The 57919-nt window shown below is 41.6% G+C and overlaps 1 protein-coding gene and 1 pseudogene across 2 annotated transcripts; one reads left to right on the forward strand and one right to left on the reverse strand.

Annotated features, from left to right (window-relative positions):
* Positions 1-19698: 19698 nt before the first annotated feature.
* Positions 19699-54766, forward strand: LOC310926979 (SPRY domain-containing SOCS box protein 4-like; the record flags this gene model as incomplete). Its single annotated transcript, XM_083889210.1, has 2 exons — positions 19699-20431; positions 54551-54766. The coding sequence occupies 2 exons, from the start codon at positions 19699-19701 to the stop codon at positions 54676-54678; spliced, it is 861 nt and encodes a 286-aa protein (XP_083745336.1). The 3' UTR covers positions 54679-54766.
* Positions 39725-40418, reverse strand: LOC310926662 (annotated as a pseudogene). The gene is made up of 2 exons: positions 40295-40418; positions 39725-39943 (listed from the first exon to the last, which is right to left on the reverse strand). The product of its transcript is annotated as an uncharacterized misc_RNA (transcript).
* Positions 54767-57919: the final 3153 nt, after the last annotated feature.

Here is a 57919-nt window from a genome sequence, read left to right on the forward strand (position 1 = left end):
CACTTCTTTTTAAGCCCGCATCAGAGCTCACTACATTTTGAGGGTTGATTATAAGGGCAAAATCGCACACTCCCTTTTGCTCCCCCCCTACACGTGAACGCGCAAAATTTAGGGTTAGGGCAAACATGTAGGGGTAGGGGAGGTAGAGTCTGTCTTGCGTCAAAAGTATTTTTTCTGTCAAATAACAACTTTGAGTGTTTAAGCAGTAGAAGTTAAGGTTTATTCGATTCAATATGTCTCAGTGGCAGCTCTTCTAGTATCTTATTTATTCAATTATTTTTTCCGATTAAGCTTGTTACTGTCACACAATCAAAGTTTCCTGGTGTAATAGATCATTTTACACACGACAAAGGCCCGAGGGAAATATTTCGTCCAGTCAAGGGTAAAGGAGGAAGTGGAAAAGATGACAGGAAGATGGAGTGGTGAGGAAAGAAGAGGAGACATGAAAAACAATAAAGCCGCTGACAAGGAGCTTGTTATTTAGTTTCTTTATTTGGCTCCCCATATTCTCCTCTTTTATTCTCACACTTCCAGTGGAGACATCCTCGGCAAAGCCCCACTGCTTATTCCGCTGTCTCTATTTGTGCAGCCTTCCTTTCTAATTCTGTAGTTGTCATGGCAACATTAGTTCTTCTGGCGTATACGGTTGTTTTCAGTAGGGTTGATGCATAATAAGCCAGGTCTTTTGTTTTCAGAAGGACATATTCATCAGTTTGACATTTCCCCCCCTTCAGTTTGAATGTAAGGGTATGTGCTGCAGTGAGTTTTACTCGGTTCCCTTGTTTAATGGTTAAATAATTCTCTCCTCATTACTGCAAGGCCAGACTTCATTTGACTTCCAAGCACAAAACTGAAATCCACCACTTGGTGGTTGTAGTGTTTGAATTATTACTGATGTTCTATTCTGTCACTGCCAGCGCTGACTTTGAATGGATCTTTATTTTTTTGCATTTTAGCAAAAGATGAAAGAGTCACGGGAGAGTTGCATGACCACAGTAATGAGATGAAGGGTGCTTTATCGCATTCCACGAAGGAACTGTTAAACTTGAATGTAACATTAAATGCAGGAGAGAAAAGCTTCAATAAGGAATGGGTTCATGTGCACTGGCTCCAAGTCGGATAAAAACCTCTCATTAAACTTTGCAGCCAATAAAGTCTTTATTGAATATGTGGACTAAACGACGTGTGTATACCGATGCACGATAAAAAAAAAGGAGGCTATTTTTTTTTACTTTTAAAGTCCCCGTATAGTGATTAAAAATATCACTTCTGACTTTGTCACCCCACAGAAAAATTCTAGTAGCCATCTAACCTAATTTGACTGATTAAAATAAGCTGCCGCGTTTAAAAATGAGGTTTTAAATCATGTCAGATTCTGCTTCAGCGCTCAGAGACTGTGGGGGCGTGACCCCTGCAGCCGCTGCACACACAACACACACTATTCTGGTCTGCCTGCTCAAGTGGGGACCAGAGTGTCGCAGTGTTTGTCAGCGTTTGTACAGAATATTAATGTAAATGCTGCGATAAAGTGTAGAGAAGCGGCATTTTGGCCATTTTGGTGGCAGTTTAACGTCACATTGCAGATAAACAGAGCTAGCTTAGCAGCAGTCCTGTCCTCCACCCTCTCTCTCTGCTTCTTTTTCAGTTTTTCTTATCCGTCTAAAATTCCTAAAGATGAGGAAATGAAGTAAAGTTTGACAGCTTTGCTGTACGTGTTAAAATGCTTGTGAACACGAGAGTGGGCGTCTTTGAAAAAGTCACTTAAAGTAAAGTAGAGGTCAAGCCCGAGATGGACAGATGGATGGAGAGTGTCACCTGCACAAAGCTTCTAATCCCAGAGTAAAGTAGATTACTGTAGCGGCCTGGTGCTCACTACCAGGCCGTCTGGAGGAAATGGATCTGTCCTAAGCTGTGGAGAAAGTGCTGGCTGTGCTGCTGTGTTGACCAGAAGGAGTCTGAAGTATCTATGAGTGACACGCCAACCTGCTGCTGTCAAACGAGGTTTGCACCCACACACATGAGTGGTACTCCTCCATTTTGCCTGTTTGTATTGGTAAAGGCATCATTTTACTTCTCCGACTGCGTAACCACGGAGACCCCTCGAGCCTTTTTACTTCTCTGTCGTGGTGACGGATACGCACTGCAATTTCCCGCCCGATCAGTAGGGGTCGCTACGCAAGGTTGTTGTGCTTTTAGCGACAGTGAGCAATGGCGTCCGAGAGAGAAAGACTGTTTCTCACTTTTCTGTGTCACGGAACGCAGTTTTAAGATAATTTGAGGAGAGAAATTGGCCATTGAGAGTCTAAACATGTGCTGTGTGTATTACGATATGACGTATTTATAGTTTGGCAGCGATGTCGTCGGCGGTGATCAGCTCCGCCTCTGTGGATGCTTGGTGCGCACTGTGGGCCGGCACAGAGCAGCGTTATCTCGGCCTGTCCTGAGGACCAATCGCAGCCCTTGTCGTCTCCGTTGTCCCTTGACGGAGTGACGGACACTTAAAAAATATTTTGTGCAGCCGGAGATGACGCAGAGGCTCTTTGACAGGCTCTCCGTCGACGCAGAGGGCTCTGCGTAACCTACGAAGAGCACTTTACGCAGGAGTATAAATTGGGCTTTTGGCTTTTAAAGATATGGGGGAATAAATGGATGAAATACCATTTGTTTCTGTAAATGTTTCTAATACTGAGCCGTAATTCTAAAACTATTCAACAACAAAGGTAATTTCCATTAGGTGTATCTCAGAGTCAGAAAATTGTCAGAAAACGGTAGCAAAAAAAAGAACCTTATACATTCTGCAATTATTAGTTAATTATTAGTGATGATGTTCTTTTGAACTCCTGAGGAACTGAACATAGCTGTGTGCTTATCCTTTCTAATCTCATCCTGCTACCTGTGCAGCGTGTAAATTAAGTATGTCATGAATATTAGTCTTCAAGACTTTAATTTCAGTTTCACAGGATGAGATAGAGATGGAGTGAAGGTGATTTGTAGATATTAATGATGTTTGGTGATGGCAAGTTCACACCTCTGTTTCGCTGAATTACACCCACAATAAAAGATGACAGGAGTGGGCTGTTGACATGACAGTGTTGTCATCAGACAGCGTCATTACAAGAGTGCGCGTTACCCGGTGCGACTGCGTAGGTCTATTATCTCATTTTGCAAATTGGCCTCTTTGCACAGCGTGGCACGCAGTAAATGGAAAATATGACACCCGTGTTGATGGGAGTTTAAATTGCTGCTGCTGCAACAGACAGATTTCACAATGCAGCGCCGGACAGTTTGTAATCGCTCAACACAAAGATGGAGGAGGAGGCGGTTAGGAAACTGTTTTTGTCTGCTGCGTTGCTTAAGTACACAGTGGTGAGTAAATTTGCTGAGTGCAGCCGTGATAACTCGGTATCTTTGTGTGTGTCTGGTTTATTTATGACTAATGACTGATGCGTTAATCCGACCTTTCACCTTTGGCTCTGGCCTACACAGTTACACACTGGATGAAGACATGTCCACACAGTGAGGTGCACTCCGAGCCGGAGTGATGAACTTTTCAAAATTGAGTTAAAGCCTAAAATCATACCATGCAAACGCTGGGCTCTTTCTGAGCCCCTTTAGCATGGCAATAGCTGAGATTAATAAATTAATATACAAATTATGTGGCGTGTGTAAAGATAATCTGTGTCTCTAATGATTTCCTCGGTCTCTGTCTGTATTTGTCTATCTCATTGTCTCAGACCTGGTTTCTTTTTGTGGAGAAATGACTCATGGTTTTGAGACTCAAGCGTGGATATTTTTGCACAATAAGTGTGCAGTTGAACACGTGTGATTAACTGCGCGAGGCACGGTTATGGTGACCAGCTGATGCATGTTGGCTTTTATATTTATTGCAGTCAGTATCTTTATGGTGAGTGGTGCTGGTTTTGCATGAGAACAGACTCAGCATGGGCTGCCAAACGCAAGTGCAAGCTCCATTTTAAAGAGAGGCTGTGTGAGGACGTCCACAATAACCTGTATGATGAATCTTTAAAGGTCCCATATTATGCGAAATCAACTTTTTAATAATTTAAATCCTTATATTTGGGACTCTGGAGGTCCTATCAGTCGGCAAAGTGTGAAAAAAGATGACTCACTCATGTTTTTGTGGTCCTCCTCAGTCCAAGTACAGGAGATAAAACACGCGATGTTGACTTCCGCGCTCATTGCTATGTCACAATGAGCTAAATTCCTGGAATTGTTGTCTCGCGGAGCTCTGCTTTGTCTGTAAAACATGCACGAGTGCTGGCGAGGGCAACAGCATCCGAAAACCGGAAGTCCGCAAAAAGTTATATTCTTGGCTCCACAGTGCAGCACAGAGTTCTACACAAACTTCTAGCTTCAGAGGATTTATCTGTCCAGTGGATACATGTTATATATGATGGCAATGTGCCTGCTAGAGCCTGCAAATGATCACTTTGCCAAATGCTAACTACTGTTAGCTCCCAGTAGCCTCTGCGGCTGATGTCATTTCCTGTCCCTTAAGTTTTGTTTTTCTTTTCTTTAAGGTGGACCTAAAGAGATACTACTAAACGGAGCGTTCTGAACAGGGCTGTTTTGACAGGGTGATTGAACTGCTGTGGTGCTTCATCCTTATGGTATTTTGACCAAAGCATGTCACAGACATGTTCATTAGGACACCAGGGAACTAGGTTAACTTGGAGAAATAGGGTATAATATCTTCCTTTAAAAGTATATAGTATGACAGGTCTTAACTAAGTGAATGGTCTATTAAACAGCAGTGGTCCAGTGAAAGACATCGATTTTATTTTTCAAACCTCTACCTTTTTAGCTGTTTACCTGCACTATGCAATCCGTGTATTTTCCTCAAACCCAAACCCTCTCATTAGCTGCTCTTCAAAGTCTCGTCTCCATGCTAGTGTAGTGTGTTTAAGCACAACGTTAACCCCAAGTGCAGATGCATGCCATTTAAGTGCTTGTGCGTCTGGAGATGTAATGTAATCAACTGCTCTGTGTGACAATTCTAAATCTGTCGGAGATTCTCTACACGTGTTAGCCAGGCCCATTTAATTAGAGGATCTCGCCTTTATAAGACATTTAATTGACAAATGATACGGAGATGTAATGAGAGTCTGCAATCAAAGGTTGAATTTGTGTGCTTTTCTCTCTCTCTCTCTCTCTGTGGGAGAGAGAGACGGTCACCTACCACATGACCTCTCTGTGTGTGAATGATTTAGAGTCTCTGTGGGACCTGAGAGGAGGATTTGGCATGTGGCAGCAAGAGGTGCAGACCTGCTGCAGTTGGAAGAGAAATGCTGTGATGAGGGTCATGGCACAGAAGGTGCTGGATTGATGGTTGACTGAACGGAAATAGAGAACAAGGTCAGGGAAGGAGGGAAAAGAAGAAAAGAGAAGAAAGAGGGCAGAAAAGAAATAAGAAAATACAAATTCTGTTTAGAATAAAGTAGATACATTTGAATAACCAGTTAGCATGTGAACAGAAAAGGGTGCGGGACATATGATTTAAGTGTTTTCGAGAACTTTCATTTCCTCTAGCAAGGTTTTAAAAATGGTGAAATACAATTATTGATAAAGGAGACAAAATGTACATGTGCAGACGGAGAAAATGTGAACGCTTTATGTTGTACCAACACAAAGACAGATGTGATAATTTGTCATTATCAGGTGTTTTCAAATAACATCACACCATATTAAATGCCACGCTATGTCTTTCTGTCATCCATGAACTTTAAATTATTACATTTTTAAAGCTGACGGAGCATAAATTCAGTCTCATCTGTCCAAAAATGCACCTGTCTGTGTTTTGGCAAAATCCGAGTCAAAATCCCGGAGGTGGAAACTATGAAACATGGAACAAGGTTCACTTTAACTTATATACACTATAGTAACAATAGTAATTTGACTACCAATCACATTATCTGGGTGTATTAGTCCAACTTTGAGAAACTCTTGAGTTCAACTTCAGCTGAACTAAGTTGTTCTATCTGGACAATACTAAATTTTTAGTTGTTTTCAAATGCATAGTTAACATACTTTCTGTCCTTCCATCTGCAACCTGGATTTGTTAAGACCTACTGTACCTGCTGTACTCATGTGGAAGGCATCAGAGGTCCTTCTGCAATGAATGCACAGTCCTCTCAAATACAGGACTATAATGTGTGTGTGAATTGTGGTCCAGCTCACAGAAGCCAGAATGTCACTGTTCTGCATCATACCTCTTTTATTACCTTGACCAGAGTGGCCGTGCCGCTGATGCTCTTTCTCTCTGCCATCTGGACAAGGTAATTCTACCACCTACTATCCTCCCCCCCCCCCTCCTCTCCTAATCTTTCTCTCCCTCTCACTGCCCTCACCCTTCACCCTGAGGCTGAGGGGTTTTCAGGGCCAGGTTCCCTCCTCTTTCCTTTCTTCTGCCCTCCTGCTCCTCCCTTCTGTCCATCTATCTTTCTGGCCCTCTGTGCCGATCCTGCTTGCTCCCCTGGGCCATGTGGGCTGCGTCATGTGGACATTAGAATGGCTTTGTGTTTGACACGTGCAAGAGTGCAGTGTGCACAAACACACGCACGCACACACACATACACGGAGAAATGCACATGCACACATGCCTCGGTTTCCTTTGTCAGTTAGCTGCTCAGCTGTGAGACCCCAACCCCTAATTTTGTGTGTGTATGGTGGGGACAGGGCTCCCATTGTCCCACAGATTAACTCTCCACACACACACACATATGCACATGTCCCCAGACCCCATGGGGTCCTTAAATGTGAATGTGCCTTGAGGTAGAAAATCAGGAGGCAATTTAAGGCAGAGTCCAGCTGAGAAGATGGGGGAGGAACCACACTCTCTGTCCTCTGTTTGAAGATGTATCTTTTGGTTCTTTTGGAAAGGATGATCTTTAGCATTAGCTATTATGCCCAGTGTTAAAACATAGAATTACCGGTACAGAAAGAAACAAACCCTCTCCATACAAACATTAGGTAATGTCTGCATTTCTCTGTGTACACAAGTGAGGACACAATACAGTGATTAATATCTAAACTATTAAAATGGTCTAATAAACTGCTTTTTTAACACGTCTCCACAGAGGCGATGCGGTGATTAGAAGTGATTAAAATAATGAGATGTGCAAAAATGTCTTAATTGCTAATTCTTAACCATCGGCGCATGTCTTGTATCACAAATCCAGATGTTCCCTTTGCTCGTCTTAGATTTAAAAAGGAACAGCATTTAATTGGCCTTTGTGGAACAACTGATAGATTTCTGCAGTAAGCAAGATTACAGTTAAATTATGGAATAACCACGAGTTTAAACCTGTTTTATATGCACACAGCTGCTTGTCTGCCAGATTTCCAACCTCACTTCAAATCCCCCTTCCTCTCTACCTGTTTGTGTTCTGTTAATCCTACAGTGACTGCTAACATTCAGAACCATTGACCTACAGCAGCTGCTGTCTCGAATAATGAGTGAGCCTGGAGGTTGAAGAAGTGTGTGTGTGTATTGTGTATTTGTATTCATTGCCTCTGAAGGACCTTTCTGGCCCAGGACCAAAACCTGGCCCTAATGAGGCAGAACATAATTTCTGAGGAAGTCGTTAGGTTAAGGGTTAAGCATTTAGTTGTGATGGTGAAGGTTAGGGTAAGGGCATTACGTCTATGAAGCCGTGTGTGTGTGTGTGGAGGTGAAGTTTACCAAAGGTCAATATTTTGGTAAACAGTGGTGTACGTGAGGACTGACTTAGTTTATTCAGACTCAAGTTGTATGAAAGTGTTCTTGAAGAACAGGGAGCTCTTTTTTAAGGAACTTATCATTTGTGTTATTATAACAGAAGATAAGGTCGTGAAAAATAAACCCAGCCGATCATATTTTGTCACCACTCCATAATAGAGCAGTCACTGACCCGTGTCAGCAGCAGGGGGAAGGTTGTATGGTTGTATGCTGGGCTGCACTCACTGTGACACAAGGACAAGCTGACAGTGGGACAGTTGTACCTGCTGCTGAATGTGAAAACTGTGTTAAAGTAGTAATGATACAACAGTTGGGTTTAGGAAGTAAACATTTAAACACGTTACAATTTGAGTGCTTACTAAATGGCATCTTGGTTAGTAATTGCGGATCCAGCTTGTGGTGGTTAAACACTTGCCAATTTCGTACAATACTAGCTGATGATTCGGGGTCCACGTAGGGTAAACCTGCTCTGGTGCTGGCTGCAGGGAGGCTACAGTTAGATAGAAAACAATTTAACTGTTCAAGTTTTCATTTAACTTTATAAGACATGGTGCTGAGCCTTGGAGCTTCGTGAACGTTTTGTTAGAATTATAAACACCTGGTTGCAAATCTGAAAAGCTGCATTTAAATGACGTTAAGTGTTGGTGTTTGTATTATTCCAAATCTTGACGCCAATATTTTCACTTTTACTGCAAATGAATCGGCTCCAAATTTCGGTTACTGGCCTTCTTGACTACTAATAATCTGTATCGGTATCAGCCTTCTTGACTGCTAATATGTATCGTATCGGCCTTCTTGGCTACTAATGATCTGTATCAGTATGGGACTTTTTGAGGACTAATAATCTGTATCAGTCTTCTTGACTACTAATGATCTGTATTGGTATCGGCCTTCTTGACGACTAATCATCTGTATCGGCCTTCTTGAATAGTAATAATCTGTATCGGTATTGGCCTTCCTGACTACTAACGATATGTATCGTATCAGCCTTCTTGACTTCTAATCTCTATTGATACCAGCCTTCTAGACTACTAATAATCTGTATTGGCCCTGAAAAAACAGATCGTCTAGCTCTAGTATTGACATGATGCAGCTGTGACATAATCTGGCTCTGCTCCGCACTCGTTGTGAGTTCACGTGACTCCTCACATTTGGCACTGTTTGATGAAAAGTCAAGTTTACGCCCACATGATTGCATACATTTTGTTTTGTTTAACTCACAGGAAAATAATGCATTAAAAAAATGCACCAACCAACAGAGACCGGAATGTGCTAAAGAAAATGTCCTCCAACTGCATACTTTTGCAACTTTACCCTAGTGCATATTACACTTGAAAACCTCAGTGGACATGTGATGTAATGTTATAGTAATGATAAAATGTTATGGAGTTTAGTTCCCTTGAGGTTGCAGCAGTCCTGGGAAAAGGAAATCTATACAGGAAGTGAGCTGGCTGGGCCTCCATCAGTCCTGCATGGCTGCAAAACACTAAAGTCTGTGTCTGCACAGTACATGTGTGAGTGTGTGTGTGTGTGTGTGCAAACAAAACAAACGTGCACATGTGGCGGTGCACACATAAAAGTTTAGATGTGTTTGTGTGAGCGGGGCATATGGCTTGTTTTTACATGTCACATGGAGATGAAATGTTGTAGAAGAGAGGGAGTAAGAGAAAACATGTGCGAGTCCACACGCTGTCCTCACTTCCCCAACTTTGTGAATGACTGATGTTGCTGCTGCTGCTGTAAACAGGCTGATAAATGAACTTAGTCATCACGTCACCTCAGAGCCAAGTTACACAGTAATGTGCAGATGCCGGCAAATATCCAGCATGACGACGGGGAAAGAACAAAAACAGCGCGGGTCACGGCTCAGACGGCACAGGATGTCACGTTTAACTGCAGCAATGCAACGTAAGAAAAAAGGAATGCCTTGGACTCTGTGCCAATAATCTCACATTTTGGAAAAAAGCCATTTAGCATAGTATTTTTTTTTCTCCTTCTTTTTCAAATTATTGTCATTTCTCACTTTTAACACTGTGACATTTGTTTGTTTTGTCACTTTAAAGTGTTTGTGTTACACAAAGGACATTTCTCACTTTGATGACTTAGATGTGCTCCACTCAGAGCAGTTGTAGCTCATACTGTAAATGTGCTGGTGGTTGGTTTGTTGGCTCAGTGAGAGCTCTTTGTAAGAAGGGGGGAGTCGGGAAGGGGAGGTAGGGGAGGTGAACCGGGTGTGTCTCTCAGCTGCCTGACTGTCTGGTTGCTGTTGGTAACTTTGCTTGATGAGATCAGAGGGGATCGGCTTTCAGCCTTTCATGTCTCTCTCTCTCTCTCTCTCTCTCTCTCTCTCTCTCTCTCTGTCCTTCTTTCCATTCTGCCTCGCTCTCTCAGAGAGAGTGCAGGGGAAGTGAAACAGGACTTGGGCTGAAAGTCTATTCGGAGCTGTAGCTGTCAGCGGCTGTGACAACACCGCCGTGGAAACACACTTTAGAGTTGGAGTGTGTTGGGGGAAGGTGGAGGAGGGGGTGTGGGGAAGAAGTGATAGCCTCAGGACAGATAAGCCCCAGGGAGGGAAAAGAGGGAGGGAACAAGGGGTGGAGGAGGGAGAGGTGGGCAGCCTTCTGAGGAAAGGGGGAGTCTCTCTCTCTCTCTCTCTCTCTCTCTTTCAGTCTCAGTCAGACTGATGGTCTTCTCTTCCTCCTGTCTGCTGAGGCTCTCTTGCTGCCGGCGACTGGCTCTGGGAGTTTGATTGTGTTGTCTGGATTCGACCATGGACTCGGGCTGAGCAGCTTTGCGCATCGAGACATGCGAGGAGTCACTGGAGATTCACTGTAAGTGTCTTGATCTGTTGCGTTGTGTGGCGTGCGGTCATCACATCAAGTACTGTACTGCAGTGTAATGTAATGTACGTCTCATGTGCAAGGGACTAATGCTATTTCTGGAGTTGTGAAACAAGTGTATGCTGCGCACCGCTGTGTGCTCTGTGTCACTTTATACAGTGAGATGCCTCAGGGTCAAAGTAGCTGTAAGTGGGATTAGTTTGTTATTTGGAAAATTGAGACAAAAATCAGCCCACATTGCTGCTGTTGGCGATCTTTTGACGATTCATTCTCAAGCATTGAGCATCCACATATTATGCTCCAGTGGATGCTACCATACACTCATCTGCTCCTCTTCCCTCCTCCTTCTCCTCTGTCACCTTTAATTTTCTTAATGTTCTTGAGGCCCCAGCTGGCTGACTGGGATACCCCATGTGTTAGAGCGTGTGTGTGTGTCTCTTTTGTTTGGTAGAGATAGAGATAGAGAGTTCTAAGCTTCCCAAGGATTTCCCCCCCTGCTCATACACAATAATAGGATAGAGCCCACTTTCTATTTTTAAGCACACTGTTCGTCTATACGTTACAAACACCACTAATCTGACGGCTCACTCCGCTCTGCCCTGCAGTTGCTCTTCACACCGTGTTGTGTTTAGTCTATGGATTGGGGTGGGACGGTGTATTTGTGTGGTCTATCCTGGGATAGGGAGATAGCAGCTCTCCTTTCTGACTTTATCCCTTTGTTTTGTCAGCTGCTGACCTGTTTCTCTTTCTCCCTCTCTTGCCATCTCTCCCATTGTTTGCGTTCCCTCTCTCTCACTCCCGTGTGTTTCACTCGAATCCACGCGACCTTCCTCCACCACAGCCTCTGCCTTTTTTTAGTCACTCACTTTATTTAGATAATCATTCTCTCTCTCTTCCTCTGGTTGTCATTTGAGAACAGGACCGCAGAGTTTGTGTTCGCACGATTGTGTGCAGTTTTATAATTGTATGTATGTCTGTATATGTCAAATATGTGTGGGAAGTGGGACCAGTACCAGAATTTAGTCTATATATATATATATATATATATATATATATATATATATATATATATATATATATATATATATATATATAAAAAGCACCTTTCTCATCACTAGAGTCCAAAGTGGCAGATTTAAATCCTTGTTTTGTCTACAAACCAACCGTCTTTCGTTCACTATTATTTAAAACGGAGAAAAGCTGCAAAATGCTCATACAGTTGCATGATTCTCTGTGTCTATGGAATTCATCCAACAACTATTGAGGAGTCTGGCATTAACTCTTCTGACAGTTTCAGTCGGTGAATAATTGGCGAAGACGTTTTAGCGCCTCAAGCGTCCGCTCAAACTGTGAAATGTAGGAACAAAGTCATTTCTCTTACAAGTGAAACCTGGACAAGAGGCTTACGATGATGATACAGACTACAGCAGCTGTCACACAATAACCATCGAGGCTTCAGTAAAAGGTCAATGAGAAAAAAAACAGGGTACAATCACTGAAGACCTACATGTGTAGGCCAAATTGATTTTCTTTTTTTTCTGTGGGTTACTGATTCTTAACACAGGACCCTTGAGAAAACAGGCTGGATGTTACGTTAAAGCATCAGTATCGTCTGTTACAACTTGTCGTTGGCAGGCTAAGAAAAACGGTGAACTCAGACCAGGTACAGGAGCCTGTTATAGCATTTTATACAGACATTATTATGATAGAGTTGTTTTCATGGCACGGACCCAAAACCAGAGGTTACTCAGTGCCAATGCAGGCGATAATAATAATCTCCGAGACATTATTTGAAGGTTGAACTACTACATTGTGTCGCTGCAGCAGCAGCGTGCCACATTCAGGCACACTTTGATTCAGTTTCACTGCGACCAGGGTTGTGAATCTGCCACCTGAATCTACTGCAATTACAGAGAGCTTTATTGATGGCCCCACCAAGGCCTTATACGTGTGTGTGTGTGTGTGTGTGTGTGTGTGTGTGTGTGTGTGTGTGTGTGTGTGTGTGTGTGTCCGTATCCATATATGTGAGGCAGATTAACAGCTTCTCAGCTAAGGTGTGCTCAATCACTTTATAACACTAATGGTCTTCCCTGAGGGCACCATGGATTTTAAAGTGTCATAGCATGAGCTAAATGGATGAACTTACGTGCAGACATTGTGTGTGTGTGTGTGTGTGCGTGCGAGCATGTGTGTTCTTTAACATACATCTTTGTGAGGACCAAAAAATATTAAAACCACAGGAAGGGAGGACATTTTGTGAAAGTTCTATCACACCTTAAATGGTTTTAGGGATATAGTTAAGGGATAAGTTAACCCTAAACTGGTTGAGTGTAGGAATATGTTTTATATATATGTAAAGGAGGCATATTATACCCTATCTCTCCGTTAACCTAGTTTCCTGGTGTCTGTGACATGTTTTGGTCAAAATACCATAAGGATGAAACACCACAGCAGTTCAATCACCCTGCCAAAACAGCCCTGTTCAGAACGCTCTGTTTAGTAGTATCTACCCTAAAGGTCCACCTTAAAAAAAGTAATAAGAAACTTAAGGGACAGGAAATGACATCAGCCACAGAGGCTACTGGGAGCTAACAGCAGTTAGCATTTGGAAAAGTGATCATTTGCAGGCTCTAGCAGACACATTGTCATCATATGTAACATGTATCCACTGGACAGATAAATCCTCTGAGGCTGGAAGTTTGTGTAGAACTCTGTGCTGCACTGTGGAGCCAAGAATAGAACTTTTCGCAGACTTCCGGTTTTCGGATACTGTTGCCCTCGCCAGCACTCTCGCATGTTTTACGGAAAAAGCGGAGCTCCGCAAGACAACAATTACAGGAATTTAGCACATCGTGACGCACTATTGAGTGTGTAAGTCAACATTGTGTGTTTTATCCTGTACTTAGACTGAGGAGGACCACAAAAAACATGAGTGAGTCATCTTTTTTCACACTTTTTTACCTACTGATCAGACCTTCAGAATCCCAAATATAAGGATTTAAATCATTACAAATCTGATTTTGCATAATATGTTCCCTTAAAGTGGTTATGGTTAAGGTAAGGGATAATGTTCTCCACATTAATAGAAGTCAATGTGAGTCCTTAAAAGGATAACTGTGCAAACCTGTGTGTGTGTGTGTATCACAGTTTCAGTTTGAGACAAACTTTTGGTTTCAATTCCTAGATAACAAACAATGGAAGTTCAGTATTTTCGACAAAAACAAAAAAAAGGGATTTTACTGTGGAATTGCTCGGTTTAAGAGAAGAGGAGACTGATGCAGGCAGAGCGTGAATATGCAGGGGAGGGAACATGATTCATTAGGCAGACGGTGACTTGAGTTATTTCGTAAAGAGTTCAGAGTGATGGAAGACAGAGGGAGGGGCTCGAGTGGGAATTCACGAAAAGTGATGCATCAGGGAAATCTGAGCAAATGTACCCGTCAGCCGGAGTGTAAAGGTCATTTTCTTTCCAGAACACATACATAGTCAATTTAATTTCTTTTTTGCGAGAGAGCTGATGACAGTCAGTGAGCATGGATATACTGCTTTAAGTTTGCAGCAGTTTGTGAAGTGGCTTGTGTTCTGTGTTTTGCAGACTTTGCTTTTCCTGCATGCTGAGTTTGCATTGATCGCTGCCTGGTAGACACAGGGGCATTTGGCGTGACATTTGATGGCAGACCTGAGAGAGCACTTGATAAGAGAGAGACAGAGACTTACGAGAGACAAAAGAACAGAGGCAAACAAAGAAATTAGAGGAAAAAGGACAAGAAAATTGGTAAGGATGTATAAAAAGAGAGACTGGTGATTTGTCCTTCTACAGCAGCCTATTAAGTCCAGAGAAGACCTACTGAGTGCTCGTCCCAGTGTGGACTCTCTGTCTGTATTTTGACATCATGTTAGGAGCCAGATGGTACAGTTTATGTCTACCTCTGTCAGCTTCTGCTACCCAGGGATTTCCTCAGTAGGAATGAATGTCAGCAATGTAGAGAGGATGGTAGTTTGTTTAATCTAGTGGGTACAGCTGTTTGCTATGAAGAGATACACTGTGCTGTGAATGTGTGTGCATGCGAGAGCTGCTTTTGTACACCATGTTGCCCCAAATGTCCACCCGGGAGTGGAAAGAGGAAGAAGTGACTGTGATGTGATTCATTTTTTTTTTTTTTTTTTTTTTTTTAAATGTCACGCAGGGATAAAGCAAATCTGCTGTAATTTAGCAGGATAGTCAAAGTTCAGATGAGGTCACGGTGCTTTGAAATGAGTTATGTAATGGTGGAGATGACGTTTAAGTCCATGAGTAAAAGCAAAAGAAGAACAGAAATGACAATCACTTGTATAACGAGACGTTAATTTAGTTTGACCTTTTCCTCTTGTCAAATAGTTTCCGCACTATTAAGTTTTTGTGCCGTTTTTTTGTTATATGCTGAATTTCAAACTTGATTTTTATATTAACTAGAGCTGCAACTAAAGATTAATCTGACGATTATTTTCTCGATGAATCGGTTGGTTCATAAAATGTCAGAAAATGTTAAAAAACGTTCATCAGTGTTTGTCAAAGCTGGAAATGACGATGTTCTCGAAAGTCTTTGTTTTGTTCAAAAACCAAAATGATTCAGTTTTAATGATTTCTGCTGTTGTGTGGAGCAAAGAAACAAAGAAAATATTCACATTTAAGAAGCTGAAACGATCAGAAATCTTGTTTTAATCATGAAAAAAGCTTCAAAGCGATTATCGATTATCAAAATAGTTGACGATTAATTTAGTAATCAATCAGCTCTATTATAAACACGAAAAAATAATTATGTTCTCAAATCAGAGCTCACAATGACTGGAATAATTTAATTCACTGACCATGGACGGGTGAAGCAAAAATATTGCACACCACTGATATTTTCTAATGCAGAGTCGTGGCCAGTGGGAGAAAGAGGACACACGCCTCAATATTTCAGGATAAAGCTGCTGAGTGCGATAATCGACAATGTTTTATTTGCAGCTCATCAAGTCTTTTATTGCGCCGTCTGTCTTTCTGATGATTGTGCCTGGTGTCTCTGTGGCAGGTCATGAAGTTTTTTTTTTTTCAAAGGTTATAAACTTTTTGCTGTAAGGAAAATGAAAATATTATATTTGACATTTGGAGTTCGACGCTGCTTAGAGGTGGGGGTTTGGTATTGTGTGGTTGGTTGTCAGGCACGTCGGCTGGTTCCACATTAAACAGCATGCTGTGATGTTCCTAGTTCCTTTTGTTTACTTTTCATGTCACGAACCCTAGCGGACTTTAGTTCTTGTGGAGAGTTACTGACTGTATTTGCACCTGCCACATCGGGGCAGAAACCACTGTCCTATATCAAACTGCAATACATGTACAAATGACTCCTCAAAAATACTTAAGGCTTACGCTGACAAACCGCTATACTGCATCTGTCTGACCTTGACCTGACAGGTTTATGGACAGAAGGGATCACCTGATCATGAGTGACATGACGAACATCGACAATCTTATCGTGACTCAGATGAAGGGCAAATTTATATCTGTAATTTTCTTTGATTACAGATATAAATGAAATGCCAATCAGATTATATTTGGTACTAATTTTTATGTTTGACTATGTTTTCACTTGTGCCTGTCTATTTAGTCGGCTTACAGGGAACTTGGTTAGGTTGGGTATATACCCTCCCTTCTTCTCTGCATCGGCCAATGTAGAATACATTAAATGCATATATGGATGTGGATACGCGGGCACATTCAGAACATTGCTTCAAGGTTATGTTTCTTAATTATATTTAAAGGGACCGTTGGGCCTTGGTGGCATTGTACAGAGTGTCTCATTGCTCACATGAAATGTCTACTTTTTTGGTTTATGAAATAGATGATGTATGGTCCACCAAGTGGGAAAGTTATACTTGGCTCACCAGCATCACCCATAAGAACCTGAACTCCCATTTTGCAACTGGAACACATATTCACCATTAATTAGGTGCTTAGTAACATGCATATAAGTAGCATACTAGCCCTTTATTAACTATTAAGCACGTATTAACACCTTATGTCGGACAAATCTTAATTCATGTCGTAATAGAGGTAGAATAAGGTGTTAATATGTGCTTAATGATGACTAATAAAGGGCTAGTATGCGACTTATATATGCTAGTAAGCACAGAGTTAATGGTGAATATGTGTTCCCGAATCTAAAGTGTTACCAGGAACATGATATCAGAAAATGTATATAATGCTATATTAAAGAAAACTTGAAACTAGTGATTTAGACTATTAACTAAAAAAACTATAAATTAAGCAAGAAGTAGGCCAATTATTCCCCCAGGCTGCTATTCACTATATTCTTACTTCCTGGTTGGCCTCAATCGGCACACAGGAAGATTATGTCCACTTCTCATTGGTTGATGTTTTTTTTTTCTTCTTCTTGACAAGACTTGGGTAAAAAGAAACTGCACAGAAGGTTGATTGATTATGAAGCCATTAGTCCTGATTCTCTGGGGCCTTGTAAGTCACTTGCTGCCCTTGTCTGATCCACTTAGACAGTAACAAGCAATCACAGATAAACAGTAAACACTACTGTATTCAACACGACACGGAAAACCTCAGTCACGAGTTCACATTGAGACACAGCGGTTTGAATCCTCGAGAGAACTTAACGGGATTTTTGTGGAAAAGCCCACAAACATCTCTGGTCTTTCTTTCTGTGAGGGCGGTGCATCGACAGTGTGAGTGAGAGGTTTCTCAGCGGTTTCCTACGCCTGTGTGTGAGTCTGTGATTGTGTGACTTCAAAGGCCTGTCTGCCCAGTCACAGCTTGTTGGATAGTTTTTAATGAAAGACAGTCTGAGGCACACACACACTCACACACACACACTCACACACGGGCTTTTGTGACTGGAGCTTGTTAGTAGAGTGGAGCAGGAGAAGCCAGATGAAGCCAGCCCACACACCAGGTGCACGATGCTGTCCATATGTTCTCTCTGCCTTCTTATCTCACCTTTTCCCGTTTTTGACGAGGACTTAATGCTAGTTTAATGCTATTAACTGGAAAAAAAACAGTAGTACAGTGGAAGCAATTACTCAGTTGACTAATTTATTGGCAGAACATCAATTGCAATCTGTCATTTCAGCTTTAAGGCACTGCTGCTGCTGCTGTCATCTATCGTAGATGATGTTCATGTTCTTTGCACAAATTAAATCGTCTGGTCTTTTGAAACTTTTTTGAAAGAAAAAAAGAAAGAAAACAACAGATGACAATTCTCCGCAACAGCAGACGTTACTACGTCACGTTGAACGTGACGATTCAGGGTCAGAGCTGGATCAGCTGAGACACACACACATGCATGCATGTACACAAAGGGTTTAGATAGTGCTTTCTTTGGCTAAAGTTCAGCAGTGATAACTGTGGAATCTTCCATGTACACGGTCCACCCTTAACCCACCTGCTGTGATGACACACACCTGAGTAAGCAGTCTTTCTTTTCTGTGTGTGTGTGTGTGTGTGTGTGTGTGTCGAGGAGCTGGAAGCACACATTGGCTGCCAGTAAATTACCTCATTTAAAGCGATAGCAAAAAGAGATGGAGTTGGCGAAAAATGCTAACATTCTAAATGAGAGTGTGTGTGCGTATGTGTGTGTGTGTGTTTGTGTGAGTGTGTGTGTGTGAAATTTACACAGAATTAAACCATGATCTCAATCTGCGGTAAAGTGGCTGACTGGGCTGGTGGAAATATTTGTACCTGGTTAAAAATAAAAACTCGCCGCTTAAAACAAAAACTTTGCTGCACTTCACATTTTAGAGAAAAATACACGGTTCACACGAGGTGCAAACCTGAATCCACCGTAGATGGTGTTAATGTTTGAAACATAAATGATTATCAGTATTACTGACACTGTCATTTCTGTGTTCACATAAAAAAAAAAACATTAAGTGCTGTTTTGTGGCTTGTGTACCAAGACTTTCCTCCTCCACTTCCCTGTCTGCTCGTGGTGTCACTGACTCTTCCTGTGAACAGGAAGCACCGGCTGGCTTTCCTGGAAGAGACTGCTACGTCAGTTAAACCACAGGCTGTGGACGGCTAATGTGACGTGCATCTTTGCTTTGCCTATAGACTTAGACTAGAGATTTATCACAACTGTATTTGCCTTCAAAATGAAGGCAGCTTCATATAGCAGACAACTGGGGTCACATACTATACGTACAACACAAAGTGACGGCATGATCCAAAACTGAAAATGAATCAAACTGAATTACTTTGAATTAAAACACCCACACAGGAAACGTACATATTCCACTAAAAATGACATCACCATAGAAATGATATTCAAAAGTGAAACTACAATAGCAACCGTGGTTATGAACAGACTACCTGTGAACTTTCTATAAACTCAGAGTGAGCTTAAGTCAAATCAACTTTTGAAACCATTTTTATCACAAAGATTTGGAGGTCAATCATTACCTGTGTGTGTTTGTTTTTCTCCTGTTGTCTTGTTTGTTTGTTTGTTTTTTGACTGAGTTTGCAGAATATGGCACAGGAGCGAGTGCCCAAGTGCTTCAAATATGAGCAGTGTTGCACAACTGGGGAATATTTGGTTGGCTCCGTGCTTGTGCTGGTATTGTTGCGTGAGTTTTTTGGGAGGATGTAGAATGAGTCAGAGGGAATATGTATAGCGTGCATGTGTGTGTGTATGTGTGTGTGTGTGTGTGCATCATTATGCTCATTGTTTATTTCAATAAAAAGCAACATTGTTCCTCCCTGTACTCTTTTAATCATCATCGTTCTGTGCATCTCTTGTTCTTTTTCCAGCTCATTCCCAGGGACTATTGTTTGTTGAAAAGTAGCAGCTGTTAATACCTACATTTAATCTTTTTTTCTCTCCTTCTTTTTCCTCAACAGGAGCGGCGCCCACTCCGTCTTCCTGAAGACATATGTGGTATGAAACCAGATCATACGCATCTTTCATTCATCACCTCCTCCTCCTCTTTCATCTCCCTCCACCACCACCAGTTAGCAACTCTCTCACAGCTCCACCGCATTGATGAGGTAACATCAAGCTCCACACAGCACAGCACCCACCTGCTCAAGCACCGCCCTCCCCCCTTCCTTCTGCCAACCCCTTCACTACAGCTATGGGTCAGAAGATTTCTGGTGGGATAAAATCGGTCGACAGTCGCGGGGAAAGCGGTGGCTCCCCGTCTTATCGGCCCTTGGCTCATCGCCGGCAGCACCCGGCGCTAAGAGGCCCGGATTTCTCCAAACCTCCCAGGCTGGATCTCCTGCTGGACATGCCATGCGCTGGAGCAGAGACCCAGCACCGTCACGCGTGGAACCCCGATGACCGCTCGCTCAACATTTTCATCAAAGACGAAGACAAATTGACATTTCACCGGCACCCGGTCGCTCAGAGCACAGACTGCATTCGCGGGCATGTCGGATACACAAGAGGTCTTCACGTGTGGAAGATCCACTGGCCCTCTCGGCAGCGAGGCACCCACGCAATAGTTGGAGTTGCAACATCAGAAGCTCCGTTACACTCTGTCGGGTACACGGCGTTGGTGGGGTCAGACTGCGAGTCCTGGGGCTGGGATCTGGGACGCAACCGGCTCTATCATGACAGTAAGAACCGGGCTCACAGCTCGCTTCCATCTTACCCGTGTTTTCTCGAGCCGGAGGAGTCGTTCACGCCGCCGGACTCTCTGCTCGTGATTCTGGACATGGACGAAGGGACCCTGAGCTTCATGGTAGACGGACAGTATCTAGGAGTGGCATTTAGAGGGCTGAAGGGCAAGAAGTTGTATCCCATTGTCAGCGCTGTGTGGGGACATTGTGAGATATCCATGAAGTACATCAACGGCTTGGATCGTGAGTATAGTGCACCACACTAAGACTACACAAGTATGCTTAACACACTGGAGGGGGTCTACTCACTGCTTATGTTTGTTTACATACATGCCGACTACATGATCCCCCCCAAGACATAGGAAGCCCAGTCTTTTTTTGGACTGTATCCACTTCTGCTGTAGTATCTGCAGTCACTAACCAACAACAACAGCATTTCACAACTAACCTCAGTTTGGTTGGAAGACCAAGTTTGGAAAAATATCCCTAACTCCAAATCAAATGATTTACATGTATTAGAGTTGTGAGGGTTAGGGTTAGGTGGAGCAATGACAGTGAATTGGCAATATCATGGTTCTGACGCCCTGTATTAAGACGTTAGATTGTGGACATTTGTATCCTGGTTTGTTGTTTGTTTCACAATTGTTTCCTTGGCAATGAACTGAGTCCATTTTATTTAGGTTTTCTCCTGGAAATTGAGGTAACTGCAAACTGCAAACATGTTGTTGACACCTGTTTTGAACCAAACTCACCACCACTAATCAAAATGTTGTGATCCCTGGCTCCTCCAGACGAAATGTTGAAGTGCAAATTTCCCCTGATGTTTGATTTCCTTATTACTTTATGTGAGAAGGGAGAAGTGCCATTTAATTCTTATCTAGTGCTGTCAGTGTTTATATATGAGCAGTACATTTATCATTATTATAGTGGTCATGGTCTTTCTATCATTAACTCCACCAAGAAGGTTATGTTTTTTTGTTATTGTCTGTCCGTGAGCTGCATAACTAAAAAACTGAATGAAGGATTTTAATGAAATTTGGAATATTGATTAAGCCCAAGGAGAAACTATTAAATTTTGCTGTATTGACACTGTAAGAACTGAGCAGCCATGACCAAGGTTTGTGCTCTCTTTCTGTGCTTTCGCTCGTTAGTAAAGGAGTTTGTTCTGCAGTAAGTTGACAATCTCATTCAAGAGGTTGTTACATCTGTGTACTTTTTTATTATTATTTTAATGGATACGAGAGGAAAATTAGTTTAGAAAGAGCGATATGGATGTTATAACTGTCCAGGGTGTACCCCGCCTATTGCCCTATGTCAGCTGAGATGGGCACAGCACCCCCCGCGACCCTCTGGTGGAGGATAAAATGGTAGATAATGGATGGATGGATATGGATGTTATTCTACATGCTTTGGGGATTTAGATATTTGAATATGGTGCGAGCTGTCACCAGGAAACTTTGGATTATGTTAGGAAACAAAATATCCGTCTACGTGTGTGTTAAAAGGTAAAAGGCAGCCTTTTTCTCTCTTCTCTAGTAAACAGCAGCTCTATGATGAGCATGTTAGAAGTGATCTTAGCCACACATCATGGAAACTTGTGCCGATACACACCTGCTGGGAAGGGAAAGTGTGTGTTATGAAAACAGGCCTTATGATCTGACTCTAGTCATCTCCTTGGCCTACTGTTTGTAGAACCGAATGGTTGATATTTGATACAACAACATGGTTTGTTTTGTCTGTTACCCCCGCAGAAAGCGGGAAAAGAGATCCTGCAGTTTGCTGCATCTGCTGCCTTTTTTCCCCCCGATCATCTCACATTTCTTAGAAGTTCACCGCTCTCTGGAGATGATATTAAGAGCCTGTTTTCTTGAACCTCAAAAAGAGGTCAACTCGTCCAAGTTTTAATTTGGATTTTTTGATCTTAAATCTGTTTAAGTTTAAGCCTTTAACACGAAGCCTCAAAAAAAATTTTTTTTTTTAAACCGTAACCATAAAAGGGACAGAAAAGTGTTTTTACCCATTTTTCCCAGTATATCTTTCACTATCATGCATTTAAAATGAAGAAAAACACTGTAGTTGTACATGAACTCCAAATTTTGTGTTTGGTGTTTAAATGTCCAAAATGAGGAAACTATGTACAGGCATTTTTCCAACTCTCTCCTCTTTGGTGACAAAGTCACTGATTCGCCAACCTTTGCGACTGAAATTACCTCAATAACCTCACGTTGACTGGCAACTTCTCAGCTTACAGTTGGAATTTTTCCAATAGCAGAAACCGTCGCATAGTTAGAGTAATGCAAAGTGCTCTTGCTCAAACTTGTTGTCAGCGATACACTGGGTGTTAAAGGGTTAAAAACTGCCTCGATGCATGTTTAATAATCTCTCCATGTACGAACTGCAAATATTTGAAGATCAGTCATAAGATTTATGACCCGACAGTGACAGGCAGAGCGTCGAGCACTGTAGTTGACTGTAGTTGTTGCTCTCTATCCATTGGCCCTGTAAAGGACTGGTGACCTGCCCATGGTTTACTCCGCCTTTCGCCCTATGTCAGCTGGGATTGGCTCCAGTGTCCCTGTGACCCTCATGTGAAGGACAAAGCAATAGACAATGATTGAGTGAGTGAGTGACGGGTCATGATGGTCCAGATTGAACTCGCACACTTTCACCGGGCTCTGTACATGGAGATGGTGAGTAAACACATAACGCATGACAAAATATGATGGTGCCTGCAACACAAGAAAACTCTGGTGGTGCTGGAAATGAGAGGAAAGTGACACTTGATGGAGAATAAACCAGGCTTTAATGCACCTTAATGCAGTTTTGACTCACTTCTCACGCATTTACATAGAAGTCTAGTCTTTTTTTATTTTCATCCCAGTGACATTGCCAAGATGACTGTCGAGCAAAGAGTCTTGCCCATAAACACCTCTTTTCTCAGGTTTACTTCAAAGCACATACTTTGCGTCTTACTTTAACCGTTTTCTATCTGAGAGATTTCACGGCATGCGATGGGCAACCTGGAAGAATACAGAGAGGGTTGGGCCTTTTCAAAGCCCCCATTCCTGCCAGCAAGTAGACTTCATGCTGTGAAATGAGGTTTGACTGTTGAAAATGAGCAAAGCTTAATGCAGTGGGGGATAGTGACGGTTGAAAGGCTCATACCGATTGGTGTAGCTGACAGAAAAATGAGAAAGAGGCAGCAAGAAATATCAAAATAAAGTACAAACCAGACGGTTAACGTGATATTAATCCGTGTTTGTCTGCGCAAAGCATTAGGTTCTTAAAACTTCGGTAAATGCGGACTAACGGCAGAGCTACCAGATGTATGCAATACTTCTCTTACAAATGAGCAACACTGTTTGGGTATACTTGACGGTGGGTGGTGTTCGATGACACAAACTTGCTGTAAACCTGTCGATGAAGTTGCATGTTGCAGCTGCATATTTCTCACCTCACCTAGCAGAACCTATGGTAGCCTTCAGTTACCATTAAAGCTTACAAGGTGCTAAGTTTATCCGTTAAAAAAAACATGGTGGTCCAACATGGCAGCCTCTGGAGAGAAGACTTATGCCTGTTTTGAATATAAAAGGTTCATTCTTTGGTAATGAAAACACCAATTCATACACTCCGATGATTGCACACTCCACTCAAAAATAAATGCAATTAAAAATAGTTATTTTATTGTCCATTGGTGCCAAATGGAAGAAGGAAAAAAAACACTGGACCTTTAAATAGATAAATTGAGAAGAAGTCATAAAGTCAGTCTAAAATAGCATTTCTTCCAAAACTCATAAACAACAGAAGTAATAAACACAAACACACCATGCACACACTCACACACACATACTCACAGAGCTTTATTAAGAAACAAGCCTCAGGTGGGGGAAATCCACTTGGACCAAGACTCATTACATTCTCTCATTAGCACATTTATAACCGAGAGGTCATCTTGGGTTATTGTTGCTCTGAATACAAACCCATTACTGTGCTAAGATTAATATCTCAAGACTTCATTCAGAGGTGAAGTAAACAACCTGCTTTTTGCAGAGTTGGCAAACGGTGTGCGATTACAGTCCGTGTGCCGGCTCCACTTAATATTAGTTTGGAACTGAATGGGCTCGTCTGCCCTGCAGATGACTGGATGGATAGTGGGGATGGAGTCATAATTGCTCCCCGTCTGTGAGTGTATGAGCGGCTGCGAATGACAAACCAGCTGCATGTGGTCAACAAGATTACAGACGTAGAGTCATGCGCCCGTTTCTCACTGCGTTATTTCATTGTTATTGTTTTGTGTGTCAATTGAAAATTCGTGTGTGAGGCTCAATATGTGTAATGTATAAACCTATGCTGTGTGTGCTTGAGAGTAAGTGAGTCTGGTTGTGAAAAATCCTTCTGGGTATTCCAGTAATGACTTTATCTAACAGCATCTTGCTATGAGAAGCGACTATTGGATGCTTTGTGAGTTATTGTTGTGTGGGGGAAGAACATAACTGCAGGGTATTAGAAAGAGATTTACAGGAGTGGCGTCTCCTCACCACAAACTGTTTGTTTTTCTCATCACTCAGGCTCGGGCCTCACTGCACCAGGAGCATTTGGTCATCACTTTACACCACCTTAGATCATTGCTCCCATTCCTGCAGTAACACTACACACGCCAGTGAAAAATAAAACCAACAGCACTCCACGCTTGTGGTCATTTTAAGATCACACAAAGGCAGTCGGTGTCAGCAAAGCATAAAAAGGACTAGGGTTCAAACTGCAGTCTCGCTGTAAATGTGGTGTAAATAATTCATCGGATTTAATGAACAGATACCTCTTTGTCGCCAAGACAACATTTGGCTTGTTTCATCTCTTGAAGCACATCTCCCTCTCTCTTGTCTTGCCTCTGTAATTGTACCATTGCCCCCAGCTTCAGCTCTAATATGTGACACTCCCTCTTCTTTCTGTTCCTCATTCTTATGCACACATCAACACCAAACCATCACTCACTGGAACATCTGGCAGTTTAATGTTGCCTTTCCTATCAACTTATGTGAAAACATTATAAATCCAGTAAATGGAACTGGTTTAAAATTTAAGTGAAAATATTGCCCACTCTTCTCTTCTCTGGGTTCTAAAGCTGCTCATTCTGCTTTTCGGGCCAGAACATACACACACACACACACACACACACAGGTGGAACCATTCGTTGAGAGGATGTCATGGCAGAGGCAGCACACAAACTGAAGAGGGTTAAGGAGAGTGAGGGAATAAGAGGCTGGACAAGGGAGAATATTGGCCTGGTTTTCATTCGCCGGTGTTCGCTTGCACTCGGCTAGCAGAGGGATACTCGACTGAGGGCGACCTGGTTGTGTTACTGTTGGACGAGTGAGTGTAATAGTAGAGTGTTTGAGCTCGCTGTGTGTGTCAGGCTGCGTAATTGAAGTCATCTCGTCCTCTTCTCCCGTCTCATTCATAAATCAAGTGATTCAAACAAACACAAGGTTGAAAACACAAGCTACGTAAACTAAAGCACTATTGTTCTTTTTGTATTTGCTTCTAATATATTGAAAAAAAATAAAATAAAACAATGTAGTCATATTTGTATATAATTCTATATAATAGGCTGCTGTACCTGGTCTGAAGACATGGTTGTATGTACATTAGGAGTCCTGCTTCAGAGTTCATTGGTATTGTTGGCATGTCAACAAATGGACGTTACCTCGACGAGAGCAAATGTTACGTTGTTACTTTAGCTTTTCTTAGGGAAGGGAAGAAGCAAAGGACGCAAGGTGGAATTTGAGGGACAAGACATTGTCAGGAACAATCTGGCTGACTCAGCATGACAATATTTTTTTTCAAAAGTCTGTAAAAGGTTCTATTCTTGGCTCCACAGTGCAGCACAGAGTTCTACACAAACTACACAAACAGAACTCAAACATGTGCCTATGGGTGATTGACGTATGGACTTTTTTAATAATTTAAATCCTTATATTTAGGACTCTGGAGGCCCTATCAATTGGCAAAGTGTGAAAAAAGATGACTCACTCATGTTTTTGTGGTCCTCCTCAGTCCGGAGATAAAAGTACAGGAGATAAAACACGCAATGTTGACTTCCGCACTCCTTGACACGTCACAATGCGGTAAATTCCTGGAATTGTTGTCTCGCGGAGCTCCGCTTTGTCCGTAAAACACGCGAGAGTGCTGGCGAGGGCAACGGCATCCGAAAACTGGAAGTCCGCGAAAAGTTCTATTCTTGGCTCCACAGTGCAGCACAGAGTTCTACACAAACTTCCAGCCTCAGAGGATTTATCTGTCTAGTAGATACATGGCAATGTGCGACGGAGAGCCTGGCGAGAGCCTGCAAATTATCACTTTTCCAAATGCTAACCACTGTTAGCTCCCAGTAGTCTCTGTGGCTGATGTCATTTCCTGTCCCTTAAGTATCGTTTTACCTTTTTTAAGGTGGACTTTTAAGGTGGACCTAAAGAGGTACTACTAAACGGAGCGTTCTGAACAGGGCTGTTTTGGCAGCGTGATTGAACTGCTGTGGTGCTTCATCCTATTTTTCGACCAAAGCATGTCACAGACATGTTTATTAGGACACCAGGGAACTAGGTTAACTTGGAGAAATAGGATATAATATGACTCCTTTAATGTTTGAAATACACTGTGGAGAATGACAAACACATGGACTGAGAAATTAGCTGAAAGAAACGTGAAACGCTAAACGCTAATACCAACATTGAGATCTTGTTGGAACGGAATGATCCACATTTCACAGTTAAAATCTCAACTGCACGGCTCATTCCAGCTTCACATTCCAGCACTCATGTCAACGAGGAGTGACCCAGTTTTTTTCTCTCTCCTGTAAGCCGCCTTGATACTCTGACCTCCCTCCCTCTGCCCTACTGTTTAGTCTGCATCACATGGGCTTATACACTCCACATCTGACTGAAACCAGCTGCCCCTGCTGCTGCTGCATGCAGACAGCCATTCACCAAAGCCACACAACACTGAGATCCATTCATGACTGGCTTGTTTTCATGAGAGCCTTGGCACCCGGAGGCAACGCGGTTTAGTTAACTTCCCTATGGTGGGTCATTCTAATGTCACAGTCATTCTAACTGTGCCTGAAGAGCACATGCACATAATACCTGTGAAGTTAAGTGCAGGTAATGTGCTGGTTTTTGTTATCGACTTGGTAACAGCAAGTTCAGGCACTGAGAAGCAGCTGGTGTAGTCTGTGTTTAAAGTCAAACACTGAGAGTGAATGTGACCCCAGGGTGGGAATTTTGTCCTCCATCACCGTTGATGAAATCCATGAAACCGACTACATAAACATATCATGACAGAAAATAAAACACTGAATTGCCATTTTAAGAAAAGCCAAGCTCGACTCGTGAGTGAATGGGTGATCGTCCCACCTCCTGCCACCCAGCCAGCACCTGAATGTTCTGGACGTTCTCCTGCTGTTGTGAAGTTTTAAATTTTAAGTTTTAAGCGGACCACATCCAGAACATACACATCCAAATGTCTGGCCATTGTCTGGAGTTGATATTTGAAAATGGTGAATAATATGATTTTCTTCAATATCATGCAACTGGAGCCGCAACTAACAATTATTTTTGTGATCGATTAATCTGTCGATTATTTTTCTCTATTAATCGTTTGGTCCATAGAATGTCAGAAATTGTTAAAAAAAAAAAAAAAAACGTTGATCAGCGATTGTCAAACGATTTTCTCGCATGTCTTGTTTTGTCCACATCCCAAAATGACTCAGTTTTAATGATCTAATGATTTAATGATGTGGAGCAAAGAAACCAGAAAATATTCACATTTAAGAAGCTTAAACAATCAGAAACTTTATTTTAATCATGAAAAAAGCTTAAAACCGATTAATCGATTATCAAAATAGTTGACGATTAATTTAGTAATCGATTAATAATCGATTAACCTTTTCAGCTCTAATTGCAGCAAAGGTTTAAGGGTAAAGATGCTCTGTGCACACACATTTTGAGACATATAATTTCTGAGATCAACTTATAAGTGCATAACTAAATTTAGCTTTTCTTTTCTTTTTTCCATTTCTCTTCCGATTATCATAGTTTTATTCTAGACTGGTAGACTTTTGGATAACTATCAGTTTTGACATGATAGTGATAGTAAGATAGTAAGATATTTTTCTGTTGAGATTTTGAAATATCTGCTTTCTACTGGCAACATTGAAATCTGGGCTTCTGAGCTCGAGCTGACCTTGGATAAGTGATAGAAAACGGATTGGATGAATGGATGTTTAGATGTCACATACGTTATGTGTGAAGATGCTTTGATTAGGGTGAAGTAATTATTTTTATAAACGTCAGTCGACCGGTATTTGAATGACACAGTAAATGTTCCCAAGGGATGCAGTGATTGCATTTCTAGTGAGAGCCTGAAAGTTTGTACGCTTGAGTTTCACACCAAGTGCTGGCTGTGTGGTATGTGGGTTGGTGGGTTATTACTCAAGCTTAACTTAGCTGCTGGCCTCAGGCTTAATGGCCTCCACTCTGCTTTTCATGCTTCCCTGATTTGTCTCCCTCTGGTCTCCACTGTCACATGTGCACGGTGTGGTCTCTCTGTGGGGCAGCTTTTTCCTTTCTTTCTTTGTTTGTTCCCCTGAAGTGTTGGACAGGTTGTACAGTGTGTGGGCTCTGGCAAGGAGCTGCTAATAACTGGCCTGACACACAATGACAAAGGTATACTGTATGCTGTGTTGTTGTTGTTTTTTTTTCTTACACTACACAACCTAGATTTCCAGTGCCTAGAAAACGCACATTTGATTCAGCGATGTTCTGGTTGGTCATCTCCTGCTGAGGTTAAATTAGAGAAAGATCAGATTAGCGGAAAGATGTGTCAATAATGACAGAGAGTTTCAGAGATGGGGAGAACGTCTCCTCATGAAACAAGCCTGTGAGATCTGTCATCCCACAATGGCAATCCTGATTACTGCAGTTTTAACAGAACAGTTTGTGTTTGTACCTGCTCTTAACTACAAAAAGCTCATTACAGACACTACAGTGCCTGATTTACAGTTCCCCCCCAGCTATTGAAAGCAGCATCATGAAAACATTCTCCTGAACTTCAGTGTTCTTGTTTGGATGGATGGATGCCTCTTGACTTGACAAAATGTGCTCTGCAGCCTCACACTTGACACACTAAGCACAGCACTCTGTCTGTGATTGGCTGCTCTGAAACCTAGTTTTCTTAATCTGCATCTGCCGTAAGATCTCGACACCCCCAAGCTCCAGCAGTGACGTCATGTCACTGTGCAAATAATCATGTATTCGGCTGCAGCGATGAATACACAAAAACACAACTAGAAAAGCACTCGGAGAGCACAGACCTCCGCCAACGCAGCTCAGCCCTCAACAAAATAGCGATAAAAACAGTGATAGCCTCTACGGATCACGCCCCCAAAATAATCACTTGTTCCTGGTCCCATTGCGGACATTTCATGAAAATGTCATCCAAATCCGTCTGCGACTTTTCGAGTTATGTTGCAAACAGACAGACAGACAAACTCCGGCGAAAACCTCTTGGCGGAGGTCGACAAAATAAAACAAGGAAGTGAAATGAAAAGTGGAGTGACACGAGGAAGTGGCCTCATATAACTTGACAAAACTATTTTGTGCTGTCACTCAGAGTAGATGGTTGAATGAAAGACATTTAATAATGAATTAATAAAAGTAACTATGTCAACTGTTAGGGCCCACGGTTGGTGTAGTGGTTAGCACGCTTGCCTTTGCAGCAAGAAGACCCGGGTTCCTGGGTTCGAGCCCTGTTTGGAACAACTTCGGAACAACTTTCTGCAAGGAGTTTGCAGGTCCCCCCCTGTGTGCGTGGGTTTTCTCTTGGTTCTCCGGCTTCCTCTCACAGTCTCACATGTGATATGGGGATTAGGTGAATTGGTCACTCTAATTTGACCGTAGGTGTGAGTGTGAGTGAATGGTTGTTTGTCTCTATATGTGGCCCTGCGCTGGCGAACCGCCCAATGTCAGCCGAGATAGGCACAGCACCTCCTGTAGACGATAAAGCGGTAGATAATGGGATAATGGATGGATGTCAACTGTTGCTTTGGACACCAACTCAGTCCGCTTACTACACTCAATCATCATCAGCTGTGGTTTCTCCTGTGGTTAATGACGCCACCTTTAAAGTTTCATAACCAAACCACTTCTCTGGATGGTCTCCTGTGGGTTTATTTTTTTTTATTTTCAACAAAATCAAATGAACAGACATAGGGACGATTTGGTGGCGTCTTTAAATTTCAGCCACGAGCAAAAAAGTTAAAAGTTCTTATGGCCGTTCACATCCACATTCCCGCCTTGTTAAGTTTCCTAACTAACGACTGGAAATTGAGAGAGAGGCAGAAGTGAAACTGGGGTGCTGAAGAAGGTGAAGGAACGTGTGCTGGTTTATGGATTAGTGTTGTAGCCTCGTGCAGACGCAGCCATTATTTGAGCTCGTCTGTGACTCTGTGTTGTCTGTGTGGTCACTGTGTCTACAGTCAGACCAACTCTCTCTCTGCCCACAGTAAATACAGTTAGACGAAGCTCACTTCTCGGAAATAAGTTAGGATTGTGCCAGAAAGTCCCAACAACTGCTTTTTTCTGTTGAGTCGCTAAATATAGCAACAAAGTCACTAAGTTGTCTGTTTGTTTTATTTCCCTTTCTTTCCCCCGGCTCGGTTCATTCTGTCCCCGTTTCTGCGAAACCCTTTTCCTTTAGTATGATTTGAGTGACTCTGTGACTCCACAAACACTACACACTCTCTTTTTTCCTGCCTCTCTCATTTTCTACTCTTTTTTTATTCCACCAGTGTGCTTTTATCGATCCGTTCCACCTTTTACAAGCACCCAGACGCTAAAAGCAACGTGCACCCGCCCTCGCTAATGAGCACTAACACAAGTATTTGACATTAATCTTCTTTAATCTACTGCAACTACGGGTTCAATTTACATCTTGTCCAGGAAACCAGCGGGGCTGTGACAATAGTGATTCACACATATAACCGTCTCTATAGCAACCAGAACTGCCAACACCTTCACGTCAATGCCTTGCAGATATTAAAAGCTGAATGTGGATGTTTTACACAAGACAATATGCACTACATTATATTTAGGAGTGTGTTATTTCTGTCACTGATGAACTGGAACCTCTTATATTATATTATATGTATATATTGTAATGACTTCCTTACACTTTACGACCATTTTTAGAAACATAAGTTACATGACGTGTTACAGTAATATTTTCAGTTTGTCTACATTGACAGCTATTTCACTTTCCATCATTCATTCAAACCTCAGAACCAAATACGTATATCTTTATTTCTGTGAGAGTTCACGTCCATAACGTCGCTTTGAGGTTGCACTGTAGTGTGAGATACGGTGTATTAACGGTCATGCAGTCTATTCTTTTGCACAAATACACCTCACGAAAAGGCCTTTTTTTGTGTTTAGCGCACAGTATGCTTTTGTTTCTCTTTGCCAAACCTGCTTTAACTGTCCTCGTGCACGTGTAACACCAAATCTACTTTCTGCTCGTCTGCTGCTGCCTCACGGTGCCAGGACTGCGAGCTTAGTTACCAGCTGTCAAGAAGATATTTTTACACCAAGTCCTTTTGTTGTCGAATAAATAACTAAAACTTCAGGAAGAGTCTTAGCACGGCAGAAACTCATTTATTTGTATATCCAGCTACTCTATTTTCACCGTGTATGTACACTGGCATGTTTATGAAAAAGCTGCTACACTGACACTCCAATGACTGAGCAGGAGAATAAGGTCATTTGATAAAAATGGATCTGAACTCCTGGGAGTTGTCGCATACCGTTTTTACAATTGACTAAATCATTACTGTACTACAGCCTGTGCATTATGTGTGATAAAGGCCTTGTTATTAGTTCTATTTGTTTAATATGAAACTGATTTGACACTGTGCAATTTGAGACAGAGAAATCCGTTTCTCCATTTAAGTTGCCTCTCTTGGGGCAGATATAGTGGTTTTAAGTCATATTATGCAAAATCTACTTTTTAATCATTTCACTCCTTATATTTGGGACTCTGGAGGTCCTATCAGTCGCCAAAGATGACTCACTCATGTTTTTGTCGTCCTCCTCAGTCTAAGTACAGGAGATGAAACACACGATGTTGACTTCCGCGCTCACTGGGACGTCAATGCGCAAAATTCCTGGAATTGCTCTGCTTTGTCCGGCATCCGAAAACTGGAAGTTTGCGAAAAGTTCTATTCTTGGCTCCACAGTGCAGCACAGAGTTCTACACAAACTTCCAGCCTCAGAGGATTTATCGGTCCAGTGGATACATGTTTACTGTATATGACAGCAATGTGCCTGCTAGAGCCTGCAAATGATCACTTTTCCAAATGCTAACTGTTGTTAGCTCCCAGTAGCCTCTGTGGCTGATGTCATTTCCTGTCCCTTAAGTTTCGTTTTACTTTTTTTTTAAGGTGGACCTAAAGAGATACTACTAAACAGAGCGTTCTGAACAGGGTGATTGAACTGCTGTGGTGCTTCATCCTGGTATTTTGACCAAAACCATTAGGACACCAGGGAACTAGGTTAACTTGGACAAATAGGGTGTAATATGACACCTTTAATGTATTGGATATTCATGCTTTGTTGTTTGTACATGTAGGACATTCTTTTGGAGACTTTATTTGATTGTTAACTTCCAAAAATGCACTGAAAACATCAGCAAGTCGGAAGATTGCTTTGCAGCCATCATGACAGAGCGCCCAATGGAGAGTCAGAGAAATTTATGTGAGCAAGAAAAGCTGTTAAAGAGCTATCAGTTTTGAAAGGTCAACAGTAATTTTTTTTTTTAGCGACCCATAAATCCCACATTTTACACCATCGTAGAATAGACTCTAATGGTCACACACAAGTGTTTTTTTGTGGGGGGGAAGAGGGGAAAAACTAATAGAAAGTGTTTGATGACCAGTGATTCAGAAAGTCATTGTTTTCATTGATTAAATCCACCGAGTGGGCAGATCCACACGTCCTCTCTCATGTAATGAATGAGCGCAGTAATGAATGAAAAGCGAGGTAATCCTCCTCAATCTTCATCTCCTTCACTCTTTGTTCAGGGAACTGTAACACTGCTCTCTAATCAACTGTTCAATTCGGCCTCCTGATATTTGCAATTTACCCACAGGCTGGAATCCTTTGTGTCTGCTCATGGATTCAGACATATTGAAAAGTCTCTCAGCTCTGTCTCTCTCCATTTCCCACTGTGAATAAGACCAATTTATTCAACTGTGTTTTTCTAACGTCTTCAGTTATTTTCATGGCTCAGAGTGGATTTTCCCGATTTGTTAATGAAAACTGTCACTGCACAACAATCCATTCAATTACTGTCAGTCACTCACTTTCTGTTTCCTGAATGCGGTTCGACGCGCGAAGGGGAACTCAAGTCAAGTCTGTGAACTCGCACTGAATTACATCCATCTGTTCCCGCTAAAGACATGTAGCACCGTTTCCACAACAACACTTCTCACAACTTCACTCAGGTTTTTTTATTTTTTTTATTTTATCACAAGCATTCAGGAATTCTGTCCCTTGAAACACAGGACGGAGCAATGATGCAATGGCTTTTTAAATGTCCTCGAAAAACCTTCACTGAACAGTTTTTATGATGGAAAGTTGAAAGATCTAGAAACTCCCATGTTTCCCACCTTTGATACACGGGTAACTCCTGGAACCATGTAAGGAGTAGTGAGTTACATAAAGATATGTCCTCACTCTCATTCTATCTTCTCTTCATGTGAATACTTATTTTTGACTTTTCATTTTGAATGTTATAGTGACACTATACAGTTGCCATAGCATTTATTTTTAGTTTTTATTATGTACACATGGAAGTAAACTGACTAGAAACCCAGCTTACACGTACTCGTGGCCAAGAAACTGGGGTTTTCCCACAGCAGTTACAAAGAATTACAGAAATGTGACATTTACAGAAATCAGGTTTCAGCAGATCTTTGCAAAGCTCTGTGGACAAGCATTATGCTTTTTTATCAATGTCTATAGTTAGGCCTCTTGTCACATTTACCTATGTTTCTTAACATGTGGCTGTTTTTGCTCTTTCCAAACAGAATGAAGCAAGAACACACTGTTGAGTTTCTTTCAGTTTAAGACACTTTTATCATGTCTTTCACAATAGATGTGTTGTGTGTGAGTAACTGTTTTAAAGTGCAAACTTTCAGAAATTGTGACATAATGTATGTTGCCGTAAGTTACCCACAACCTGGAAAGTTAGTTGTGGCCAAAGGCCAAAGTCTCAATGGATATCTTAGACCTGTGATGGAATCCCTTATTAGTCCTTTTAGAGATAATTAAATAAAAGAAAGAAAAATATTGTATCTTGTAATAAATGAATGAATGTGCAATGGCACAGGGATGAAGGCTGCAGTGAGGTTGATCCTGCACAATGCATTTAAGCTCATTTTTACAATCTACCCACTGCAGGGTAAGATTAAAAGAAAAACCTTCAAAGTACCAAGGATGTATTTTTACCCATATGCTAGAAAGAACACCATTATTGACGCAGCTGTATTTGAGTTGGAGGACGTTACACTGTGCAATAGGACAATATTTTTGCCAGTTTCTTTGGAAAAAGTGTGAATTTTTATTTAAAACACAGCATGTGCATGTGTTTGGACACGTTTCACATAATAATGCTTGTCTTTTTTAGAGACCAGTGATGTGCAGCACGATGCGCAGAGATTATCTCTGATACCGAGTTAAAACGCTAGTCTGGACAGAGATCATTTTAAAAAGAAAACATATTAGGGTGGACTTAACCTTTATCTCCATTTATCTGTTTAAATAACATTGCCCCATCGCCCCCCCCTCTCTCCCGGCTGGGCTCTGTGCCCGGGCAGCTACTGCTGCTGCTCTCCAGTCTGATCCCACACTGCTGCCATGTCCTCAGTCACACACTCCAACTACTGTTCTTTAAAGTCATTTAAAAGGTCCAGTGTGGAGCATTTAGGAGGGTTTTATCAGATATCATAGGACATTGAATGAACCAACCACAATTTATTTATTTAAATGTGTAATCTCTTAAAATAAATACTGATTGGTACTTTTAGCCTTAGTAAGGCTTTTATTTGGACTTTGACAAGGGGCCTTGCTTTAGAGAGGCTGTCATCTTGTGCTATATGTTCCTACAGCATGCCCAAAATTAGGAGTGTGCATTTATGCAAATAAAAAGATGAGGCTCCGTCCAATTAACCTGATGCATAACCCATCGAATGGCAAAGAGGGGGAGAGGAAAAGTGTGGAGAGAGATTCATTTCAGTACACCTTAGTTTTATCAGATTAGATTAAACACATTTTTTTTTTTAACACAATGGCCCTTTAAGTTTTGGTTTAGACTTTGTTTTGACTTTTTATCATGGTGTATAGATCTGATTTCATTCTCTACCCTCCACTTCATCGCTCACTTTGCATTTACGTGTATCGTCGCTTCTTTTCAGGAACTGATCGTGACAGAATCTTATCACTGTGCTTTAAATTGGTGTGTGTGTGTGTGTGTGTGTGTGTGTGTGTGTGTGTGTGTGTGTGTGTGTGTGTGTGTGTGTGTGTGTGTGTGTGTGTGATGAATGCCTATTATGCAGTAAGGACATCGAGAAGAGGAAGTCACTTGCAGTAAATCATTATAGACAGAGAACTGTATGTAGCTGCATTGCAGTTGTGTCACCTCGGTGGTTATTTATGTGAAATAATGAATGACTTGTCAATGAGCGGAAAAGAAGGGAAGGTGAATGAGTAAAAGGGAGACGTGTCAGAAATGTGTTACCGTGTCCCCTCGCAAGCCTTTTTCTAAAAGTTTTCTTTTAATTAAGTTATTTGAATGTGCAAACATCCACCAAGGTGTAAAGATAAACATGTTAGTGTTGTTGCCTTCAGTGTATGGTCCATTAGATAGTTCGTGTTATGACCCAAACGCAGACTTTGCCCAACGGCAACGTACTATGTGGGTGTTTTTTTCTTCTGCATTACTCAGAAGCTATTTGGATCATAATGCAAACTGTACTAGAGTATATAAGGATGAGCCAATACATATTGGACAGATGATAATGTCAAATCCGACACAATCCAAAAAGTCCTATATATCGCATGCTTCACTATGCACAGACAGATCAGCAAAAGCATTTGATTGTGAAATGAAAAAAAATAAGCCTTTTTTTAAATGTCTTCCTTATGAGAGAAGAATAAGAATAATACGGCACATAATCTAGTTTGTGATACAGGTATCCGTATTGGACACAAAAAAGTGGTATCATGCCACCCCTAGTATGCCATACCCAAACAAGCTGTTCAAACGTATGTCCATAACAGTTCTACGACGCAGACAAACGATTAAAAAGCATTTAAATGTGTCAGATAACTAAAAACAAGGCAGAACACACAACATACACAACATACTTGACTTTGTTTCCCTGCTGACGCGGCACAATCGGTTAGTGTTTGGTTTGTCCGTTGTGTGCAAACTAGGTCACATACATGACATACCTTGTTTAAGTTGAAGCGGGCCGCATACAGTATGTGGTTCAGTGGGTCACAGAGTCACGCAGAGTCACGCTGCAGTTGTCGTCACGAGTGTCTTGTGATAATGCAGCGTTTCCTGGAAACAAGCATGCGACGTAAAGAAAATAATAAGAAATACAGTACACTGTGTAATGTGGACATGTTCATGCTTTAATGTGGACATTTTGCTATAAAACGTTAATTACAAATAATTATTTACTTTGAAATATTGCATTTTTAACTCAAGTAAATAAATCAGATTGTTTGGCAGTTGTCTCATAGCAGCAGCAGCGTGCAGGCGTCTCTGTGTTGTATTGCCAGATGAGGTGAAAGGAACGTCTTACTTCATACACCTTTAGTTTGTCGTTTGAAGAGGAAATCCACTATAATGCAAGATGGATATTCCCTACACTTTCACACTTCACTAGTTCTCTTTATTTATCAGTGCTAATGTGTGTTATTACATAAGACACGTGGGTCATACAACAGCTCATTCAGCTGTTCCTAATACAAGCCTAGATTGCATTAAATCACGCAGTGTTGTGTAAAGTCCGTAGCTGACTTTGCTCGGCCTATTTACACCACTGTATTTTAACATTGGGCGATAATGGCGTTACTGAGAGAGCTCAGAATTTTCTTAGGTGCTTCAAAAGGTGCTGAAATTTCCTAAAAATAAAAAGATCCACAGCTAATTTCCCATTTCATCTCGATCAATGAAGCATTCGATTCAGCGTTGTTCTTCCATAACATTGTCAGATGCCACGGTCAGTGCTGCAGATGCACGACAAGAAGAACTTAACACCCACATAGCCCACAATGCAAGGTGACGTCACTTAAGGGCCACGTCATACGGGTGTGAAAAGGTCTGCTCGGGTCCTTGTGATGTAAATCACCATCTGCCCATTTCCACGTTGGTCCACACAGACCCTACACGGATGAATCTGAACACACTTCTAGTTTGCTCCCTGTAGCACAACACTTTCCCGTCATGTTAGTGGGCACAGAGACAACGAAAGAAAAAGGGTAACCATGGAAACTTGCTTGAGGTTGTATGAAGAATGTCTACCATGTACCCACACATGTACATCTCAGCGCTCAAACAATACAAGACAACACAAATGCAGATGATTTCCCTGGTGAGAAACCGCAGCTACCGGAACAGATTATGAGACGAATGAGTGGAATGCTATATTGTTTGAGTATGAACGGAACTGCAGGCTTGTATGCACATGTGGAAAAAGGGGAATTACCTCTCCACAGAATGAATTAAGTATGACCAGGCCCTTAATCGCATTTGATTCGATTCAACTGTAAAATAACTCGCTTTTTGTGTTTGAAGCAGCCGACATTTGTTTTCAGAGTCTTTAGCATTTGCTGTGTTCAAGTGTGTCGTTGAATTCGGCTGCACACAGCAACCTTTACAAAGTCTGTAGGATTTGATTATAAACAACTTTTCTGAGAGCTGCTGCAGGATAAAGACGGAGGAAGTAAAAGATGAAAGCATCTGGCGTAGTGCTGGGTAGCTGTCGAGCCATTTGTGCATACTGTATTTCTCAGAGGCTCAGGTATGGACATGTACAGAAGGCTTTTCGCAGCAAATTAGTGTCACTGTGCCTTTACACATCTAATTACAGCAAACACTAGTCTGGACTAGTGTGATGCTGGGTAATGCTTACTGACTTTCTTCTCTGTGGAAGCCCTGCTGTGGCTGACAATACTGTGCTGGAAACTCCAAAGTCACTCCAAAAAGGTGAAGCTTAGAGCATGAAGTAATTTTGATATTTTCATAGTTACGGTTAAATGTGACATAACTGTTCTAACATTAGGGATCAGGAGATTTGTGCATTTGAAAACAGGCTTTTCCGCCTCCGTCCAGTGTCCCAGTCTGAGACTGACCTCACCGGTTACTACATGAACGACCTTGCATGGCATCATGACTGTGAGCCAGAAATAAGGATTAACTGTCTGTGTCAGCTGAGAGAGACGGCAATTCCCCTGAAGCCAATTGACAATTTGCTCCGATGTAATGAAACGGTTGGCGGACCACATGTCCCTCCGCCATAAAAAAAAAAAAACCTGCATGCAGTGTCAGTGATTGTCTCACTTTACAAATTTAGAAAGCCGATTCCTATTTGTCCTTTCCCAGAGAAAGAATATTAGATTTAATTACTTAACTATGGGAGAGTGGTGCAGTGTCTCACATGTCATAAGCATCCCCGGTGTTTGGTAACGTACGTACATAATTAGAGATGATGCTGAGGTCTGGGATGACACAATGTTTCACACAATAATAGCAATTATAGCAGCATTTAAGTCAATCTCTCCTACAGCAGATTCACTACAGAGCAGAACAGTCACAATTGAAGCCACAAGACACGAAACAATGAGGCCATTATTTATTTGTTGGTAGCATATGACAGATTACATGTAATAGACAAAATTTTTCTTTATTTTTTTATATGGAAAAGACCCAAGTTGACCGTTTTTGATCAATCCCAGTTTTTGGGTTCCATAAAGTCCATCATCAAACCATCTGCACACACTTTTATGCCGAGTCTATAGACGTGTGTGTAGCAACATGAATGTGTCGCTCTAGAAACCTCAATGTCACAAACTTGAGCTAAAATGAATGAATGTGGTCACTCTCACTTCAGGAAAGTCTTCTGATTCGACCAAGGGGCCGATCTTTGACCCCCATTTGGTCGACATTGAGCCATCATTTGAGTTTTCACTTCAGTGCACTCCTCCATTATTACTCGACTCTCTCCCCTATCCTCACAATCCCCCCTCACAGCTCTGTCTCTTAAGCTCCACCTTCCCTCTGTCCTTTTTTTTTTTATCTTGCTCTCTCTTTAGCTTCCACCTCACACATTCCTCCTCATTCTTTAGCTCTTTCCTCAGGCTACCTCTCCACTCCTTTCCTTCTGTCTCCAACCTCTGCTCTTTCTCTTGTTCCACGTTAAATCTTCGCCTCCGCTGCCGTCTTTTGTTTCCTTGTCACACTTCCAAAGTCGGTCTCTGCCTCCAGCTGAGCTCTCAGCTGCCGCTCTCTGCGGCTCCATTCCTCCTCCAGTCTTTGATACTATATGAAGAGAGAAGATCCATGCGCCCTGTTCTCCTGCAACATGTCCTCCACTCTATCAAGCAGCTCTCTCACTTGCTCCTGCTCCCCTCCCACCTACTCGTCATCTGTCCTCCACCAGCTCTCCTCTTGTGTTTTGCCTGCCTCCCTTCACTTCCTGCTTCTTTGTGAGCAATGGCGGCTGTCTTGTTATCCAATATCGACATTGATAGCGACACTCATACATTAGCCAGAACAAAGGACGGCCTCCTGACTCTTGCCTCTCCTCAGTCTGTCTCCACAGGTGAACAACACCATTGTGTGTGTCTCCACACGGCAGAGGTCAGGATCTTTGTCCTTTTCTCCACTACTCTCCTCTTAGGATGAGTATAATCCAGCAAAGGGATTACTATCAGAACAACATGAGGCCCTAAAGGCCCACACAGTAGTTCAACACTCCCCACAGACATGTCCAGCAGTGATGGAGCTGGCAGCGGTGCTGGTTCCTCCTCTGGTGTCAAAAAGCCTGGCCCCGGCCCAGCAGGGTGTTTCCAGTAGAGCTCTTTCCTGTGCGTCTGGGACCAACCAGCAAAATGTTAAGTTATCTGGAGCCTGGTGGATTGCAAGAATTGGTAAACTTATGATGTAAGTTGTGTTTAATGTGCTCAATAATCACTGAAGTAATGAACGGTAAAACACAGTAATTCAAGTGAGCTGAATTCAAACCATTTCCATAACAAGCACACGTTCCACTGGAAATTAATCACAATCATGTCATTTTTTTTTCTCATTTCCCTTCCGTGTATTTTGCACACACACATGATTGAGCTGTGGTTGCAGTAAGAAAACATTCTGCAGAACTAGTTCTAGATGTGGAGCGTATTGCTAAATGTCAAGCCCTCTACTTTGCATGATTATGAATTAAACTGTGAAGTATTTTCAAGTCTTATTCAACAAATCTGTGAGTCTCACTTACCAACATGTTGAGCTCCCATCGTCAAAGTGGATTCATGGATTCTTCCCAGAAGGTGTTGGTGTAAGACTTTTGACTTTAGCTGATAAACGCTCCTCCTTATCAACATTTAACCAAGAGTATCTCCTAGTTTTTTCTTTATTGCCAACTGTGCCCTCCGGGAGATCATTAAGCGTCGAACCATCAAACTTTTTTATGCTTCCGGTATCTGTTCGTCTTTCAACTCTTTTGGGACGGCTGTGATTGAAGCTTGTTGATACTGAGTCATTTAAACCTCATGTGATCATTTATCTAGGTGCAGCTAGAGATGCTCAGTGGCTAATATAGAGGCCGTTTACTACAGAGTTAGTTAGTTAGTTAGATTATAGATGTTTTTGTGGTGTGTGTTTGTATAGTTTGAATGAAGGCTTGAGCCACACTCTGCAACCCAGAGACTCGGGCATTTGCCAGATATGCTTTCCAAAAACATGGACATTTATATGAAACAGATTTCTTGACTTAATTGCAATAGATGTGGCATCAGCCTGTCAAACATCACAAAAAAACACTATAAACAAAATGTACTTTTATTTTTCATCTATGTCGACGGTAAACAAATAAAGTGATCCAGTGCAAACACGTCTATCGTCTGACAACACGTTTTCTCTCCTGCAACAGCCGCATGCTGCTTCTTTAATTTCACCATCATTGTTTTTTACAGCCGTCATAACATCACAACATTTACACTCTATTAAACCAGCAGGTCTCTCACATTGTACACACACATCGTGGCTCCTCCACATGATCTCTTTTTGTGAATTTGCTTACATCCTTCTCCCTCCCTGCACGCCCGCACCTGAGGTCAGGGGTTCGATCCCTGGCCTCCCATAGGCTACATAGCAATGGGTCATTATAATACTGAAATTGTATGACAATGTTTTGTAGAAAATGTGCTGCAAATAGATAGATGGATAGACTTCCTTCCTTGATCCCAAAACCGGGGGAATTCATTGATATCATATGGTCTAATCATATTGTTAATGAATATGGGTGTTAAAGGGTATGGGACTATTTACCATGACCCACAATGAACCAACAGCTCTTCTAAAGTGGTGATATTTTACTTCGTCCTGTAAATCAGCTGATATCTAATTTAAAACCAGGCAGGTGGAGTGTTGCACTGCAGTGTCACGTTACACCTTTCTTTCTCCACCCCTCCCTCTCCCTCTCTCTCTCTCTCACACTATGACCTGACTAGTTAAGCCTAAGGATGAGCCGTATTTACCTCAGTCTTTCTCCATCAGTAAAGCCCTCCTGCTGCGCCGGTTTACACACAATCCAGAGAAGCTGCAGGCGCACAGGCAAAGTTTCCCTTTTTGTTGTTGTTGGTGTTTTGATCTCTACTCTCTGATCTCTTCTAAAACACCTCCCTGTCTGTCTGCGTGTATCACAAAACACAAACCATTTTATTTTTCATATAATTAGGCAGCCTTGCCTCATTAGACCGTCTTTGAGTGATGGTCTAACATGCAGATATGATCTGTTTTTTCTCCCGTCATTTTTGTTTCCTTCTTAGCAATCACTTTTCTGTTATCTGCACTGCCGCTGTCAAAAAAGAGAATGTTTGCAAGTAAACACATTTTCATAATTTAAATTAAAGTATTGAATGACAGTTCTGTACTGCTCTTAACCTTGTGTATTGACAGTCATTACAAAGCAGTATTGCTCATATGAAAATGATTGATTTCAGCTTTAAGCCATCACATTTCATGAAGATTTGTCATTTAACCATTACACTCATCCTCTGTCAAACTGGATGTTAGTGTCAACTGGCCATGACATTCTAGAGTTGAGTTTTGTGATCAGGTTACACCAGTGGTCAGCTGAGTGCAGTGTCACCAACACCATTCTCTCACCACGTGTTAAAGGTTCTTCTAGGGGCAGTTGATCTATTTAACCGTTTCTATTATTTTAAATGAGGGCATTTCCAGACCCAGTTTAGATTCACCATATTTTTTAACTCATTAGAATCTTATGAGACATCTAGTGACAAACGTAAAAGCACATCTATGCAGCTTTATTTTTCCTTACAGAGGACATTTTATGCAAAATCAACTTTTTAATCATTTAAATGCTTATATTTGGGACTCTGGAGGTCCTATCAGTAGGCAAAGTGTGAAAAAAGATGACCCAGTCATGCTTTTGTGGTCCTCCTCAGTCTAAGTACAGGAGATAAAACACGCAGTGCTGACTTCTGCACTCATTGGGACGTCACAATGCGCTAAATTGTTATCTCGCGGAGCTCTACTTTGTCAGTAAAACGCGAGAGTGCTGGCCAGGGTAAAGGTATCCAAAAACCGGAAGTCCGCGAAAAGTTCTATTCTTGGCTCCACAGTGCAGCACAGAGTTCTACACAAACTTTCAGCCTCAGAGGATTTATCTGTCCAGTGGATACATGTTATATATGACGGCAATGTGTCTGCTAGAGCCTGTAAATGATCACTTTTCCAAATGCTAACTACTGTTAGCTCACAGTAGCCTCTGTGAAGTTTTGTTTTCCTTTTTTTTTCAAGGTGGACCTAAAGAGATACTACTAAACCAAGCTTTTTGAACAGGGCTGTTTTGGCAGGTTGATTGAACTGCTGTGGTGCTTCATCCTTATTTTGACCAAAGCATGTCACAGACATGTTCATTAGGACACCAGGGAACTAGGTTAACTTGGAGAAACAGGGTATAATATGACTCCTTTAAAATCATACCATCTTTTATTCCCACTTTACACTGAGAGGTGTGTAATTTAAACTGCTAGAATTCAGACCGAGCAAGTTCAAGAGTCATTTTGAACTGAAAAAGCAAAAAAAACTGAGTCATTGAAAATCAGCTCGAGCAACAGCGCGTCCATCAAGCTGCTTTGCCTGGGAGCGAGAAGCTCAGCTCTCTGCGTTACTGTTGTGTTCAGGGAGTCGCAGGGAGGTGGAGCAGCAGACGGATGATGTGCGCTGTGTAATAGATGAAAGCTGCTCTCGCATATTCGCTGCAAATCTCAACCGCTCTCCACATTACTTGGCGCAGCTGAACGTATCTGACTCAGTGGAACTGGACCGTAAACAGACTTTATCCATAATATCCACTGGCTCTCTGGTGCAAAGTCTGTTCAAAGAGTGAGACGCAGCTCAAGTGCAAAGATTTCAAGAGCTGAAACTTGACACCATGAACATGTTACCTGGTGTTTTCATCTATACTCTAAGGTCCTGCCCCATACCAGGATTTTACCTCGACCACACATTTTCCCCGACAAAATACCTCAGTGGATTAGCATCAGCAGTTTTTCTGTAGATTACACACAGGGATGAAGGGTATTTTTGGGTGTGTTTGCAAAACTGGATGTAAGCAGGAATATTAATTGATGCTCGTGCTTCGTAAATTATGCCAGCATGTTTCCTCTAATGTTGACATGTTTATGAGCAAAGTCTACCCGCCTTCAGTTCATAACAGCCAAGGATATCTGATGGTCAGACAGGCCTGCTGTTCTCCCTTCTTTTTTTCTCCAAATCACACCCTCTTCTCCTTGTTGTGTCTTTCCTTCCTGCTCTCTAATCCACGTATCAAACTCAAGGCCCGCCGGGCCACATCCGGCTCGCAGGATAACAGGCACGTTAGGGCGTGTCCTTCTCCATTTTTTGCTTTTTACAAGGTTGCATAGTCTCGGCGTAAAGTGCGGTGCAATGCGCAAGGGGGTTGTATTTATGTGAATTATTCAAAGGTGTGTGTTTGTAACATCAATTACGCCAATCCAGAGTTTCGCTCGTCATTTCCTACAAAAGCCGAGGTGCTCATGCCTGGCACTTTGCTATTTAAATGGCGAATGCAGGAAACAGAACAGTTGTCTGCTGAGAAAATGACACAGATGAAAGTCATGTGTTTATAAAGAAAGGTTCGAGGAACTGTGAAGTTAGGAGCACGCTCCAGAATGTGATGAGACAAGAGCGCAAGATGTCGCAGATGCGATACAAATAATTGCCATTTTATATTAAGACGAGCGATAGCAGCTACAGTTTACTTGTGAGGTGAGGAATAGACAGCAGTACAGCAGCAGGATGCGTCCATGTGGCTGAATATGTAACTCCATTACACAGCACAGGATTTACATAACTGACCCATACCATGTGTGACACAGGCAGAGTGTATGTAGAATGTTCCGCTTAAATAAGTCCCACTGATTTAAGACCATGTTTTTGTTGTTGAGATTACAATGCGCCAACATTGCGCCTGACCACACCTCATTTTAAAACCAATACACTGACGGTCTTAAAACACAGTGATGAGCGTAAGTGCATTTGCTACATACACGACGCGGGAGCTGGTCGTAAAAAGGACGACAGTGTCGGTTGGAAACTTGCAACGACAATTGCGCCGTGTTTTGCACCGGGAGCAAGATATGTCTTTCCTGCTCCTCCATTGACAGACATTAATACCACACATGAAGTTACTGAGCCTGTAATAATATAAATAAACACATTAAATGTGTAGCTCCCTCTCATTCAGCTTTATACATCTAGTAATAATTATTAAATGCAAAAAAAATGATTGGCTAAGATACATGATGTTCTACTGAAATACAGCAGAGGGAAACAGGTGAGACAGATGGACGATACTGTTGATATCAATGGAAAATAGAATTTCATAAATCATTTACCGTTCTTCGACATTCATATTCTTTTGCGAGTACTCCAACTGATGTGTACAATCAGTTGAGGCATATTCTCTCTGGTTTGTGTCTTTGTTTAATGTGTAAGCATGGGTTTATTCTGGATTTCATATTATTTGATCTAGTCTGGCCCTCAACTTGGACACAGTTTGTGAATGAGTTCGACACCCCTGCTCTAATCTCTATTTCTGTCCTTGTCCACTCCATCTCCTCTTTCGTTTCTCCTCCTTTTCACCTCAGTCCTCCTCCTCCTGTACTCCCCGTTATCCTACTTCTCATCTTTCCTCCTGCTGTTTCTCCTATAATACCGACTGTCTTATCCCAGAGGAGACGGTGAACAGTGGATTTACAGTAATGCAGGATGAAAAAGAGACTACAGGGCTTTAAAAAGAAACAGTGCCATGGCTTGTATTACCACCAACTCCTCTCTACTCGCCAGATCTACCTACAATGCCCAACGTACGGTGTGACACTTGTGTCCAATAAGATGCAGTATGACTCATACCGCCCAATGTGCATTTAACTTTAGCCAAATATCTCAAGATGGAGTCCCCAGAGAGGATTTTAGAGCAGAACTTCTCTTTTTCCCACATTCTTCTAAATCTGTGTGGGACTGACTTAGTATAACTATGTTTGAAGCCATTAGTCCTCCTACACAGCAGTTACATCCTTTTTAGTACAAAGGGTTTTTCTGACAAATCCTCCATGGATTGTAACAACATTCTTGCATTAGTCTATTAAGAAAGACTGCTTCAATGTGTCATAAATATGATTGTGCTGAAAACTGGCATTGCTGCATTGTGGTTTGCTGCGCAAGAAGATACAGGACACCAGCGGAGGCACATTAGTTATGGAAAATGGCGACTTTGCTTCCCTGTGAAGGACGTCGGTGTTGGCAGAGTTTAAGTATAGATATGCCTCTTGCTAATCCTTCCTTTGTAGGCAAGTTTCTGGTTTGAGTGAGGACTTAAAAAGTGACTTTTCTTTCTGATGTACGAGCACCATGATCATATTAAACTTGCCTTCATAGCAGCTGTTTATGTAAAGAAATAGTTCTGAAAAGTGCTGGTGCCTCTGTCATTAGATACAGGCTGCATATTTAATACAGTGTTAGGGTCACAGTCAAGTCAAGGCCCCAAGAGTCAAGTTTATTTTGCTTGTTAGAATAGAAATTTCAGCGCTTATACCCTCAAATGTTATATAGCTATAAAAATATCTTTGAATAAACACTAACTTAAAGGGGACATATTATGCAAGATCAACATTTAAATCATTTAAATCCTTATATTTGGGACTCTGGAGGCCCTATCAGTCAGCAAAGGGTGAAAAAAGATGACTCACTCATGTTTTTGTGGTCCTCCTCAGTCTAAGTACAGGAGATAAAACACACTTCCGCACTCATTGGGACGTCACAATGCGCTAAATTCCTGGAATTGTTGTCTCGCAGATCTCCGCTTTGTCCGTAAAACCCGCGAGAGTGCTCGTGCAATGGTATCCGAAAACTGGAAGTCCGCGAAAAGTTTTATTCTTGGCTCCACAGTGCAGCACAGGGTCCTACACAAACTTCCAGCTACAGAGGATTCATTTGTCCAGTGGATACATGTTATATATGTCGGCAAATACAAATGCTAACCACTGTTAGCTCCCAGTAGCTTCTGTGGCTGATGTCATTTCCTGTCCCTTAAGTTTCGTTTTTTTTAAGGTGGACCTAAAGAGATACTACTAAACAGAGCGTTCTGAGCAGGGCTGTTTTGGCAGGGTGATTGAACTGCTGTGGTGCTTCATTCTTATGGTATTTTGACCAAAGCATGTCACAGACATGTTCATTAGGACACCAGAAAACTAGGTTAACTTGGAGAAATGAGGTATATGGGACCTTTAAAACAACTGAAAGAATGAGAAATGCTTCAAAAACAAGGGAAAACTGGAAAGTCCAGTGACACCCAAAGTGCAGAAAGAAGAGTCTGTATTTTGGGTACTCGTAGCTTGACTAAAATAGGAAGATTCCATGTTTTCACCACTTGCACGTACTGTAAATTTTCCTTTTTTATGTTTGAACTGCTCCTCGTTGAATTTACATTTCAAGCTGTGGCATCTCCTGTATTTGGTTTCGCCAACTTCTTGCCTAACTTTGTCAATGCAATTAAAGCTAAAGCTAATGTGCGGTTAGCATCACCATCAGCAGTTACAGGCAAAAAAGGTCAAATTTGAGAATGATGAGAATTGCTATTTGGTCTCTTATAGAGATTTGAGTCATACCAGTACAGTCCAGATCTGACTGTATTGGCTTTTTTTTGCCCTTGACAAAGCTCCTTGTGTCTGGTTGTGTGTAAATCCTTGCAAATTGTTTATTTGCCGGGTTGATTTCCTGTATTCGTGACTGTGCATTTGTTTGTCCTGTTTGCATCCGTTTTTTTTTTTCTACCTGTCAATTTAAAAACGCGCTGCAGTCGGGTCAGTGAGCCAAAGGGGTGACATTAGGACGCATGATTGAGCTGTGGGACATTTTTAACCCTTTGATTACACCTACACATGCAGACCTATGGGCCTTGAAAGCCTTGTAATTACAGTTTTATTCACGTTCCTATAACATTGACTTTAATTAACGGATTAGAGGATTATGTCAACCTCTCAGACTTTTAAGCTCTCCCCAAAAATTAAAAACAATCAGCCAGATAATGATAAAACCCACACAGTCATCACAGTGAACACACACCTGTCTTTTTCTATCTCTTGTTTAGAAATAAAACCATTTTCCTACATCACTGATGGTTCCTTATGTGCCACGAAAGGAAAGAAAGAAAGAAAGAAAGAAAGAAAGAAAGAAAGAAAGAAAGAAAGAAAGAAAGAAAGAAAGAAAGAAGGAAAGATCAAAACACTGTGACCTTGGAGAGAGGAGAAGGGTTGGAAGGGAATAAAGGTGTGAAAGAAGGGCAGAATGGAGAGCAGCAGGAGAAGTTTCTTCTCTGCAAGAGGAAAGGCGACAGAGGTTTATTGTTACAGATGAGATGGAGCTAAAGGAGAGAGGGAGACCGGAGAGAAAGAAGAGAGGATCATGTTTTCCTCAGTCTATTCTATACATGTAACGAGTGCATCGCTATCTCCCGTCTCTGGTTAATGCCATCTGAGACTTTGCATGGCCGTGGTCAAACGCAAACTTGTATAAGCATTCATTTGATTAACACTCCACACACAACCACAATTTTAAAAAAAGAATTGCCATCAATACTATAAATTATTCCAAATATTCTGCTGCACTGGAAATCTTCAGAATAAGACTATGCATTGATCCTGATAATATTTCACAATAAAAGCTTGTTGAAGCTTGTAAAACAGTGAAAACAAGAGGTTTGTGTTGACTGAATACTGAAATGACAGTATTCCCTCGACTTCATGCAAGAGGCAAATGTTAGTACAAGAATAAACTGAAGCAGCAACCAATTGAGACCTTACATCAACAGCTATCGATGCCCTTCATATATGTCAAGCTATGTTAACCTTCATCATGGTGGTGAGCTAACTCCCACTATTTCACTGCAGACACAGATTCCGAAATCGAACATTTTGTTAAAGTTTGCTCTGCATTTGAATGGAAACTGTGGTGAAGATCAATTTCACTGTGTAGTTTGCTGTGAATGCACTCGGCTCACAGTAAAAAAAAAATAGGTTGCACACGGACAGTGGGACCACTTTAATTCATTAACATGTGAGCCTGGTCTAATATTTACTCATATTATAAATCAAGTGAGAAGTGAGGTCATTTCCCCAAAGACTTCCCATTCAAACAGAGTTCTTTTTTTAACCAGTGCAGTAGAGAACACAGGTTTATGTCCAATATTTATATACTGTCCATGATTTACACTTAAAGTGTGTCTTCCTTTCGTTTTAACTCCTTCTAGTTTTATCACCTTAAACCTTATAGATGAAATGTCAGGCTTTATTTAGCTCCCCCCTCAGGTCACTTTTTACATCCATCCTGAGACCGATGCAGCCTTCTCCCCCCATTATCATTGTCTACAGACAATAAATCCTGCGTTGCACTGCTTTGCATTGCATCTCATTACAGACGTCGTCATGTCACACTGTGTGACCCCATTACTGCTCGTTCCCATCGCAGCAGACCCAGGGTCATACTTCATATCCATATAAAATGTCTCATCAGGCGAGCAGTCCTTCACAGGAAGAGATCATGTGTCAATCTGATATTGTCGCGTAGTCTTCATCAGAAAAGCCTCTCAACGAGTTTATGGAGGTCTGCCACCTGAGCAGAAATACATCAATCACAGCAAACTGTGCAGAAATGAACTGTAGTGGTTGGAAAGCTGCTGGTTTGATTGCCAGTGCTGGGAAACAAAAGTCTCTTTTTACTTAGTCTAAGCTTGTTTTGACAGCCACAATCTCAAATAAAGAGAGTTTTCAGTACGATAAAATTGGTTTGAGTGGGTAAAAAAGACAATTATATTCTAAAGTGACTAATCTAAAAAGCCACATTCATTAGGTCCGCCATGTGTTGTGTTCGCGTCTTATCCTTCAAAGTAACATATCTGTGGTGCACTACAGGTAGATTTCTTCACTCGCACCGATCGCGTTCATATCTGCAACATTGTGAAGCTTAATTCTCCTTAATGCACTGATTGTGCAATGACGCAGAGCTAAATGACTCACTGCTGATCATCCACACCGAGTCTGCTCATTAGCTTGAGGAGGTGCTCGTCGGAGAAAACATGATCGAAAATGTGTCATTAAAAAAGAATTCATACTGTTAATGCGCTGGAAACTGCCGTATAATTTATTAAACCCTGTTAATTGCTTGTGTAACGCAACGCGAGGCCATTATAGAGATCTGAAGGGCAGACCGTGATTAATGCGGAGAGCACGGAGATAACGTTGTGCTAAAAAGCATCTAAGGATTCACAGAAAGACAAGGTAGTACTTCCTGTTGAGCCCACACCTTTGACGCATTATACTGTGTACCTACATTATTACACTGTAAAATGTGTGTAATCCATATAAAAGATTGTGTACGCTAGAGGTGGAATTAGGTGTTAATACGTGCTAAATAATTACTAATAAAGGGCTAGTATGCTACTTATATGCATGTTAGTAAGCACCTATAGTTAATGGTGAATATGTGTTCCCTCATTTAAAGTGTTACCAAAAGTTCACTTGTGTACGGATTCTGTTGAGCACGGTGAATTTTCACCTGAGTGGCTCTTTATTGCCGTTATATACGGGACATCGATACGACTTAATGCATAAGGTTAAAAGAAGCTATAATAATACATGAGGTAATACCTTGAATTCGTTATGAAGGTTATCAATAATGCATTATGAGATATATATATATATCCATATATATATATAGATATATATATGTGTCTGTGCTTCATGGAAAGTATCACTTTCAGTAAGAGTATTGAACTTTTTACTTTTATTACTCGAGTTTGTTTGTGTTTCAGACAGACACACTTCTACATAACTTTTGCAATAGTTGTTCTAGTTTTGATCGTTTTGATACTGTACATTTTAGAAGCAATGTATATTAAACCTTTTACATGGTAAATAATATCCAATGCAAAGTCCGTGGATGTTAAAAATCAGCTAGACTTCTATAAAACTATAACAAAACAATACTCGATCACGACTACCATCTTTTACAGCCAATGCAATATCTACTTCAAAGAGCACGTATACAAGTCCACATATAACTTTGCTATGTATGTGTATTAGAGATAAAATCATTTAAGATATTTTAATAAACATAGATACATGTTTTTGACCTTCAATCAGACATCAGTGCATCAGCATTTGTCTGCAGGAAGAAGAGGTTGAACTACACATTAACACTGCTGCCGTGTCAGTGCGAGCGTGCACAAGTGAAGAGTCGTCCCTGTGTGGCAGTCACACTTCAAGGACGCGTGCAGAGCGTTTGCGTGCATGCACGTCCTTGTGTGTGTGACACTGTGAAAGAGAGCGAGAGGTGACCTGTGTTCTACCCTGTTGGTTTAACCTTGAACAGTAGCAAGTAGAAGAGGACGTCCGTCCAGAATTACAACAGGTGATGACAGCTGGTGTTATTGTCCGACAGGAAGCAGGAAGATAACAGACGCGCTGTTGTGTAGCTCTGCTTCAATGTCAGTCACGATCCTCACAAAGATTTCTACACATATAAATGCTTCTGTACTTACACTTACTGCCCGTTTCAAGATAAAGATAGTATCTCAGTGGGTTATCGCCACTGATTTCTGCAACTTAACATCCATCCCGCATCTAACGCTTTATCCTCCACATGAGGGTTGCGGGGGAGGGGGGGGGGGGGCACTGGTGCCAATTCCAGCTGATATAGGATAGAATGCACCCTGGACAGGTTGTCAGTCCATCACAGGGCCACACAGAAACAACCTTCCACACCTATTTAGAGTGTCAAATTTGCCTAATCCTCAAATCTGCATGTTTTTGGACTGTGGGAGGAAACCGGAGAACCAACATGTTTACACTAAATGTAGGACATTGGTAATGTAACATTGCAATTAGAAGGGATGAATAAAGAACCAGACAAAATAAACAGCAAACAAACCCAGGCAGAACAAGTAAAGTCATTTAACTTAGAAAAAGAACCAGAAACAGCAGACTCACTCTCTCGAGGTCACCTCAGCAGATCATCTGCATATTTCATTTGGTAAAGGTTTTTTTTTTTTTTTTTTGTTTAACACCGGATGCCCTTCCTGAGGCAACCCTTCCATCTATCCAGGCTTGGGACTAGCACAGCGAGTACACTGGATGTGCCTCCCCCCGTGGCTGGGGTCAATTTAGAGTGTCCAATTAACAATGAGCAATGGAGATTGGGTACTTTCCTTAGGGGCCCTTGACCTGGCGGGAACTCGAACCGCCAAACCTTCTGTCACAAGCCAAGTACCCATTTTGCTTGGTTAGACAAAGAAAAGGAAATACTATTCAAAGAAGGATTTTGGTCTGTTTAGGGTTTCAGTAACACATGTTGAAATAAATATACACAAAATAAAACTAATATCATTCCCCCTTCTACTGTTATTTATGATTTTATTTACACCGACCAACAAAAATGTGGTTTACTTTTAAACATTAAATAAACAGTCAATAAGTGAACAACAAGGCCCTGACCATTAACACGCTTATATTTAATTTTCTTCAACAAGATTCAGTCAAAGATACAGTCACATCCTCCGTACTGCTCAGCTTTAAAGATGCATAAAAGCAACTGCTTTTTATTTATTTATTAAAAAAAAAAAACTTTGTCTCATTACGAAAAACTGACAAACTGTTCACTAGAACTGAGGCAGTAAAATCTGTAATGGTCACCATCTGTCAAGTTTATGGGTAATTCCTGTCACAACATATGCTCCACTGATAAAAACAACCATCTTTTTTTTTCTTTTTTTTTAAAGTGCATTAGCACTTTATCTTCTGGATCAGGAACATTTTATATTATCGCCCACAGATCACTGACGTTGTAGTGAAGAAAAGAGCCCGACTGATGCTGGAGTTTCCAAAGTTTAAATATGCCGAGTCAGACAAACAATGTACACTACCGTTCAAAAGTTTGGGGTCACTTAGAAGCATCCTTATTTTTAAATGAATATAACATTAAATGAATCAGAAATACTCTCTATACATTGTTAATGTGGTAAACGACTATTCTAGCTGCAAACGTCTGGTTTTTAATGGAATATGTACACAGGTGTATAGAGGCCCATTTCCAGTGTTCTAATGGTACATTGTGTTTGCTAATCATATTAGAAGACTATTGGATGATTAGAAAACCCTTGTGCAATGATGTTAGCACAGCTGAAAAATCATTATTTCTAATCATGTCAATGTCTTGACTATATTTTCTATTCATTTTGCAACTATTTTGATGAATAAAAGTGTGACTTTTAATGGAAAACAGAAAAAATTTGTATAGGTGACCCCAAACTTTTGAACAGTAGTGTATGATTATGTTGAAGAATTGTGAGATAATATCGAGATCTTGGCAGACTCGTCAGCGCTCTCTGCTGGTTGAACCGTGTAATGGCGACACTTTTAGGAAGTTGAAATAAACATTTTCCACCTTCCAATTTATAACATGGTGTTTGTGGAGATTAACATTACTTGATCATATCCTCTATTAAAGACTGATTTGCTTCATTGACTCCCAGTACATTGTAAATGAGACCATCGTGACATCAAGATAAAGAGATGCACTTTGAGATGCATATGCTGAAGAAACAAACTGATAACATCAGGACACTGCATTCAGAAACATCATTTATCTCAATGACTCTGGAGAAGCCTCAGTTCTCTCTCTGTTGAACTCCAGAGTTCTCTTGGCACGAGTGGTGCAGTATTCCCTCACCCATTTATCAGACAAAGATTCATTTCAGCCACGACAGAATATAATCCGTCAGTGCTGCTGACAGACATTGCTCTCATTTAAGTGGAAAAACAAATGAGCCAAAACCTTTCATTGTTTTCTTCACTGCTGCTCAAAGTTAATACAAAAAAAGTGTTGATGAGACACATTTTGAGCATCGGGGACCATGAGACTCATCAATTTCATCCATGTCAGGCTAAAATTAGCCACTACACTGTCCTCAAGCCTCAAAAAAACAACTCAAGAGTAATTTGTTTTTGTGTTTTTTAAACAACATGTTTTGAGATTTTGGGAGTAATGTTGATGGATGTTGTGCCAACATTGGCAGATGGATTTGCTCAGCAAAATCCAAAGGGGCATTTGTGTAACTGTGGAGAGGAATGAGAGACAACGGCACATTTCAGACAGGTTTCTAAAGCATCATGATACTATTCCTCCTCCTCCCTCCTGCAACTCAGACTGCACTCTCCAGTATCTGTTACCTCCTTAAACTCTATGTGATGGTGAAGGTCAGGGAAGAGAGAGGCTGGCCACAGAAACTCACAGTCATCATCACTCACTTTCTGCTTCTTATTCCTTCATGCCTAACAAATATAAAGATGCATTATGCATGTGTAAAAGACGGACGACTTGTTCCGTTGTGATCTAATTGATCTATTTCTGTCTTTCCAGCCGAGCCTCTTCCCCTGATGGACCTGTGTCGGCGTGCGGCTCGCCTGGCGTTGGGCCGCGAGCGGCTTCAGGAGATCGAGAGCCTCCCTCTTCCTCAGTCGCTCAAAAATTACCTCCAGTACCAGTGACTGACACAAACGGAGCAACCCCGGGAGAACAATGACACAAACCAGACCACCGGAAAGTCTGAGGATGGGTGGATGAAACAAAATCATTAAAAAAGATGCAAGCATGGATGACGGCTGGAAGAGCGTCCGTGTCAAGAGTGTCAGAGCTCTATTAAAGATGAATTTATACAAGGCTAGAAAGAAGGATGGTGGATGAGCTGACGGTGAGGAGGTCCAGGCTGTCACACTAAAAAAAGGTCAGGGCAGCACCTGCTTCTTTTGAATTTTGAGCTGCTCTTTTATTAGTTTTAGACTTTAACTAAATTATTGACGATGGTATCCCATCAGTGTGTCACTCAATCAGGGAGAAAGCCCGTCCTCTGATGGCACAGTGCAGTGAAGAGGAGAGGAGAGGAGATACAGGTGGTGAGATGAACACCGCCGCCACCTAGTGAGGAGAGTAAATCACTGCGACAAGAAGGCACACTAACCCTAAACACGGCGGCCTTTCTGACGTACAGTCAGTGACACTATCTTTGAGGTGGATACCGCAGTGTGTGTGTGTGTGTCCACAGTCTCCACTGGCACAGATGACAGGCTGCAGAGCTCACACGTCCGAGAGGATTTAAGCACTAATGTAATTTCACGTGACAACTCGGGGCCCGACCGCAAGCTCCCGCCGCACACAAAGTGGATCAAAGCATGGCTGCGGGTGGAATACAGAGCTTAACACGAGAGCCTTACCTCCTGCCTCATGCAGATGTTTGGTGATAATTAGCCCTTTACAGAGGCACGTCTTAAATTAAGTCAGTTAAGAGAATGAGCAGTGGAGTTGGTTGGTGAAGTGTTTCACGGATTTAAAAATGACTTACACCTCATTTGGTTCATTTACTCAAATATCTAAGAGCCAATCACATGACAGCAAGTCAGTGCATTTAGGGACATGGTCAAGTTCAAACTGAGCATCAGAAAGGAGAACAAAGGTGGTTTAGGGGACTTTGAACACAGCAGGTTTGTTGGTGCTGGACGAGCATTTCAGAAACTGCTAATATACCGTAATTTAAATTTGTTGATGCTAGAGGTCAGAAGAGAATGACCACACTGGTTCCAAATGGTAGTAACTCTAACAACACCTGATTAGCTACACCTAACCTAAAAAAAAGTGAGTTCATGCGTTTCCATCACTTCCCTAAATGACCTATTCTTGCTTTAACTGAAAAACACCAAATACTGATATGTCGGACGTTGTCTGTTACAGCGAGAACTTCCTTTAAATCTGCACACTTTGTGCTGCTGCTTCTTAAATGAAGAGTGTTGCTGCACCTGCACGTGCTCGAGTTTATTCCCTGTGTGTCTGAAATGGGCTTTATCACTGAAACACATACGAGGCAAAAACTGCTCGGCCGTTTTAAAGAGAGGTGTTAAGTTTGCACTGAGAAACATTCCTCACTGGACACTAAATCCCATTTTATGATGTCAATCATGACCAAAGTATTTCATACAAAGCCATGAAGTGTACACTTGTGTGCGTGTGCGCGCGTGGGGGGGGGGCTGTAGGTCGCGGTGTGTGCCGCAGTGTTTTAAGACAGCGCTACTACAGTGCTACGACAGCAGCGCTAACGTGCTGTTGACGGTCAGAGGAGCGTCGCCTGATGATGTTTGTAGCCGCCTACTGTAGCTCACCGGTACAAGACAGTATCTGTCTGCTCGCCGCACAACTGTCTTAACGACCATGAACAGAACAAATACACAGATAAATAAAGGGGACCTGGGCAGATCTAGAATCACAGCATCTATGTTGAAGGCCTTAAGCAGGACATAGGAACATCACCGCTACTGCAGTGTGTTTTTGGGCTCAAATTGAAAATGCAGATGACCAGCGCACACAGGCAAACACATACACACACACACACACACACACACACACACACACACACACACACACACACACACACACACACACACACACACACACACACACACACACACACACACACACACACACACACACACACACACACACACACACACACACACACACACACACACACACACACACACACACACACTTAAAAAAGGCTTGAGTCACTTTTTTTTTTACTTCTGAGTTTGTATCCTACATTATTCTTATTAATTATTCTTATTGATAATATTTGAGTGTGGAGTTTGATGGTGATGATGTTTACTTTATCACAAGCTAATTTAATGTTTTTTTTTTGTTGTTTTTCTTTTTAAACTGATCAGTGATGGTTACATTCAGGTAAATGTACTGCAAAGATGCTGGTGATGAAGGGAGAGAGAGAAATCTGAACTAGGTGATTCAATGCTGCTTTTATTATTCTTATTATTATTATTATTACTATAATAATTCTTATTGTTATGTTTGTGAGGGTGGTGGTCTCACCTCAGCTTCCATCGGTTAGGATGGAGAGAAAAAGGACCAGTTCAGAAAAGTTGTCGAATCTATGGACAGTGCAGTTGAGATGTCAACAGATATGAAATGTGAATAAAAAGCCAAGTGAATTTGATTTGAAATGCTTTTTTGTGTCACTTTGCCTTTACTCTTTCTATACAATGATGTGTAGATATGCTTAGTATGATATACACTGCCGTTCAAAAGTTTGGGGTCACTTTGAAATGTCCTTTTTTTCAATGAATATAACATTAAATGAATCAGAAATACACTCATATATACATTGATAATGTGGTAAACGACTATTCTAGCTGCAAACGTCTGGTTTTTAATGGCATATGTACATAAGTGTATAGAGGCCCATTTCCAGCAACCATCTCTCCAGTGTTCTATTGTGTTTGCTAGCCGCGTTTGAAGACTATTGGATGATTAGAAAACCCTTGAAAACCATTGGAAACCTTGTGCAATTATGTTAGCGCAGCTGAAAACAGTTTTGCTGGTTCTTTGACGTAAGAAAAATCATTATTTCTATTCCATTTTCTATTCCAAGTGCATAGGTGACCCCAAACCTTTGAATGGTAGTGTATGTTTATGTCATCTAGAAGTACATCTGACACTTTAATGTCCAGTGTGTACATAATATTCACAGTAGCAGGATGTCATTGTCTACCACTTTATACTCCACACAAGGGTCGCTGTAGCCAATCCCAGCTGACACAAGACGAAAGGCAGGGTACACACTGGATGCTGGAGGCAATCCCATAATATACTACCCATAAGCATATTTGCACAAGTGTGTTATTGCTTGCATTGTAGCCTTAGAATAAGAATATGCTCTTCAGGATAGGG

The sequence above is a fragment of the Microchirus variegatus genome (genome assembly GCF_963457635.1).
Source record: "Microchirus variegatus genome assembly, chromosome: 5".
Taxonomy (NCBI): Eukaryota; Metazoa; Chordata; class Actinopteri; order Pleuronectiformes; family Soleidae; genus Microchirus; species Microchirus variegatus.